We start from the raw sequence: 58,398 nt of genomic DNA, 5'->3' as shown, positions 1-58,398 counted from the left end.
GCAAATGCCATATGGCGTATGGTGTATGGTGTATAGCGTATAGCGTATAGCGTATATCGTATATCGTTCAGTGTTTGGTGTTCGGTGTTCGGTGTGGCTGGGCGTCGGTTTATTTGGCTCTTTGTTTAGTGCATTTTCTGTCAACGTCAGCGTGATTAGTTGTGCCATATTGTGCCACTCGCTTTGTTTCTCACTCAGTGACCTGGCATTGTCAGCGGGTCCTTTCGGGGTTACGGACACAGGAAATATGATTTTCCATACTCGAATTGCCGCAAAAGTGCGCTGCCTTTAATGGCTAATGCAACATTGAAGTGCGGATCAGTTGGGTAACTTTCGCTCAAATAAATCAAAAGTTGAAAGCAAAAAAGGATTGACTTTAAATCATGAGCAATCATTAACATAAATATGTGTTAAGCATGCAAAAAAAGTAATTACTTCAATTTCATATTATTTATGCCTTAAATTTTATTTTTATTATATTACCAGTATTACAAGCGAATAAGCTTTTAAGCCTTTTTTGAGTAAGCTTAATTGCATTTCTCGCAGTGTAGGTCAGGTAATACCAATTAACAAAACGCCGCGTGGCACGAACTCGACCCCAAAAAATATATATGTGGGCATATAGAGCCCACTTGACTCGATTCCACTGGCATCTGTTGGCTCTTGGCACCCAAAACCCGTCTGCCCGCCCAGCTTTTGGCACTCGGTATTCAGGTTTCAGGTTTCAGCTTTCAGCTGTCAGCATCCAGTTGCCAGTATCCATCCAGCTTTCAGTATCCAACTCACAGCTGCCGCTTACATCATTAACGGCATCGTTCTTCACACACGGCAACACATTAGAACACTTTAAGTTGCAACTAATGAGACTCCAAAACATAATTGTTGGCATTTAGTTAGATGAGCGGCGCCAGGTTGACACACACTTGCACTCGAAAAGTGACACGGCATGAAGATGAAGCAAATAAGCAGCAACAACACAAGGGGCGGAAGGGTTGAGAGGCACTGGATGTGGGATTGGGAGGTGGCTCTGGTCAGGAAAACGAAAACAAATGCACCTAATGACACAATTTCTCCCGCAGACGCCAGGACGAAAAACTGGAGCATGAAAAACTGTTATACACGCGAGAAGAGAAGCTCGGAAAAATCGCCGACAATCCCGCTCTTTGCCGACGAACGTGATGCGGCGAATTCCGGAAAATCGCAGACAAGTCGGGGGCCAAGAAATCGTTTGCCAGTTGAAAAGAACCAACAAAGCGAAGCAGTTCTGGCCAAGCCGGCAAGTGTGACGAAAACCGAGAATACCGAGAAAACCGAGTGACGACGCGTAGTTTGTGAAACGCGAGTGAGCTGCGAGCTCGCGCACTGATTCCTCTGCATTGAGCATTTTCAAACGAAAACCTAACGGAATTTTCCAACAAACTAGGTATGTTTCACAAGTTTGTATATGTCCCTTGAAAATTAAAGAGCTGCGCTTGAGGAAAAATGCAGACATCACGTCTAGGTTTCACGTTGCAACTTGTAACCTAGTTTTTCGTAGTAATGCCATGTGTTCCCATACCTCCAAGTGTTCGTGAGTGTGGCGCGCTTTTCTTGCACTTTATGCTGGCGCGCTGTTTTCCGCCTCTTTTCCTGTGCATTTTCTTGAATTTCTGACGTATAAATTCATGCTTCAGCCCCCCGAAAACTCGGAAAAAAATACCAAGAACATGGAAAACAAGAAGGCAGCTCACTGAAAAGTGCAATGGCAGCCCGGAAGCGGCGGGCGGGCCACTGTGATTTGTATGAATGCTGCCACTAAGCTGACACGGCTTGAATACGCCCCGCTCCGCATTTTCTTCGTCGGCCAACGAGGCGTATGCGTAACGTGAAACGAGATCCCAGCAAGCAGGCGGCGTATTCGCTATATGTGCCGGGAATAAAAAAGTTTTAATCTGTACGCGTATTACATAGAAGTTTGCCGACCCCTCCACCACCGTGAATTCAATTGCCATGAGTTTTATTTAGAAACAAATGGTGGCAGACTTTTCTGCGTTTCTTTTGCGCTGTTTTAAATGACATGAATTAAGATAACAAATTCGCGGAACACAGAAAACAACGAACGCCGAACTGAACCAAAGAAAATAAGAAGGAAAACAGGGCAAAATGCTGGGAAACTTTTTTCCAGCCGAGACAAAAGCCCGTCAGGAAATTGTTGCGGAGCGCAAATAGAAAAGCCGGCAGCAACAACAATTGCAAATACTTAAGCCAAAGTCGCGACAGCGACGCTGCCAAAGTCAGGAAGCTTTCTGGGGGCAGCCTGTTTTTCCCTGAAAAAGTCTAATAAATTAAGCAATTTACATGAATTGTCGTTTGCTGTGCAGCATCGTCCTTATATTCCCTACTTTCCAGTATTTCCCGGGATTTCCCCTTCACCCTTCGCCCCGCCCGCAAGACAACTCATTTGTGTGTCGTGGGATTTGTCGGGGGATGAGGGGGAAAAACTTTGCCACTCGCTGACAATGATTCAAAAGGCAGGTAAAGGTAACCGGAGCAAAGCCCGGCAATTTGTTTAATTTCATTACATCTCAGTACGCCAGTTGATGTTGTTTTGCAGCATGCGCTTATCTCTGCACATTTGCAACTTTTCCGCTCCCATTCCATTTTCATTTCCAGTTTTGCCAGCGACTTGTTGTTTTTATTTTGTTTATTTGGAAATAAAATTTATGTGCATATTTTGGCCATTTGTGACTTTGAGTTGTTGTTTTTCTTGTTGCATGCTCGTATAAATGTCAACTTGAGTGCCACGGGCAGTGAGGCAGTGAGCATATGTATGCCCCTTCTATCTCTAAATATATTTATTTTTTGCTTCTTTGTATCTAAAAGTTTTCTATGCCCCCACAGATAACCGGCAACAGTTCAAAGTTTCTTTATTTTCCTCCATCGGATTTTTGTTTCTGTTTGTTTATTTGTTGTGGCAGTGGCAGGGGTGGCGGAAAAGTTTTTCGCTGGGAGGCTTAGGGCTAATTTTTCGCTTAAAGTCAACATGTGGCAGAGGAACCTAATCAAACTATTGATTGTTTGACGGATTGTGGCAGCAGCTGGCAATGTTTTTATTGCGAAGGCGACAGGTAAAAGTTGCCAGCACAGGGAGAACTTTCCCTCATCTTGGCTTTAACTTTTTCGGGAAAAGTTTTACGCTTTCCCTTTTGGCGCCACAGGAAATTGATTTCTGATGGCCCCGAACTCCTTTCACGAAATGGAGCCATCACGCCGCTTCACATCACTTTGTACTGCTCTTTGTGTTCAGTTGGATTCGATTTCGCCGGGGGGATAGACACACACCGGTTAGGTGTTATAACCCCTTTGACATGCGTAAATATTTTTCCTGCACTCTGAATTTTCCCCATGCGTAAAGCATGCTCTCTATTGATTTTGCATAAGCAGCAGGGCGTAGCGGTTTGGGAAATTGAATCTCACATAAAACGCTGCAAGTACTTTGCATATGAAATCAAGTATACGACACGTTGGCCCCGCGCATCTCTGTCGTCGAGCTGCGAAGTTGTGTGCGCATCTGCCAGGGGAAAGATGTTTCAGGAAGGTGCCAGATAAAACCGAACATCTTGTTTTTGCTAAGAATTTGTCTATAGTCCGGTCAAGAGCAAGGCAAAGTTTTCCCGGTCTCAACTTGCACTTTGGCACTTAAACAACAACGAAACTAAATGCGGTCAGTGGTCGGTGGTCTTTGGCTGTGAAGTGCTCATGCTTATGTCCATGACAAATGTGTAAATATTCACTGCCCAATGTCCAGAGTGGCCCAAGAGCCACATGCAAATTGAAATGCTGTTGAAAGCATTTTCCGAACTGCATAAAGTTTCAGTTTGCCCAAAATTGCTGAAGCACGTGCTTCTCTATTTACAGGCAGATAAAAGTGAGATAAGTAGGTGGCACTCACAGCAGCACAAAAGAGGCCTAAAAGGGAGCTTAAATTGTTGTTTTTTTTTCTTTGTTGTTTTAATTCTGGTAATTGAAAACCAAGCCAATGAATTAATCACCTAAAACGGAAGGTAGGGGAAATTTCTTTCCACCGTATACACAGCTAAACTCCTGAGTTTCTTTCTTTCACTTCGTCTCGGGAGTACCGAAAACGTGTTATGTTCGTTGCATAATTATTTTTTTATGCTCAGCGAAACACACACTTTGTCACATGCTGAGGGTAAAATGGCATTTTTGCGCTTATTTAAGCCATTGCATAAATTTCAACTGAAAATGAATGGCAAGCCACACACACACACACACACACTCGTGTGTGTTGCGGTGTATGCAAATTTACTCTGTGGCTGCGGGGCAAGTGGAGGGAGTCGAGTCCAGGAGCAAGTGCAGGAGCCAGGACCGGAGCATAATGTGTGCTGGCCTTTAGCAACCAGACAGACGTGTTTCAGACATTTAGCATATAGCCACACACACACACCCACACCCGCACACACACATTGAAGCAAGCCCACACACACACACATGCGCACGCTTCAATGTCAAAGTTGTCCAAAGAATGTGTGCGAAAATATTTTGCGAAATAAGGCGCGAATGAAAAATTTATAAAATATTCAAATAAGCACTTCGCATTTTAGCACCACGTTAAGGAAACACTGGAAAATGGCGTACTGCCCTCATAAAAATATCTGTGGTCGTCGCTTAAAAAATTACACAAATATGCAAAATTTTAATAAAATTAAGCGGGGGAGAGTATTTGTGGAGATTGGCAATGGTGGGGCTATGGGTTAAATTTGCCGAAAAAAACTTGTTTTAAATGCAAAACCAAAGTCCTCAAACTTGGGCGATAAAAGCAAAAACGTTTCCATTCGCCGAAAATAAAATAATAAAAAAAAATGTTAGCAACAAGAGGAGGAAAACTATTTAAGTTTTAAGCGTTTGACGCTTTACAATCGCAAAATGTCGACCGTCGACACAAAGTTTCACACGCATACCAGCGTCCTTGTTTTCCATGCTTTCCCGGGAAATGGGCAAAACGACAAGCTGAGCAGCGCATCACTTCATTGCCATGTTAACCCAAAGTCATAAAGTCAGGGATAAAATGCAAAAGTGCCGAAGTTTTAATTTAAATTTGAGCAGCTACGCTGGCAACGCAGATAAAAAATATGATCTCTCAAAAATAATACAGAGATGGAAACTTTTTGTCAGGCCAAGCCCTTTTCCTTTTCTCCTCTCGCCTCCCAAGATGCCAATAATTCAGCGCGCTCCTCTGAAATTGAAGTTTCCCGGCAAGCTGGTGGTGCACACAAAAAAGATGTAATTAAACCAATTTTAAAATTCTTGAAATAATCACAGATATTTTTAAATCAAATAAATAATCTCGCAAAAGAATTCTAGACTTTGTTTGTGTCAGTCTAAAATACAATAATAATCCAATTAATTATTATCCACAAAGGAGATTATTCAGCGTAAGACTAGTTTCTTGGTCGCATTTTTCCTCTGTGTGGGAGAAGCTGCGGTGGAGAAAGCTGCGAAAATGGAAAGAAAGCGCCGCAGAAGAGTTACGATGCCTTTGAGTAAAGCACTTTCTGCGGTCGCCCAGAAAGCCGCCGTCGCTTTCGAGCTGCGCTGAGCGTTATCTGCATAACTCATACGCACCGTGGCCGCCTAGTTTATTCGAGTGCTGGGAACAGCGCGAACAGCGAGGAGTTGCAGAAATTTGCAACACATGGCAGGGTCCTGCCACCACCATTACAGACTCGCACACACACGGACACATGGTGCGATTTAAGCTTACGTAAATATGACCAGACTTTCCAGCTTTTCCTCGGCATTTTTTCATTCTCCTAACAACATTTTCCCTCGCGCGACTGGCTTATCGACTTGGGTTCCTGGCAGCTAGGTAAACTCCTCGCCGCACGACTCGGGTATTATCTATGCATGAGTGTTTTTAATTTCTCCCCGACCATATAACGTTCTTTTTTTTTGCACTGATGCCGTGATTAAGCTGCTGCTGGTTCAAAGTTGTTAGGGGCCAGTGCCCGCAGAAGATTGCACAAAGTTCCACGCCTTAGTTATTGATATCAAGCGCCCAAATCCTTAACGATGATAACGATGATAACTGTGCGCAGTAGTTAAGGGTGTGTGAGAATATTTTAAGGACGAATATCTCACAGCTATGTAGCAAATTATTAATATTTAAAAATGTGCGCTTCTCTGTTCATTAAATTGAGTCATCTAAACTTAACTCTTTTGCGAGCTGACCTCAGCTGTCGCCATCCATCAAATGCCAACTGATTCTTGGCCAGCAGAGAGCTGTTCGCCCACCCAGGGCTATCCATTTCGTTTGGCTCACTCATCTCATTCACGCCCACACAATGAATGAAAAGCCAAGGAGTTCGTTTGAAGAAGGAGCAAAACAACAGGACTCTTTATGTTTTCCCACACTATTTTCACGCCAGTTTCCATGACGCAACGAGCGAGTTTTCCCGCAATGAATGGCTGAATGACAGACAAAATGAATGGCACTGTCGGGGTATGTTCTCCTTTTGGAGGGGGTAATGGGTATCGCGGCGTCGTTGTACAGTGGACACGGCAAGATCCGTGTGTGACTAATGCAGGAGCATGGAATTGACAGGCACCGTGCTCCAACAGCGCAAGACAATGGGCAATAAACTTTCAGAGCCTAGCACTTCAGAACGATGTGCAACAGGGATGCGAATTGGGGTATTTTCCCCACAAACAGCATAGAGCTTCCTATGAGGGTAATTGATTAGAAAGCTGTGCCATTTGGTAGTCGGGGTACTGTTGTTGAGAGAAATAAATTCAAAGTGCTTAAGCATCAGAGATTTTCTTGGGTATAGTTTCCACATCTCTCATAGTTTGAGAGGGAGCTGGGATTCAAATTAGGAGCAACCAATAGAACATTTTGTCTCTTAAATGTATTTCGTCTCTGTGAATAGCATTTCTGATTATTTGTACTTCTGTTGATATCATTTTATAACACTACTTACTACACTACTACGTTGGCAAAATAAAAGTTGGTGTCTAAGGGATATGTTGGCCCACTTGCAGCAATCGCAAGGGAGTCGTAAATAATCAGCTTGTAGTGACCTTCAAAAGGGTGAACTCCAAAAAGTCACAAATCATTTAATTTGCCATCGAAGAAAAGTTTGTGGATGGAGGTGCAGAAAGACTGGACAAAGAATGTCTGGGTCACCGCAGACAGGTAAACAATGGGTTCTGCGAAATTTAATTGGCCCAGCAGAAATAACAAATGAGAGCTGAAAACACAACTGATGTTGATCTTTTTTTATCTGTCTGGAATTATAAAAATTGTGTAAGCAACAAATTGGAAGCGTGAGCTCCAGACGACGAGCGGTTGTCATTGGTGTTACGTCCTCGAATCTGACAGAGATTGGATGTGTGGCAAATGAAAGTTTCACTGCTGATTGAGTCAATGATGATGCCATTAAAAGTCGCAAATTGATGTTTTTGTTTCAAATGTGTATGTGTGTGTGTGTGTGTGTATGTCTTCATCTGTGTCGGTTTGTATCTGTGTGTGCCAATTACAAGCATTAGACTCTGTTATTCGCATTCTAACAACGGAAACAAGCCAGAGATTTATTTTTGATATTTCCGCTTTGGTGGAGCAGCAGCGGCAGCAAAACATCAGGGAAAAACTTTTTCGATAAAAATGTAAATTTATTGGATATGTGTGACAAACACGCTACAGTATGTGTACACTGGAAAAATATTTATTTATCAAATTGACAAGAGATTTGGAATTTTGGGGTTTAGAGTAGACAGCATTTATACTTTGCCCTCTGTAATTTCTACCAAATTGGCATGTTATTGAAGAGTTTATATTTTTACCGGGAATATATTGTGTTGGACTTAATTAAGACGTCATTTGAACGTGATCAAATTGTCCTGCATCTGCCATTTCTTTCAATGTGTATGTCACACACACACACATCTACGAGTATACGATTCAAATGCGAATGACAATAATGCTCATGTTGTCGTTGATGAGGCAAAAGAAGAAACTTTGAAAAAAGGAGGGGAAGAGCTGTGATCTCTGCTCATCACGCACGACTTGAATCATATTTTTATGGTTTTTTATTGACACATTTTGATATGCCAGTTAACAACAATTCATTCATTTGGCTTCGACTTCATCGTTTCTAGTTAGTTTGTTGTCATGCCAACTTACTTTTTACTAGTTTCACAAGTCTCTTTTTATGTAGCGTAACAAATTATGTACATTCAGCTAAAAACTTTGGGTATTACGTACAAAAATTTATCACATATAAGCACATAAATTCCTTTGTGAGGCGATTTCCAAGAAAATAAGCATATTTGGACATCCTCAAACGACGTAGGTGGCCTAGACAATAGGCGTTGAGCATAAAAAACTTGGCTTAATGGTCAAATTAAGTTATGACCAGGCATAAAAAGTTTCTATAGCAACTCTGCTGCTCAAAGAGTTATTTTGGTTATAAAGGATGCACGTAATCATATATGTATATACTCCTCCTTGAAAAGCAAACTCATAATTAAAATATTACGAAAACAACAAGCTAGTAAAATGGACAACTGCCCTGGAATTTAATTAATAAATAAATCAGGCCACTCAGACAGCCAAACAAAAATAAATAGTAATTAATACCAAATAATTATGTATTTAAGCGGCAAAATAAATATTAAAAAAGAAAATGAAATGGCGCCGCAACACAAATATTATTTCAGACAGCAGAAGGTAGAAATTAATGAGCAGAAAAAACAGTATTAAATAGCCATTTTAATTTAAGCAGCACAGAAATGTGAAAATGCATGCGCTCCGAACATCTCAAATGGCAGTGAGAAATGCTCAAAGGGATGCGAAACAAGGACGCTGAAGGATGCTAAAGGACGAGAAGGCCGCCAAGGATGATGACAACGTTATCGGGTGGAAATAATTTTCGAACAAAGTCGTCTAAAAGGGGACACAATCGCATTCCCTTTAAATGATTGAAGAATAAAACATATTTTTAAATCAAAGCTGGGTAGGGAAAAAGGATCTAACCGCTATTAGGCCGAATTGAGTACGGAATGCGGAGGAGGAGGCGGCGGTGGCAAATCCAAAAAGGTTACAAATAGCCATCATAAAAACTTTATTTGTGCAAAGGATTGAAAACAAGAGTCGAGCGAGGGACAAAAGACGACGACGTCCCATGCATGCCAAAGTCGCCGTCTCGCTTAACTCTATGCTGCACTCAGCGAAAATCGTGTGTTACTTGTGTAATTCACCAGGTTAATCTAGCAATTGTCAAAATTAGCTTTAATGCACATGCATAGTTTGGAATACTAATTATAATGATTTCCCTATTCCATATTCCCCTTTATAGTAACCCATTATTAAACTAGCTTTGGAAAGATCCAATAACCATATTAGTAGTGCATTTTTCCCGGTGTTAAAACCTATATATTCGCTATAATATGGTCAAAAGGGGGTGGTTGCGTGCTTTGGGTGGTAAAGGTCGACAAGCGTGTTTATTGTTGTTTATGTGCCATGATGCTTTGCCCACAATTTGCAGTCCTCAAACTCCCCTTTGATTTTCGTTATTCGTTCGTTTCGGTTTCGTTTTGGTTTGGTTTGGTTTTTTTGTGGGGCTTTTCAGATTGCCTTTGTTTGGCGTTGTTAAAAAACATTTATGCGCCATTATTAAAAGCAATGCGACACCCACACACACACACACATACACATGTTGCTTATTGTTGTTTACAAGGTTATAGCATTTGATTATTGCCGGGATTAAGCTATAATTGCGTATCGCATTTCGGTTATTTGCTTTCATTCCACGTCCGAGAATCGGTTAATACAGATGGGTGTTTTTGGGTCTTTGTGTCGTTGGTATGTAGTGGCAAAGATATCGAAATCATTAGCGGCCGCAATATGTTTTGATGATTCCAGCAGCAGGAGCCCTTAAGCCCTTGCATTTGCCCTGAGCTCCGTATAATGCATTATCTTGATTTAGTGGCCGAAAATGTGCCTTCTTACTGTGGAAAACCTCTAAATTTTTGGATAGACTCAATCAGGAAACCGCACACACACTGTAGCCAAAAAATCCCTCATCTATGTATATCTCGTTTGTGTGCAGAGCAGCTGGAATTGGTTTGAAAATTCAGGCATATTTGGCAACGGGTCATTAAATACGGAAATTGAGTCAACAAAAGCCAAAGACGGCAGGAAAGGAGCAGGAAGGATATGTACAAGCCACTAACACACACGCACTTTACCCAGAAAGGCAAATACAGCTGGGGCCATTCAATTAGTGCCACTATGAGAGATATCTATCGCATAGAATGTACTCAATTTATTGAATCTATTTCTAATTAGTATGGAAATTGTATATCAAATGTATTTACAATACGAAGTATATATAATATAATTAAATATTTATCTGCATACATAAACATTTTCTGGACTTTCCAATAGAAGCTCTCATATAAATCGTGTGTTTGAATTAGTTCCATGTATGTATATTCTGGCATTTATCTCTAAGAGCTTTCTGTGTGTTCATATAAATTCAGTTTTCAAGCCACTATTATTACCGATGCTGTACTAAGCACATGTGAGAAAGAAGGCTGTATACACACAACACCCACAAAAAAACAACAAGTCGGAAGTTTTATTTTTGGCCTGCTTCGGATCGCTGGCAAAAGTCAAGCTATATAAAAGATGGCCCGAATCGGTAACTTGTTTTTGTTGCCCCAGCCGCCTGGCTTTTGATTATGTAACTCTCGATTTTAAGGGATCCCAACGAAGCATAACAGATGCAAACCTCACGAATAATTGCCGACGAGTTGGAGAAAAGGTCTGCCTTCGATTGGCTGCCAATAACAGAACTTCTCGCCCAGAAAGGACTCCAATCCGTGTGTGGCCAACCAGTGTGTGTGTGTGTGTGTGTGTGTGTGCGTGTATGTGCTCGAGTCAAAGGTTAAACTAAGCAATGTGTTGATTGTGGGTCAAGCGTGAAAGAGGTCCAAACGAATTTGCTACTACTACATTTAAATTGTTAATTTTGTGCAAATGCTGCACTTAGGAAAAGTACACACTTATAGCTCGAATGTAAAGGTGCATAAATTCGACATATATCACAAATCTTTGAGAAACTATTTTATGTACAATTAAAACATATACTTCATTTGAGAGCACAGTTTTCTCAACCATTTAAATTTTTGAATTCATAGTAAAGTTATAGATAGTTGTTCGCTGCAAACTCGACGTGTTCTCAGTGAATTTAGGATATTTTCCGGCTTAGGCAAACAGTTGAACTCTTTTGTGAAAGTGGCGCTTCCCAGAATCTCCAGCCACCAACTTGGTGCCCCAAAAGTTCCCTGATAAACAAGACAGCCTGCAATAGACAACCAGGCGCACCAATTATGTTGCACAAGGCAATGAGAATAGCAGGAGGTTGCTGCCTTATGCCGACGATTACTCACCCACCAACCGAGCTGAGTGGGAGTTATAATTGAAATAATTTCTGGTTATTTAGAACAATCAGCACAGCAGGTGGGTGGCAAACTTTCGGTTCGGTTCGGTTCGTTTCGGTATGTTTCGGTTTTTGGGGCTTGGACTTAGTTGGGGATAGTTTAGCCAACCTCCTAAAAATCCATACATATGTATGTATATATATATCCACATTCCCGCTGTGTCTAAACAATTGCTCATTATCTGGGGGATAATTCATCTGTCGACAGATAAGTACATTCTGCTTCTTTCGGAATGAATACCTTACTTTAAGTCGACTAATTGCTTGGGGGTTTTCTAAATTTGCATCAACATGTTTCTATTTCGCCGTAATCAGCCACCTTGTAAGCTGATTTTATGACACAAATTATAATTTTGGATAACGGTTGGTAAAGATACCTTATTACTGTATTCCGAATAATTGTTTTCTGCCATTGTGAAAATCAGTTGAGCGCCATTTAATTCAAAAGTACTTGCATTTCTAAAAACCCAGTCTATTTTATTAACCAGTTTAGTTAATTCAATTGCTTGGAACCGACTCATTAGGTTCATTTAATGCAATCCGCAAACAGTGATGTCTAATTGCAATTGAAAGTGGCGTCCATCTAATTAGGTGGTCAGGTGGTGAGATGGTCGGATGTACAGAGCTGTGGAGCCCATTGATACACTCCACGAAGTCCTCATTTGTGGCGCCTTGCCTCCTCGGTGGCAATAAAGAAACACCCATGACAACGATGGTGGAAGTGGAATGGCGAGGTATGCAATAAACATAATTAAAACGCCTTAAATTCACGATACAGAATGCCAAGAAAATTAACTTTTCAGCATTGTTGGCGACAATTTCATGCAAGACCTGCCGCCGTTGCAGATACTTATGCCCGCGCGGCACAACAGGCGCAATTAACATATTTTATCAATCTTTTTTTCTGGCTGGCCTCGCTGCCAGCTCCACTTACGCAATTTAAATAACTCAAGTGGCAAACGGCGCAAAAGAGCAAAGGACACTCGAAGCCACGCAGCACGGAAGGCCAAGGAAAGGGGCTTCACCAGTCCACGGACGTATGGCGAAGTCACCAGCTCCATAAACACATTAACACTTTGCGTATGGGTGGGGCATTTTCTGGTGGGTGTTTGGGTGGTTCGCTGGATGGGTGGCTGGGTGGCTGGGTGCCAGGTGAAGTGCTGGCGGGTCAAAGTTGGCCAGGCAACATTAAGCTCGCCAAGTGTTTCCATTTTTTCACCTGCGGCGTTGATTCGTGCACTGGGGAAAATCGAATCGGAAAATGAAACATCATTCTACCAGAACTGACAGCTTTAATGGCATTTTCTCGAAACTAGTCGAATTTTTCCATAAATATTAGTGAGTTTTTGAATTTCGTTGTTTAAATTTGGCTTACTTTTTTATAAAACACACATGTCTGCTTAATCAAAAAAAGGAAAGGATTCAAATGTATTCAATTTGCTTAGGCTTTAATTTATTTTTAATGTATTTAGATATTTTTGTACGTGTCGCTAGGTCCGTGAGTCAACTAGCAAGGTCGCCAGGCGTCGGCCAACGCACGCACTTGGCGGATGAACAGGATCCGCAGGATTCGCAGGATGTGCGAGAGGCTGCCACATAAATTACACTTTAATTTTGGAGCATTTTTGGCCACGGCTTATAAATCAACCGAGTTCCAGCAAACGCGCCGCCGACGACAGCTGCTTGCTTCTCCGCCGGATTCTCTCCGGCTTCGGGTGGCTCCTGGAGGCTCCTGCTCCTGCGGGCTCTTCCTCATGGTACTTGTTCCCCCCGCTCTCCCCGCGATCCCTTCACAGCTGAGGGCCAGGCCAGGCCAGGCCACTCGCAATATTGAAATTTCAATTTAATTACATAGAACGAGGGCCCGACCTCAGGCCCATGAGCCCGCAAAATGAGCTGTCGCTGTGGTTCAAAAAGAGTCAGCCGCACCACCGAAAAAAACTGGGTGGTGCATGGTGGTGCAGGGTGGTGGCCTGTTAGATCTGCTCACTTGAACTGAACTGCTCGGCGGTTTGGCTTAATTTGTTGAGATAATTGTGCCGAAATTATATTATTATTAAATTCGCATCCGTTAGTCCTCCTTTTTTTTTCATGCTTATTATGAAAATTGGATTTCAAGTGCTGTGTGTGCGTGTGTTTGGGTGTGTGTTTTGGGTGTGTGGGTGAATTTCGACCTTAGTCGGGGTTTTCTTTCCGTTACGTAATTGGATTTTGTGTGAGATTTGCCAGAGAAAAAAGCAAGCAAAGGAAACGGAAAAGGCCAAATGTTATTAGCTGGGGGTCAGAGGAATCAGTTCCCGAAATTTTGATGGCCAGGCGAAGGGCAGAAGGCGGAAGATGTACTCGCACTTCAATCTAAGTCTGCAGACCCATTGCAATCCTATTTGCGACTCAAGTTGCGCAAAGCCATAGAATAACTCAAAAGTTCCTCAGCAGCACTTCAGCTGTCCCTCTTTGGGCCATTTATAAATTTCGCACGCTCGGCGAATCGCGGATTTGATGCTAAAATGGGCGTGGCAGCCGCAACAACACAATGCACGCGCTTTGCTTAACTTTTGGGGCGGGGGGGGAGGGAGGGCTTTTAATTAATTCGCGGGGCATCAAAAGTGGAAACAGAAGCCAGCAGCGCAAAGATTCAAAGTCAAGTTGGCAGGCAAAATCAGCGGAAAAACGCAAAAGCCAGAGACGCGAAAAAGCAAAAATAAATGCGTATGAATTTACAAAATATGATTATGAATAAAGGCCATTCATGCAAAAGACTCGGCGTCAGATAGAACCGCAAATGTGGGAAAGTTGCCACATGAAGAGGGTTAAATTAAAGGCGGCTTGTTTGGTGAAAGGGGAAACGGGAAACGGGGTAGGGGTTAACCACATGCCGATCATTGGGCGTGCAAAATCAATTTTAAAGCGCATTTAATAAAAGCGCATTTATGCGTTTCTGCGGCAATTAAGTGCTGCCGAGTGCAGCCAACGTTCTCATACTGAAATCGCTGACTTAGCCCCATTGCTTAACCCATTGGAAACTGAAGCTGAAGGATTGAATAAAAGTTTACTCAGATGGGATTTCGAAGAAGAGCTGCAGTGAAAATACTAATGGCAAGCCCACTGCAAAAATTTAAACAATTTAATAGGTGATAGTAATGAACGTAAAAGCTCATTATTATGTAACTGGATTACTTGTTGTTATTTATATAACTTGTTTCCTCAGTTTTACAATTAATTAAATGATAGCATATTGTACATATGTATTTTGTTAAAAAAAAGTGGCCGCTTTGCCATATATTTTAAAAATACGATATATTCAATATGATATAAGCCTAAATTTTAAAATTTAAATATATTAAAACTCAATATCTATTTTAATATGTTAAAACTCAATGTCTATTTTAATTATATTTTAAAATTTAAATATATGGAAACTCAATATCAATTTTAATTATATTTTAAAATTTAAATATATTTAAACTCAATATCAATTTTAATTATATTTCAAAATTTAAATATATTGAAACTCAATATCAATTTTAATTATATTTTAAAATTTAAATATATTTAAACTAAAAATCTATTTTAATTATATTTTAAAATTTAAATATAAGGAAACTCAATATCAATTTTAATTATATTTTAAAATTTAAATATATTGAAACTCAAAATCTATTTTAATTATATTTTAAAATTTAAATATATTGAAACTCAATATCTATTTTAATTATATTTTAAAATTTAAATATATGGAAACTCAATATCAATTTTAATTATATTTTAAAATTTAAATATATTGAAACTCAAAATCTATTTTAATTATATTTTAAAATTTAAATATATTGAAACTCAATATCTGGTGTATTTAAGCCAAAGGTAATCAGCGGTTTATAGCACGTACATGTCCCAGTTCCCCGCTCACTTTTATTGGTGGTCGATGGGTTAACGTAGCTGTCGCAGTAATTAAGCTGATGTGAAAATCTTCGACTTGGCGCGAAGGCAGCGGGCGGGCAATTAAATGTTCCACCAGCGGGCAAACAGGAAGAGCCGCGGACTTAATGCCGCAGCACCGCCGATGACATCACACCGCCGCTGCACCACGGATATGTGGCACCTCGAAAGCACCACCCCTGGGGATCAATGTCATCGACTGCAACATCGACAGATTTATGACAGTCCGAGGGACTTTGGCCCATCTGGGTCTCATGCTCACCTGACAGCTGATGGCCCGCTGAAGCACCGAAACTTTGAAATCAACATTTCAATTTGTTGGCGGCTGACGCTCTGGCAATTTGGTGTGAAAAACTTGTAGCTATTTTTAAGTCATCAGCAGAAGCAGCCGAAGTAGTAGAAGCAGCAGAAACAGGAGCTGCAACAACTGGAGTTCCCCGGCAACTTTTATTGCCCATGTGCTGGGCATGTCTTCGTGCCAATTGCGTCATGGCAGGCGAAATGTGTCAAGTGAGCGGTGACTGATGTGGCGAGTAACAAGGAGTACTCGCACACTGAGCGAAAGAAGTAGTAGTAGTTAGATAAATTCTGGAAAAACACACACTACTTTGTATGTGTATATGCTATAAATTATTACTGCTCTAGCACACTTCTTGAAGAAGTTTTAGTTGCAAATACTGAATATATATGAAATAGAAACCAAATTCAAATTCGCGCACAATTAATGTCGAGTGTGGCTTTCGCTTTAAATTATTAATAGTAATTGCATATCGACGATGTTGGGAGGGGCTTAAAAGTAGCCACAAAACAAAAAGCCTGAGACAAAGGAAACTAAAGCTCATTACCTACGTTGAGGGATTATTTACATTATAGCTAATTATACTATATTAGATTTCAATTGTGGTTCGAAAACACATAATAGATATTAAAGTGGGGATTACATTAAGATTTAGTCCCAAAACTAGACAAATATAGCTACACTTGCGTCACATCAAATGCAATCGGATGTATCTGGTTAAAGGTATTATATTAAACACATTTTTTTCAAGTGTTCCCCCCCTTTTTTGCCAGACCCTTTCCCGAGTTGTGTTGCATGCGAGAAGCGTGCATAAAAATGCTCCATTCAAGTACTGGAATTAAAAGTAACGAGAGCCGCGCTGGCAGGAATGAAAATGTTAAGGAGCCAGGAGCCAGGAGCCAGAAGCCAGAAGCCAGGAGGCAGCACTCCAAATGGCGTTGGCTTTATTCCGGCAATTGTCTGAGACAGTAACCCCGCACAGACACACGCGGATATGTGTTTTGCAGGGGTGTGCTCTATATAGCCAACTCTTGAGCCGCTGTCATTGTCAATGTCTCCAGACAAATGCGCCCGAGAAGCCTGAAATGGCGTAACTCGCGGGTGAGTTTGAGTGCCCGGGCCATCTAGTCCCATGCCAAGGCTTTCCAAAAAAATGGGGAACAATAATTTTCGTGAGAAGTGGGTGGTGAACTGGGTGAACTGGGCTGGCAGGCTTTTCCCACGCAAATTCGCTGCACGCGCAATGCTAATCTGCTTTTAATTAAAACCAACTCGCAGAGGCAAATGTCTAAGAGGCTTCCTGCCTTCAGTTAGCTAATTGTCTTTTGTCATTTGTCTTTTTGGCCAAAATATGTATGCCGGCGACAAGCGACAGTCAGCGTAAGAGCTACAGTTACATATGTGGCAATTCACTCGTCCCAAAACGACAATTACAATACAAATGTTTCTCGTTCTGACACTGACAGTGTTTTGGTTTGGGCAGCAGAGGTTGAACCCAATAAGTGTATCAGAGCTAATTAAAATGAATGGAATTAAGTACAGTGACAAAGGAAACCAGGAATTTAGATGGCAAATCCCCCCGCCTCTGGTTCCTTCCTTTTGTAGGCCGGAAACAATTGGTATACATTTATTGTTTCAGAACGAAAGTGTGTACTTCGGTTAGACAAAGTTACATGTGTCATATATTTTACAAAATAATATCCGTAAAAACGGTGGAATGCGCGAAAAAATGTCCTAAATTATAAATGCGTTGCAATTGCATTTGGTAATAGATTTCAGCCTAGGGTCACACTTCTAATGCAGTTTTTAATATATGTTATTTTGAAATATAGTAAATAAAGAGATTGAGATCCAAGTTAGATATAAATTATTGATTTTAAATACACTGACGTTTAATTTGCAAAAGGTATAGGCGCAGACCACAGTTGCTTTATTTGACTTTTCAACTTTTAATGGCATGTTGTAAATAAATTGTAAAATCACCTTCCTGTCCGTACTGTTTGGCAATAAAGATAAATGGCAAAATATTAGGCAAAATCAATCAAATTGTAAAATCAGGTAGACACGAATAAAAGACAAAAGCAGCAGAAGCGTATAAAATATGTCAAACACAATTAATTATAAAATTCATAAAACAAAGTCACAGGCATAAAAACAACATTGGAGGCCATAAAAGCGTCAGAGAGGGAAAAATGCATGAAAAATGCGACAGACAAAATTATCATTCATAATAATTTGTACAAACAAACAGGGAAGAGCTGGGGAAAAGTGGGAAAAAGTGGGGAAAAGGAAAATGTTTGCAACTGTAGCCTAGGTAAACAAAAGAACTGGGGGGGAAAACGATGGGGCAATAGAATGTTTCACGCCGAGCCAACAATTACAAAAAACGATGTTTTATTAAAAATACCAGACAGGGGCTTTTGAGGGGTAGAGGTTGCGTAAGGCGAGGGGGAAGGGAAAGGGGAACGGGCAGTTGGTGGAAACAGACAGGGAATAAAAATAACAATGCAACAGCAGTGATAATGTTGCCGGCAACACATGTTTACAGCAGCCAGAAAGAACCGCAGATACAACAACAACGGCTGGCAGCAGACTCAAAATCATCCCCCTCCCCCTCTCGTAACCCTCCCCTTGCCCATAAAATGTCAGACGCCTGTGCACACATTTTAATCAATAAACAAACGTGAAAATATGACAAACAAATTAATAAAATGCAGCAACGCCGGCCCAGACAATGACAAAATATTATAAATGAATCGCAGGGCACTTCTGTCTGATGAGCAGGGGGAAAAGTGGCGGAAAAGTGGGGGGAAAAGTGCCGTGGAAAATCGGGGGGGAAGCGGTCTATATATAGCGCCGCAACATCCATCCCTTTTCCCCGCGTCTCTCGACCAATTGTGACAATTCGGTCTCACACAAATGGCATAATAAATGTTGAGCAGAGGAAATGATGTGTGAAGTGCAGGCCTCTATCCCCCTTAACCCACCGCTGGGCTTAACCCTCTACTTCCACTGCACCTCCTACTCCACCCAGCAATCAATGACCAAGCGGAAGTGATTTTTGGTTTCAGCGCACGATTTTCCGTCAGCTGGAAATGCATGGAACAATGCTGATGCTGCCCCAGCAATTAGCCAAACTTTGCATACACTGAGAGATCAGCATGTTAGTTACTGCTACATGCGGTAAAAGGGGAAGATAACAGAGATAAGAAGCATGGTAGCTGATGATACATTTGTAAGTCAAATAAACTCACCAAATATACCTGTTTCCCTGTTAGGGTTTAACACAATATAGACTATTTTAAAGGTTTACTTAATCAAATGACTATTTATACTTCATACTATTTATACTAAAATATAAATATAAATTTTAACAAGTACAACAATTATTGCATGCTCTTCTCTGGATTCTGCCAATTAAAACAAATGCTATTTGAGATTAGCTCAGATTACTTTAGTTTTTATCCAGAAGGGCACCGATTAGTGTAACAAAACAAAGCGATAGAAATTCCGGATAGTGACACATTTCTCTACGTGCGACTAGGACCAAGCGCCCTTCTTTGTTTTTCAAACAATTGCTGAACAATGTCAAAACTCAAAACTCAAAACAGGAAGCGGAGCAGAGAGAACTCTTTTTTTTGGGGGGGGGGGCATACTCGTAGTTACGTAGTTTGAAGCACTGGCGGCGAGTGTGCGGTTTCCTGCACCGAAGCGCATAATTGAGCATTGGGGAAAGTCGTAAATAATGCAAAACCCGATTGCTGGCGGCCGGCGAAATAACCAAATCCAAATTGGATGCCTTCGAGTGGACGGCCTGCTAATTAGTCCCTCGCTCGCATTTTTGTGCCCCCCAGCGATTTGGGAAAGGTCATTGGGCATGGGACATGGGGCCACGGTAGTTGCTATCTCGGGGTCCCTGAACGCATAAATCAATGGGGAAAAGGGTCGTCGCACGTGACGATCGCCGGAATTTGTATTTGTAACATTGTGCACTTTACGAGACAGCAATAAAATTAATATTTCTGCCTGTGTCAACAACTAATTGAGGCATTTTCCGCCTTCTACTTCCAGTCGTTGCAGGTCGTAGTTTTGGAGCAGCATATGAAGTAATTAGGAGCCGCACTAAAACCCCCCATAAACGTCAAAAGACAAACATTTTCGCGGAAGAACAACTGCAAGACACTGCCATCGACGCTTTCCAGGCAACATGTTGCCGACAGACAGCAGCAGCAGCACTAGCAGCAGCGGCAGCGGCAACAGCAACAGCAACATCAACTGACGGCAGCAACACCAACAGCCAGCAGCCATCAGCAACATTCGAGCATTCAGTCGCAATTCTGACGATTGCGTGACGCGTTCGCATCGCGGCGATGAAAGAGACAGGACGTCTCGCGAGGAAAGAGAACGAAACAGTGACGGACACGAAGTTTGAGTTTGATGTGCAAAGTATAAATAAAATAAAACACACAAGCAACAAATCAAAATATGTAATAAAGTGCGTGCCAACTCGGAGAAATAATTGAAAAATAAATTCGAACAATTTACAAAATAACCAAAAGAAGCAAGGAACACGAGCGAGAATAATATAAATTAGCATAATTTAGCAAGGATTTGCCGAGACAAGCAGACATTCGTTTCGCACTTAATTAGTGTCCAAGCGCGTTGACAATGTGGCAGACACTATCAACTTTTAGCACATCACTCAGAGCTGCAACAGCAGCAGCAGCAGCAGCGGCAGCACAACCAGCAGCAACTTGCAACTGTAGCGACAAGCTGGAAAACGCGGAAAACGCGGAAAACACTGAAAACACGGAAATGCACAGTCACATGTTGCCATCAGCAGACAACGCGACAGCGGCAATGCGTAGGTGTTGCTGTCGCACAAGAATCACCCGCAGCAGCAGCAGCAGCAGCAGCAACAGCAGCAGCAGCAACAGCAACAGCAACAGAAGCAGCAGGAGCAACTATAGTTGCAACTATGGCGGAAACATCCTGCAGTGGCTACTGCTACTGTGCCTCTTCTGTGGTAAGTAGTAGATTGTTGGTAGCAGGGGGCAAATGAGCCATGGTCGAGTGCAGTAAGTGACTTTTAACAAAACGCGCTTAAATGTCTCTGATTTAGTGCGCCACGCCCCCAGGGCCCCCCAAAGTCGCACAAAAAACGCTGGGGATAAAGGGGGGAGGAGAAGACAAACCGCCAAACCAAAGTGATATAGAGATGTGCTGTATGAAAAAACTGCTGCAGTTTTAGCCCTTGAATAAGATATACACGCGGGGAGTCGGAACAAAATAAATAAAAACGCTCAACACAAATCAAGATGAATTTCCGTGCATTTTTGTGCAGATTTCTGTACAGCTTTACCAAAAAAAAAAAAAAAAAAAAAAAAAACAGAATGAAGGGGAAAAACAGCAGAGACAAACACACATGGGCAGCCAAAAAAAAGGAAACCAACACACAACGCTTGGTTTTGGGTCCTTTTTTCTGTTTTTCTCTTTTTTTTTTTTGCTACAACTGCAGCAGCAGCAAAAAATGGCTAAACAGCTAAGAAAAACATTTGAAAATAGCGCCAAGAAATGGAAGAAGATTAAATGGCAACCGCGTTGTTGGTGAGGGGGTTTGGAAAAAGTTGGGCGGTACGTCAGCGCAATATAAATTGACTCGTGTTTTTCATTTAAACGTTTTCGTACATCCCATACGTCCCATACATCCCATTCGCTTTTTGCTGGCTTCAATAATTCGACTGCAGCAGCTGCAGCTGCAGTTGCTGCCACTTAAACCTGAAATTAACTTTGGCCCACGAAAGTATGCAGCGAAGGAACAACAAGGCAAATCGGCCATACACGTATGTGCTGTACTGTACTGTCTGCACTTGTGGCTCTGGTTTTTTGCTTTTCGTGGTCCTCCTGTATGGCTTGATTATTTCGTTTGGAATTGATGCTGCCATCAATTATAGAAAACCACAAAGAGGAGCAAGACAGCAGGATGGGAAAAATGGATCCGGTTAGCAAGGCAGCAGAGTCTGATCCGAGTACATTGAGCGAAAAGTGGAAATGCTTCGATATTACATACAGTAGCCATAGAGAACCAGCATCATCGGTGCTTAGACATAAACTTCATTTTTCGGGAGCCAGAAACTCGATATTCATTATCAACGAAACTGAAACTCGGCTTGAAACTAATCTTCTATATCTAAAACTGGCTGCTAAATCGCATTTTCCCGCTCAGTGTGGACCAAGAGTAATGGACAGCGTGCAATTGAGTTTCCATTGCCGCTGGCTGATTGGTTGGTCGGATGGCTTTAAAGCCAACGCTTTGTAATCGATGGCCCCGCAAAAGCGCTGGCCAATGCTAAAATAAACCGAAATCAATTTGGTTAAGCCCCACGACGAGCAGGCAGACCTACCGACCGAACGCCCACTTAACTAATCAGGATAAATAAATATTTATAATTAATTTAAAATATAAACAGCATAGAGCCCGGGCAGCGAAATTAATTTCGGCTAGTTTTCGGGGGCCACAAATGGAATATCAGCGGGGAACGAAGAACGGGGAGTCGTAGAACGGAAAGTGGAAAGTTTCATGTTGATAACAAGGCAAACAAGCAAAGTTCTCATCGCCCAAGACTCGGGCATATGAATAAATGACTGAATGCATGAATAAGCAATCAACAATAATGGCCCCGAGATGCGGAATCTGGCTTGAAGGAGTGCCAAACGAATGGAAGGTGAGATGGGGATTTTATGAAAATATATGCACAGCTTCGGGAGCGATGGCCAGGACCCAACTGGCCACGGTCAAGTGCCTGGAGGTGCGAACGGGATGCCCAGCTAATGAGCCAAGTCATCAGGTGTCGACTCAATGGGCTGGGTGTTGGGTGTTGGGTGTTTGGGTGTTTGGGTGCTGGATGATGAGCAAGGTGACCCAGCGGGGGTGGTGGAAAATGAAAGGAAACGGAAAATGCGTGAGCCTGCGCGTGCTTAATGAACTGCAATCAATGGACACTGCCAGTCGATAAGAAACCTGAAAGGCGTCAGATTGTGCGTGCAGCATGGTATTGACCGCAAGTGCAAACACTCAACGAAAAGGACACTGGTTGAAATCTGTAAACACTGATACACTTAAAGTTGTAGAGTTTATAAAAGAAAGTATAATACTAATATAAAAAGGTGCTGCTTTCGTGTAAGAAACACTAGCGCTAATTGCTCCAAAATAAATTAAAATATTAATTCCCGAACATTTGTCCTTCAAATATGAACTAAGAGCGACTTTATTAGCATGAAAGCGTATTTTAGACACGTTAACTCTATCTAAAATGCAGTGATATTTTTGCCTAGGCAGACAAATTGATAGCTAGTGATTTACAGAGTCCATGCCGAGATTTCCGCATTAATTACGCACATTTTGTGGAAATTTATTTAAGCACCGCAAAACATTAAAGGGGATGCACATGTTGGGGAGGGGAAAAACAGAGACATGGCTCACACCCTTTAGCTTGCGTGAATCGGTTTTGGGCGTGAAATTGCTTTCAACATTTAATTACAAAAGGTTCGTGCGGTGGTTTATTTCTGGCCCATCACAGCACTTTCATCCAACCGAGTTGCCACCGCTATTCGCTGCAATTTGTTATCAGAACCCAGACACGCACCTCACCTGCGGAATGGCAGTCTTTGTTGTTTACCTGGACGTGTGGATGTGTGTCTGATGTTTGGGGATAATATGAGGGATTAGTCCAAAAGGAGGCAGCTTGTGTCTGCCGGGCAATTAGCCACAAAATCAATTTTACACAAAACAGCCGAGGTAATCAACGCCTTGAGCTCGAAACAAAACGAATAATTCCGATCGGTTAGAGCCATTATTGATTGAAGCCTCTCAAGGTGCTTTCATTAAATTAAAGTACACATGTGTGAACAGAATAATAATAAACCACAAAAAGAGCAGCATAAACTATATTACTACAAGTGTATTGTCAGCAATAACGGCAGCAGCATGAAGCCTTTTCTTCGGCTTTGTGCGCCAACTGTGTGATATAAAATATAATTGAATTGATATGACATGAGGCATTCGCAGTGGCATCCTGCAGACCCAAACAACAATGGCCGCCCACATGGCTGACATTTATTTTTATGTTTATTGGCCGCATGCAAATACGAAGCTCAAAAGTCGATGATAAAAGTCCGACATTTCTGTATACTTGTATAGTTGAAGAAAAATCGAACTGGGATCTAAAGGCACAAGGTTTGTCACAAATCTCTTTTACAAAACAAGGCACACAGAAAGTAAATGAAGATGATCCGTGTTGACCAGAAAAAGTCTAAACTCTCGATATCCTTTAAAATATACAAAATTCCCTTAAACGAAACACACTTAGTTCGAAACTAAAAAGATTTTATTTATTACCCATACTACCAGATGATTGATAACTAATCACAATTCAAGCATTTCCCTAATCCACTTTAGCCAGAAAAACATTGTTATGACCGTCCTCTGCTCGGTACGCAGATATAATTTGTAATGACGAGTTGGAGTCCATTAAAATCCACTAAAAGTATTCAGACACACTGCTCACTGTTAGAATTAGCAATAAATGTTGGCCAAAATGTTAGTTGAATGGCAAGTTTTCATAACGCATAAAAACTATAAAAACTTTTCAGCATTTCAATTCATAATTCAACACATAATTATATCATGCCGGCTTTGTCCATCTCCTGTCTCTCTCTCAAACGTTAGCCACCTCTCTTTCGCACTTTTTCGGACACTGGGTCGAGCGAAATATGTCAGAAACTTTTCAAAACTGTAACAGCGCCAATTTGTCTACAAAATCGTTGACCGTAGACCACTCCACAATCCCCTAAAACATTTGCCCATCCACTTCAAATGTAATTTCAACGCCAATTTGGCAGTGTAAAATTTATGCAAATATTTCTATGCTCTATCTCTCTCCCACTCTGTCTCTGTCTCTCTCTTTCTAATACATACCGCTGTAGTTGCTTATGCATTATGCTAAATAATTGCGAGCATTTTTGTTCGTGGCGAAAGTTATACGTTATTGCTGGGGCTTTTTAGTATTTTGTCCAGCTGAAATATTGCGTTAATTATCGCGAAATGCCACAGAAAATGTATCTCGAAACACATAGATACATCCATGCATACATACATACATACATACATACACTTTTTGGCCCAAAGGCGTCTGTATCTGTTTGATCCTGTTTGTCTGTGTGCAACCACGCGATTTATATTTTTGTTAATTTTGTTCATTTTCGGGCACGCGTAATTACATGAAGTATTCATGCGTAAAATGTTGTTACTCGTATTGTATTTTACGTCGTAAATTGTTAAACTTTTAAACATTTATTGCATGTTGGTTGGTATCATCCGAAAAACCAATTTTCACTCCTGAACAGGAAGTGTGGGATGCTTCATAAAGTGGCTTATTTTTGGGGCAGCGAAGCTTAAAAATCGGTACTCGGAAATAAATACTAAACATTAAAGGGGATGGCAGATAGCTAAGGAAACCCGAAATGTGCTTAAATGTTTTTATGACTCAATAAAGGGAATTAAACAAGTTAAAAATAGTCGAAAAACGAACACGAGCTTTACGCAATGGGTTAAATTGGTTTTGGTAGTATTCCTGCGTATTATCACTCTCTTGTTCTTCACGTCTGCCTGTCTTTATGACAATAAAAATATTAGCCATAAATTCTCGCAAGTGAGTTCATCACATAGCTTGCACATTCCCGCTTTTTCCACCGATTTTCATTCACTTGGAGTGCCCCCGATTCGCATGTCTGCGAAAAGTTCGTCTGGCTTTAGTTTACCAACAGCTGGTCCCAATCCCCCTCGCCATTCAACCTCTTCCAAAAGGAGCAAAAGGAGCAAAAGGACCCATTCTAAGCCCCATACCACTGCATTTACCACTCTCATTTGTAACTAAATCTGGGCGAGTGGCGCTGCAAAAGTTTATGAGTGTGCGGGTTTTTCTACACATGGCAGGGGCGTAGTCGTAAAAATTCCAAGGGGACTAGACTGCAGGCAGGACCTCGCTCTTTTGGGCACATTTAAAATATACACCTTTAATGCATTTTAAAAGGAGATTATTATTATTTAATTATATAAAGTGGTTATGATAGAACTCTTTTTTCCCTTTCGTAGCAACGCCCCTGACACGCAGACATGCATACTTGCGTAAATATATGAGCGTTTGTGCAACTGCATATTGTCATAATGGTGAATGCATGATATATTGAATTTTGCAGTCAATAAACGTTTTATGATCACAGCTGCACATATTTCACAATTTTCCTCTCGTTTTTCCCGAACGCATTTTTTGCCCTTTCGCACTGGCAAACTTGCATAAAAGTTAATGGGACAGTGGTAAGTTGGGGAAAGTAGGGAAAGCCCGTTGAGGGCAATCGAAAAATTTAAGGTCATTATGTGGAAACACGCTGCGTTCTCTCTTCTGGCTGCAAATCGGGCTAAGCTGCTGATGGCTGACTGGGCCCAAGTTGATACAGATCCCTGGCAATCCATCGAAGGGCCATAAAGTTCTTCTAGTTGGCAGGCGAAATCACTGCTGACAAGAATTCATCATCAATGCCAGTAGTGCCTTTTTTCACCATCGGCATTTGCCATATGCCATAGGAAAGCCGGCAGGAGCCACTTCAACTGCAGGGGGCTGTAAAGCTAAGCCGGCCTAATTTCCAGAGGCAAATGGCCGAATGCTCAAACTGCAGGGTGGCGTGCGAAAAAAAATAGTAGACATAAAGTGAAGCGAAGACAACACAACACAGGAAGTTGTCGATGAAAATGAAGATGAAACAGCAGGAGCACAGTAGTAAAAGCAACAAGCCCAAGTCGAGCGGATATTGAGCCACGCCCACTGGACAGGAGGAGAAAAAAACACCTAAATTGGGAAACAAATCTGGAATGATGTGGTGCTTATAAAATAAACAACAAGCAAAAAGTATTTGTACAGAGATAAGAAAATCTCTCCGGGAATCTAAAGTCAAAAAGTTTATTTATCCAAAATAGTCAAAATGGACTTCATTTGCAGTTATAAGTATAGGAATAGTTATAAGCCATAATACCGATAAATACGTCTGTCGTTTGGGATAGCGTTTTTTCCCAGTGTATGGGCATCGATTATGCAGCCTTCCCATCGTGATTTCTATTTGAAACAAAGTACAGGCGGAAAAATAGCAGTGCGAGTGCAAAAAAAATGGCAGCAAAGAGGTTTACAACTTCTCGTAAGGCGGCTTAAACGATTTGCGAGTTTATGGAAAGCCAAACACACTCTCATCGCAAACACACACGTCGAAGTCATACGGCTGTGATTGTGTCTGTATCTCTGTATATGTGTGTGTGTGTGAGCCTGGGCATGTGTGGGTGCCCAGGATAAGCGGCGGGGTCGGGCATATTGTAAAACAAATGGAAAATTGCTTTTTGATGTAGTCAGTCAACTTTGCCTTGCCGCCTGCCTGCTGCCATCATCGAGAACGATGACGATGATGGGAATGACGATATGGGAAAATGGGAAAATGGGAAAACGGGAATGGAAAACGGCCAGGCAATGAAGATCAGTGCTGAAAAGTAAATCAGCTACTTCCAAAACCCCTTGACTCTTCAACGACTCTTAATCGAAGATGGTTATGTCTCGGCTCTTTCCCAACAAATGTTCATCAATTTTTAACCCATTTCGATGATGTTGAAAGATTTACTCATTTTGGTTGTACTACATTTATTAAAATATTTAAACAACAATATATTATTTTGTATGCTAAAGATTCTATTTTGCTTCTAATACTTAATATACCTTATGAAAACTAAAGTGAAATATCTTCTATACTATACTTTTGCTTTTGCATGATTCAAAGTTGTTTAACTATCCAAGTTTTGCCAAAACCGAATGTCTTAAGTGGCCAACACTGATTCCAGTGAGATGGCGAGATGGTTTCCCTGTTTGGCCTGGCTGCAAAGTTATAAGGCTTTAAGCGCCCAATGGTGTGCTGCACTTTCAGCGGCTGCAGTTCTTAATCCCATTCGGGTTTATGTGTGAGAGCCAAGAAAAGGACGACGATGATGGGGAAGCCGCATCCCCTGTCGCCAGATTCAATATTGCTCCACGCTCCTGAACGGCCATGCAAATGCCAGTGTGTTCAGCCAGTGCCGAAGGCTTTTATAATAACAAAGGGTGCACCGGCGGAGCTCCTCTTTAAATTAAGGCATATAGGCGGAGACCTTCAGATTACACTGGGAGAAATTCCAAGTGCAAAGAAGGAAGTTGTAATGGCTGACCCAAAACTTAGATGGGTTAGATGAGCTGAAGTGACTCACTTGTGAAAATGAACGTACTTAATAATTTAAAAGCATTTTTTTTAAGGATTAGAAAGTGGGTTTTTTGATGCCATACCATACCATAAAAACAGATTGAATCCCCAATTGAAAGACGACAATTATTTTTCTCTGTGGCTAGCTGCACCTCCACCTTTATGGCACTGCATCCCTTTGAATAAATCTCAATCTCTTCACAGATTTTGGCCAGGCGGCGCTGCGTGACGTAAATCTGATGGTGGAGCCTCCGGCGGTGCGAAGGGGTCAGTCGGTGGCCCTGCGGTGCGATTACCAATTGGTGGAGGCGCCCCTGTATTCCATTAAGTTTTACCGCGGCCAGATGGAATTCTACCGCTACACACCGGGCGAGTATCCGCCCACCAAGGTCTTTCAGTTTCCGGGCATCAGAGTGGACGTAAGTTGCTGTCTTTTCGGAGTTCGGCTTATTGTTTGACGGATTGGAATGGGCTCGGTATTTTCGAATTTTCCCACAGGAGAATGGCTCGAATGCCACCACGGTGCTCATCCGCAACGTTAGCTTCGGCCTGTCCGGACAATTCAGCTGCGAGGTGACGGCGGATGCCCCACTCTATTCCACCGCCACAGCCTTCGCCCAGATGCAAGTTGTGGGTGAGTATCTGCGCCCCTGGTATCCCCTGGTATCTGACAGCAGCTCACGGGTATCTGACAATGACAATGACAAACAGATCGTGTCTCATTAGTCGCTGGCAAAGGCGTGACTGCGAAGTGCAGCGAACAATGGGTCAGGATGGGGATGGGTCCTTGTCGCTCCGCTGCCAGCAATTAAGAATCCACCAGAGTCCTAAACACACACCTACTCGGCGGAAACTGGCATTTGGGGTATTGCATTTTCCGAAAAAATATTTAAAGCCTTTTCGAAATGCAAGGACAATAATCAAGGAGCTTAGAAAGAGTCTTATACCGCAATTAGGACTTTAATTTAATCTTTGGTGGAACTAGTGGGTTCTAAGTTTTATTTTAAAGTTTTAACCAAAATTCTTGCATTTTTTATTGTTATGTTTTTTTAGAATTTCCGGAAAAGCGACCGCAGCTCTTTACGGAGCACACGCGATACGAGCCCGGCGATGTTTTGCGTGCAAACTGCAGTACACTGCCATCTCGTCCTCGAGCTGATCTTCGTTTTACCATCAACAGTATTCCAGTAAGTATTCCTCTGCATTTAAATCATATAGGCTATATAAATCTTAAACAAATGCACAAGTAAACGATGTACAATAGGAATAATTGTCAGGATTCAAAGATTCTGATCCGAGGCAAATTCCCAAAGCCGTGGGCCATAGCCAAAGAGCTTTGCAATCGGCAATTAAAATGTTTTACATCATGCCGCGCATTGATTGTTAATTAATGTCTGGTTGGTTCAAGACGTTTGGGCCAAGTGCGTGGAGGATTTGCCTAATTAAAGTGCTTTGACTTGCCTAACGGCATCGTAAATCCTGCATAATGGCGCCCACCACTGCTTTTTGGGAACATGTGTGGCTTTCGGTTAATCCACGGCGACGTGCCTCGCAAAATTTGTTCTTTATTTATGAATATTGTGTAATTTAATCAGAGCCAAGCGACTGAATTACAAGGCCTCTCATCTCACCCACTTAATTAAAAATTTTGAAGTCGCAACCCAAGCAAGAAACCGCAGGGTATTCTTCATTCACCCTTAGAAGAAGGGTCTCATTCCACTGAGAAGTCAATAAAGCAAAAAAGGGTTGTATGCCAGGATTTGATTTGATGCCGTGATTTCCTTTTTGTCATTTATCATAACGATATGGGGGAGAGGCTCAGCAAACCAGTAATCTGCATATATATGCGTTCAAACAGCACTCTTCATAGCAATAGCATCAAAGAAGTTGTATTTGCAGCTGCAAAAGTATGCTTTATATTTGGGAAAAATGCTCAAGCACCTAACAGCTATGTAAATAACGTATCAAAATGCTGATTCTTCTTCACTAAACAAGAATACGTCGGATTGTTTTGAATACTTAGCAGCATAAGGTTTTTATTGTATCCTCCTGTATTATACAGAATGCCAGGACATAAGCCTCTAAGATCATTAGTCATTTGAGGGCGCTTCCATTTTTGCATCCATTCTGCGAGTGCCGCTAATCAGTTGCATAAATCAACAACGAAATGCTTCCGGCAATCGTTTTAAAGCGAGACCAGATCCCAATTTTTTGAACTAACCCCGAAATCCTTTTCTGTTTCCTCTTTGCTCGAAATGTTATTAATCATAGCTGAGACATAAAATAAATTACGTTCAACTTGTGGCAAAAACGAAATTGCCGGACGGGCCAGTGGACAAAATGGCCAAAGGACAAAGGACCACGGACAATGGACAACGGCTTTTAAATGAATTTACGAGATGAACAAATTTTCAGTTGACACGCCCGCTGAACGAATTCAACTTTTCTACGATTTCCCAGGGTGCGGGAGCAAAAGGAGCAAATAGCAAAGAAAAAAAAAGAAAAAAGAAAAACAACCAAGAAGAAAACTTATTAAACGCTTCATAAATTTTTATATTATGTCTACCCACATCATCAGACATAACGTGTCCTCCTCTGTCCGTTTGCTTTGTTTCTCTCTTTCTATTTCCAGACTCCTACGCTGCTGTGCGTGTGTGTGTGCGTGTGCATGTGCCTGTGTGTGTCTTATCCTGTCGTTTTATATCTGTCTCCTGTAGTCTACTTTTTTGGGCTCTCGCACACACACACATGCTGCCGGCGCTCACATGCAGGCCGTTTAACATTTTATCTAGACTTCTTCGCAGCCAACTAATGACAAAAGCCGAGACAAAAGTACGCCGCTGTGTTTGAGGATTGCGAATAGTAGGGTCTCGTCTCCCCGTCTGTCACATAAAATGTTATATCTACACTGGGGAAAAATGTGAGGCTAAGCAGGTATTAATTGGGGATTTTCATTGTATTGTGATAGGTTCCCCATTCAGGTGTGGTAGCTCACATAAATATCCTGATATATTAAATTAAATATTTAGTATATTTCATATTTTAGATTTCCTTTCTAAGCACAACATATTTTGCCGTGCATAACGTGTTTATGTGGCCAGAGAAAACAACAAGGGGATAGCGAAAGGATGGCATCCATTCCCATCCATTTCGGTAGCAATGGCCGTGCAATTTAGTTTCATATGCCCGAGCAGGAGATGCCTTTTTGATATTGAATTATGATCTGCGCGCTGGAGCTGTTCTCGCTCTTTAAATTAGATAGAGGGCCAGGGATAATACTCTGTCACACAAAACAGTGCCATAAATAATTCCGAGCTGAAAGCATTGACCCAGCACGTGTTGAGTTGGAGATTAAAGCCACGACCGAATCCCCACTGCGATGCGATGCCCACATGTGTGTATGACCCACTGCTATGCGGGAGCGGAAAAAACTTTAACGACTCACATAATTTGTTAAAAAGTTTCTGTCATATTAATGAAAAAGTAGCTCAAAGTGCGTTAGTCGTTTTCTTTCTCCGCCACTCGGGTTTCTTTTATGTGGGTGATTCAGGGGGAATTAGTTGAGATTAGGGCCAAAGTCTTGACCATTAGACGTGCGGATTTGTGCGGCCATCGATTTTTGATAAATTATTTATTGAGCATGGACATAAGGAGTAAGGACATAATTAAAGCTTGGCTTACCCATGATTAATGGATGTGTTCCTGTGTCAAGGAAATCGATAATACCAACTCGCAATTTAAGGCCCTAATTTGGGGCAGAAATATTTGCTCATGCAAAGTCACACAAGTAATTGGAGAAACATATAAAATGCAATTTCGCATTGTTTGTATTAAAACGGCCTGTGTTTATTTTCCACACAATTTACATAATCCCATCTAGGAAGAAATTATCAAGACGATATTAATTGCCAGCCCATCAAAATACAGTTGGCCATATATATTTAGAAGTAGCCCAAAACACAAGCACAAACAAACTTTCCTAGGCTGAAAACCATTTTCCGGGCAAAAGTGTTTAGGCCAGCAAATGCCAAATGCTCATTTAATTGGCCAGAGGTCGAAGGTTGAGGGTTCTCGATGCCGTAAAGGTAAATCACAAGAAATATGAGGGTATTTTCACTTTCGGGTCGCTGCCTCAGCCACATGCTTAATTAAAGCGCTTGGCTTCTTAAGAGTGTCTCGTAAATTACGCGGCATTAAATCGGCAGAGCGAGATAGGGCATAGGGCCAGAAAGAGACAGAGGCTGGCAAAAGGAAAGGGAGAGAACGAGTGTAGAGAAGCGGCAGGGCCAACTGAAAATGACTTTTTATGTCGCTGCGTCTGGGCTTTGCCACTGCCAGCATTAAAATAAAAATAAAATTCAAATAAAATAAAAAGGATAAGCCAAAAAACGCACAAAACCCAAAACAAAATGGGGCAGTGTGTGTTTGGGTGAGAAGCTGTTCGTAAAAAGGGTTAAAAGGCCAGCAACAACAAACAAGAAGCGAGCGCGCTCGGCAATAAAGCGCTTTTGCTTTTAATGTTGTGGGCGAGTGGTGGGGAAATGAAGGTGAAGAGATCCTTGAGAGCCTCTGCACTGAAAAAGCCGTGTTCAAATTCTAGAGTCAGAGCAATCCGAATCGTTTAAAGGAATACCAAGATTGGAGTGCACCAATCAGAAATGTTCAACTTCAACGTTTGCCAGAGCTGTCTAGTCAATTTTTCTCAGTGCACCCCGTTAGCTGACCCATATTCTGGCAAAACCCGTTATATCTTACACCTTTTTGTCTTGAAGGGGGCCAAAATACATGCATAAGTAAATGGCGCCCAAATGAGTTTGTAAGTGGAAATGAAATGCATATTTATTGTATTTAAATTGCCGGCGAGTTTTCCGTCGCATCTTTTACCGTCGGCTAAGCCCAGGTTGTCATGTGAACTTTGGCGGAGGGCGGGTTGCAGAGGCGTTAAGGATATGAATCAGCAACAGGACATGCAGCAGAGCGGAAATGGCAGTACGAGCGTTTTCAAAATGGCGCCTGCATTTCCCGCCATCTTTTTTTTTTGTCCTGCTGCAACAATGGACGATGCGCCATTTGCGCACTAAAAGCATTGCACGGCAGTTTAGAGTTTTCTTTTCGCGCCAAAAGGAAATTGTGTGCGAAGCTAAAGGAAAACTCGTGCAAATGAAGCGGAAAGCTCACACCGGAGTGTCGCATATGCATGCGAAATATACAAAGTACATATAAGCATAGAATATTCACATCAGCAGTCAAGCTTAGGCGCTGCTGTTGGTGTCATGGCGGAAATGAAATTTTCAGCGCTCCTCAAAAGGCATCACTTAAACAGTTTTCAACGGCAAACAGCCCTCACACGGACGGGCACAGTGTATGCCACTGTGTGTGTGTGTGTGTACACTCGAACAAAATGCCGGACACTTTGGTTGGGAGCAGGGGACAAGGAGGCGAACCAACCAGGCGGATGAGTGAATAAGTGTCTCTTGATGTTTCTGTTGTTGCCATAGTTGTGTGTAACATTGAAAACTCGTTTTTAAATGGCAATGCCAGTGGCAACAACAGTCGTAACGACAACTGTGGAAACAACAACTACTTGGCCAACAACAACTACTCGCCACAAACAACAACAAAAATATGACATGCACATGTCCGTTCGTTTCGTTCGCTTCGTTCGCTTTCTGTGTCCGTTTCCTTGCCTCGCAGCTTCCACTGCACTTTCCTGGCCGGGCCGAAAAGCCCAGCACACTTCTCAGCTGCACTGAAAGAAAAATCGTTAAAATCATTTCATATTGAATTCGAAATGAAATAAAAGCGCTTGAGTCAAAATTCCCAAAGGGGTATAGCTGTTACCTAATTGGTATCTCAATATTTTACTATAAATTAGTAGCACATTCTGCGATAATCTACCTGCATTATTTGTTTTTCAATTGGTTTTTTCTGAGTGTGCTGGTCAAAGGATTGGTCACTGGCAAGCAGCCATGGCCACAAGTGCAACATGCTTGTAATAACCCCACACACACACACACACACACACACACAGTATTTGCACAGACAGAAAAAAGAACGAGTTGGCGAAACGGACAGACGACAAATTGCCATTCATATGCAGTTGCACAAAACTCGATGCGAAACTCTAGCACTCTTTTTGGCATTTTTTACCCTTTGCTGCTGTTATTTCTCCTTTCGGCCTGCAAGCTGCAACATTATTTTCTGACTTGTGGAAAGGAAAAAGTGGGGGGAAGTGAAAGGACGTGAAAGGGAGGGGGCGAGTGCGTCGGAAGCGGAAGAGAAAATCAGTTGCAACTGCAATTGCTACTGGAAGCTCTCCATGAATAATTTAAAGCATATTTTAGTTCATGTACTAGCATTCGATTAGTATGCAAAACGACAGAAAAAAAACTCACAATATTGCGGTTAAAGTATGTCGATTGATTTGATTGAGTGCTGCAGTCGAAATCTCTCTCTTTAATAAAAGATAATAAATAAAATATTTAACCAAAGTCTAATAGCTCAAAGTAAAAAGCGTTATGGTTATTCGACTTTATCATTCTTATGACAGCATCTTGCCTGGACAGCTTTTGTTAATACTTCTCCTCTTGCCACAGGTCAGCTCGGAGGAAACGCAGTACATTCGAACGGTTGACAGCCTGATTGCATCCCGGCTCAGTCTGAAGCTGCAGCTGCAGGCGACCCACTTTGCGGCTGGACTCAGTGCCCATGGAAATGGGAATGGTAATGGTAATGGCAATGGCAATGGCAATGGAAATGGCCTGGCGAACACACTGCACCTCGGTGGAGGCGGCGGAGGACTCATCCTGCGTTGCACGGCGCAAATTGACGATCTCTATCAGGAGTACAAGGAAATCGAGCTCGGCACACCGCAAAGGGATCCGGTGCCGGCCAGAGGTAAGCCTCCAAAGGATAACTGCCGTCGGCAACGAAGCACTGAAAAGAAAATATATATATTTGATTTGAAAGTGTTCTTTGTTTGTTCCTCATATCTATTTAGAAAAGTTCAAAACTGAATTTTAATCTAGACTCTTTTGTGCAAAATGTATCTAATGAGCTGGGCTTAAAACCTAAAGAGATTATTTGTTTATGTTTTAAGTAACTTAGAATGGATTAAAATTTGAGTAATAACTTTTTGTGTATATACCTATATCTTTATGTCTATATCGCAATACCGCCCTTATTTCTCTCTGTAAAAATGCATCTGATGGACCATTGCAGTGACGCTGTCATCGGGAACCGGACTTCGTGGCTTCTTGGAGACCTATTTCCCCACATCTTCGGGCCCCAGCAATTGGCGGGGATCGGCGGGAGTCGTGGCCATCGTCCTGCCCACCGTGTTGGCCCATCTAATTACTGGCAGCTAAATCGGTGGCCAGTCGCCTGGAATGGGAAATGGGAGCACATGGCGAATCGGAATGCGAACGTGTGTCGGCTTATCGGGCAGCGATGGAAATTAGGGAGCCCTCGGCCGTAAACTGCATTATTTATCTGTATCGAATGCAATTTAAATTTATACACACGCATGAGATGTCCGTGTGATTGCCGGTTAAACCCACACATGCACACACACAAGCCCTACGTAACTGTAAATATTTGCTTTAATGATGTGAACGGATACACTTAAATGAACTCGCACTCACACTCACACTCACGCGCTCACGTACACAGAAATACGCGACTAATTGTTAATTAATGGATTATTTAATGATGCATAAAATATTGGATAAAATATGAATGTTTCATTTGCATTTAGCTACGACCCAAGCGAATATCAACTTAATGTTTAAGTCATTTAAAAAATGTAAATCGTTCAAGCGATACAAGTATAAAAACAAAACCAAACAAAACAAAACAGAAATGATATGAAATGAAATGCCAATGCCAAGACAAAACCAAAAAAACATTCAAACCAGAATAAACAAGCGAAAATAATCAAATTGATGCGACTTTTTATTTCGTTGGGATCTACATGGGTAAAACGGTCTTATTAACATTTTGATTGAAGTATATTAATATTTATTTCTTGGCCACTAAGGCGTGGCCTTAGATATTCATATATCTGAATTTGTTCTTTGAGTTGAACATTCATTTTTAGACACTTGTTCTTTGGCAGATTAAACTGGAACATTTCAATGACAGTGCCCAAGCTCAGCTGCATTCAAATATTTATTTCCATGGAGAGAAATGGAAAAGTCACGACTTTACGCGGCATCAAGCGCTGACAAGTGAAATGAATACGAATGCGAACGCGTTTTGTGCGCTGTTTTAAACGCCACAGCGACTTGTGGCAGCATTTTGTTGCATAGTTTTAGGCCGCTGTTGTGAAATAAACTGCTTGCTGCAAGGGCGACGGCAAGCAGTGCATTTAATGCAATTAAAATCAAATATATACAGGGGCCAACATCTCGCAATTTCAGCTTTGCACTTTCCCGAAAAGTCATTAAAAGATAAAATCGCAAAATCAATTAGCCAGAAACTTAAGCTGGCCGCTGCCTGCGGACTCGAACTCTTTCTGGGGCCAAACGGCTGAAATCAGCTATGCCAATTTAGATATTAATAGCTAAAAATAGCAGACCCTATGCAGGTTTCCATTAGTAAATATACTAATTTGATGCTTTTAACATTGGAAATATACTAATATGATGTTTTTCACATTGGAATTAATTATAAAACTACATTTATACAACAAAATTATTAAATTTTTAATTGCATGAAACTATCTCTTTATGAAATCTCAACGAAGAAGTTATGTCATTTAGCTAGTTTTCAGCTAATCTAAGCTCTTGAATGTGGTCAGCCCTGCAGGATGCTATGCTGAAATCGAAGAGAGGACCGAGTCTGGGCGCCATCTAGCCTGACCATAAATTGCAACACTTTTATCGCAGTCCCAGGCCCGCCTGCTGTTGTCCTTGTGTGCCGCCTATTTTTGCTTTTCCCGCTTCTTCTTCTTCTGCCGCTGCTGCTGCCGCTGCACAGTTGCACAGTTTCCGATTTCCGTTTCCGCTTTTGCGGCGGCCGCCTTGGAGCTGGTTTTTATTTGCCGCACACTCGCTCGCCTCGATGCCTGCATAAGTGGGCAGAAATCAGCTACTGCTCCTCCACTTGGCCACAAAGTTTGCCGTTCGCCATGCTGCTGTTGGTTTTTTGGCAAACGCATTTTTTTCATTACTTTTCCACTGGCCGGGGGCCAAAATGCGAGCTTCGTGGCTATTGGGTATCGGGTATTGGGTTGCTGGGTGCAGGATACTGACTACTGGGTAAATGCCTGATGGTAGATGGCAAATGCATTTGCTTGCATGTTAACGGCGACTAGGATGGCACTTCCGTTCGCCGCCTCATTGGCCACGCCCCCAGAGCTCCAACACCCTGAAAAAATGTATAGCATACACACTCTGAAAGTCAGCCAAAAGAAGGCAGTGCATGAAATACTTTTATGCAATTGAAACGAATTGCGGAAAAATGATTTATGCCACAGCATTAAAGCCCAAATTGGTACAGGCCGTGATGCATTGTTATGCGATACGCTTTATAGGGCAATCCGGATGATGACATTATCCAAAGTTATGGGGATTAAGAATAAAGTCGTCTCATGGTAATCGAATTGAAAGAGCCTCTAAGATATTTATGAATACTCAGAAAAAAAGACGTTTATGCTTTCAATAAAGCGAGGAACTAATTAATATTTGAACTACAAATTTGGAAGAAACATTAAGTATCAGGCATCTGAGAAACTCATAATGGGCGTATAAGAACCTATTTTTATTGCTGCGGAGATCTCATTTCCCATTCAGTGTCAGTCGGGTGGAGCTCATTACAGGTCAATTAATTAATTGAAGCCTGCCAAATAACTGAACCGAGCTGCCAGCCTATATAGCCATAAAAGTGAATGGAGGCCGAACGGAGACCCAGAAGCCAGAATGAGGCATTGCCGGTTGGCCAAATAAATTGCCATAATCACTGGAGCAACAGCCGGAGCCACTCACCGTTCGAGATATAGGAGTTCCAAAGAGGAGAAAGGAGAAAGGAGAAAGGAGAAAGGGAGAAGGGGAGTATCGGAGGAAAGAGAGGAAATATGGGCGCATACGAGCCGGAAAACAGCACATGGAGTGACATATTGGCAAACGAATTTGATTCGTCTGGCTGAGGCAGAGGTCATGGCATTTGACCATAGCCACTTGCATTTGACTTTTAATGCCCAGCGAATATGTCAAAGACGAGCCAATGCATCGTCCTCTTGCTCGGAATTCTCCGCAATTGTGCCGGTCAAACAATTGCTTCGTTAGTGCTTAAAACAGAGCAAATTCATTTCCATTTCCATTTCCAATTGCAAATGCCAGGCTAAGCCTGCAAATTGTTGTACGACACACAATTTAAGTATTATGCAGAGAGATATGGAGTTTTAATACGCGAATCCATTCTTATGGGCACCACTCGCAACTTTGGTAATTCAGCTAGGCCATACATTAGCATAAATTTGGCCAGCCATTGTCGTGGTCGGATTGCAGGATTCCAGGATTTCAGGGCATGTGTCAGGAGCCAGGACCCGATTGATGCCATGAATATTTTATTCACATCGGCACGCTCCAACTTTCGACCTCAAATCGAACCAGTACATACATATGTACATACATATATGAAAGAGCAGTTGCGGGCAATTTAATAGCTGCTAAATATGCAGCTTACAAACATGGATTTTTGGATAAGTTTAAGCATGGATTTTCGGATTAATACAGAAATAGGTAATACTCCCAGCAATAGTTTACGCTTTTTAATAAAGATATTCGTTTTTACCACACCATGTATACCAATGTGCGCAAATGTTTACTTACAGAAAGTAAATAATCAACTTCGCACGAACTCTTTATACTAATATTATGCTCAGTACTGTTTATAGCAACGTATGTGTTCGAATGATGGGGGTTGTATGTAATCCCATCAACTGAATTGGGGAAAATGAAATTTCGCACGAATTTACATTGCATATTGTTCGGCTCCTCTACGTGCACTCCGCTGACAAATCGTCATTAATAAAACCTGGATGAGTTACTGGCCGGCTTTTTTTCTCTGTGTAATCAGCGGGCGAAGGGAGCGAACTTGTGGGCGTGGCAACAATGGAGCTTCGTTAGTGTAGCAACAAACCTGGCGAACGGCAATCAAAATTCAATTTATTTACGCACACAATTTGATTTTGATATTTTTCACGCAATTTTCGCTGGATTCCTTGCCGCTCGTTTTTTATTGTGTGACTGACTACCTCAGTCTGGGGAAATGGAATTTAATTGAAATTTGCTGTGGCAACACAAAGGCGAAATTAATTATGGGTGACATAAAATGATAGCTAATAGGCAAAAACTAAAAATTTAATTAATATTCTGGTCCGAACAAGAAATTACACGACATAAATTCCAATGCCAAAAATTGCTAGCCAGCTAATTACCTAACATAATTTATTTTAATTGTTATCCTGTAAAAAAAGCAACATGCACAAAGAAAAACCGATATGCGAGTATATCCGCAATGGAAATGTTTATCATCGGAACCAACCAACGTAATATATACTTAAATACACACCGATTTCGTAGTTGTTTGGCAAAAATTAAATGTAATTTAATAAACCGAAATTGGGCATTTATGTCGCTTGTTTGCGTTGGCTGCATACAAATATCAGTGTATATATTTGCTCTAGTAATTTGCATTTAATTTCGCTATATGCAAATTACATACTATACATCCCGCTCCCACATGCCACCGCATATACATATGTATGGGATTGTATGTATATACAATCGAATGTATGGCACTTTAATTAAACAGACATAAATGCGCTGATAAAAACGCAGCCCTGATCGCTCCCAGATGCCGCAGAAGCCGCAGCCTTAAAGCGCCGTTTAAACTCGCTGCACTTGCGGCCCATCAGCAACCTGTCAAACGGAAAAGCACTTGTGGGCCAGCTCGCCAGGGATCCAGCGATTCCGATTCCGATTCCGACTCCAATGGAGATGGAGATGGAGATGGACATGGCGATGGCTGGGAAGAGGGATATGCAGATGGAGTGCAATCAACAGTTTAACAAATGGCTGTCCAGTAGGGAATACAGTTCGCCACTTCCTGGGCCAGTACTAAACTGTCTTTCCAAGTTGGATAATAAACTCTTGGAAAAATGATAAGCACCCCCTTTGAATGTAAACATAACACCAATCATGATGAGATACAATTGTTCTACTAATTTATATACTTCATATCTCATTATCATACTCCGCAATTACTATTTCAAATTTACTAATAAACTTTCGTATAGTGCATACTAAATATTTAAAATTACAGAAAAAATGCACCAAACTGTTTAAGGCGCCAAACATTAACCCAAGTTATTTGTTCTAAAAGCGTACAATTTCATAATGCTCCACTTGCTGTTCAAGTGGAATCCCTTTCGAGGCCAAGCTAACCGATATATCATGGAATCTCCACGGACAAAAGTTGAATTCCATCCGGCACTTTGTCATAATTGTTGAAATGCAATCGTCCGGCGACAAGTGTTGACAGTTAATGCACGCAAAGCTGTCAACCAAACGAAACCAAAGGTCCGCGAGCCAAACGAGTTGCAGTTGCAACAACTGATGATCCGCGGCCTTTTAAAGCTTTCAATTTGCACACCTGCAGCGGGAAAAGAGTGGTTACACAGAGAAAATATGTTGTACTGTCCGAAGTTACACAATTTAATTGGATAGTTTGAAGAGGACATTTCAATATATAATACATGAAACTAATACAAACAAGCGCAATGGGAAAGTGAAATATTATAAATATTTTCTGATTGGCCATTTTGACTACAAACTATACGAACTACTTGCTTGCATTGGATACTTCTCTATAACGATCCTATTTAATGGGGGTGTGCATTTTGCAACAAACATCTACCTTTTTTAGCCGTGCAGCAGCATCCCAGCATCACGTAGTCTCGAGAGTTGTCTGCTCTGAACGCAAATTCCACAGTCAGAATGCCTAATTGTGGCATGTGCACATGCACACGGACGACAAATACAGCAGCAGGAGCAGCATCAGCAGCAGCAGCACATGCAACACATGCAACACAGGCAGCACAGGCAACACACCTGCATGCAGGTACGTAAGCTCATTACGCATACGCCGTGTGACAGCCTAGCAAACAATGCCAGCACGCTGCCGCCGACGAAGACAGCAGTGGAATCCAGAATCCAGAGCAGCAGCGACATCGCAGTTGCAGATGCAACATAACCACATCATAAACGTTGCTACCACAGTTGCACGCATGAATTAAGCATTCCGCAAAAGTAAGTGCACTGCAGCGAGTGTAATGCGTGGCAATTGCCGAGGACCTTGGCTCACAGGTTTGGGCCAAATCACGTACCTGCCTCGCTGAAATGTTCCCTTTCCCGCCTTGTTTGCTCGCCTCTGCGTTGGCGGCTAACCTTCGGCTGAAGTTCAACACAGTTGCAGCTGCTGCACTTGGATGCTGGACTGCAGCCATTTACCATGGACAATGTCAGTGGCTGCACTCACAAACTATTCATGTCAAGCCACTCAAGAGATGCATAATAGCTGTCCACAATTTACCCGAACATCCAAAACAAATATCTAATTAAACATAATTTCTATAATAAAAAATCCCAAAAAAAAACAGAAATCATCTGAAAAGATTATATTCCTCAAAGGAATAGTTGACTATAAAGATAGACAAGGCAATCATACGAAATTTCAAAGAAAACTAGAATTCTTAAAGTGCAGACAGCGAACTTTTGGAATTGCCATGCAAAACGCGCGGTCTTGTCTGAAATGCGATTCACGACCAAAATGTATAAGCGCGAATTCTCTTGGCAAGCCTAAATCAATTGCAATTGCTATTGCGGAGTATTTCTTTGAAAAATTCAATTGCCAATTGTCAATGTTATTTTATTTGCGCGCCTTTCCGCTGACTATAAATTTATCCTGGTCAGCGGCAGCAGCTGCAGCCAGCGACTCTAGACTATTTGATACCCAATTTGGCATTGGGCGAATCCGAAAAAGTGCTCGAGGCCAGCGAAAAGCGGTGAATCTTTCTTTAAACTCTAATGGGCAGCTAGCAAGAAAATAAAGTAGCACAAAAAACTGGAAGAAAACATTCGCCACAAAACTCGACGGCCGCAGTAAATTCAGAGGAGCTGCAACAATGGTTATAACTTCATTTCCGTGACTGTCCTGCATAGCAACTTGTGTATATATAGCATTGTCCTTGTAGTCCTTAGCCTTCCGTAATTGTTTTTATTTCCTCTTTTCGCCGTGTGTTACCTTAAAAAAATGTGAAATAAATTCCTGCAGCTCTTATTTACTTTTTGTTCCGAAAATATTAGTGTGTTTTGCACACTCTCCATTCCGGCTTCTGTCTTTTTTTATTTGCGGTTTGCTTCCGCTTTTCCACAGAGCTTTTGGCCAAATTTTATTTACGCATTTTATTCGATTAAAGTTGGTTTTGTTCACTCACAAAATTGCGTAATAGAGCACTGTCAAATTTAATTTGACGAGGACGTTACGACCATGAGTTTTGCTCAAGAAACAAAACGTATTTTCTTCTAAGAAATACAGATTTCAAATGGAGCATGTAACACATTGCAACTAAGCTGCAACAGAAATTAAATGGAACTACGAGTATATATTTGAATTACGAACTTTCAGGGAACCAAACTTTTTCGCTCACAATTCCTGTTCAAAGAACTTTATTTCTTTTGTCGATTAGAAGAGCAGAAGCGAATTTTCCAGATTCTGGTAGAGAATGGGAAAATTATGCGAGCAACTTTACGGGAGGCCTTACAAATTATTTCTACATTCAATTAAGCGAATCTTTAGAAATTCATGGTAAATGCTTGAGATTATGTAAATAAGAAATTCTACAAGCACAGAACACACACAGCACTTGAGCAAATTAACAAAATTTCAATCACACTTCATTAGCAGAGAGAAATTTCCATGCGTTGCATTTGCTGAAGGGCGGGAAAAACGGAAGTTTGTGTGTGTGAGTGGTGCGAACTACACAATGACTGGTGGGTTGGGCATTTCGGGTGGATTGGATGGCTTTTGGGTGGTTTTTGGCAGGTGGTGCTCATGAGACAACACACCACACATTTGGCAAATTAAATGTTTCAAGAGGGAGACGACGCTGATGATGACGGCACAGTAGCGTTCGAATTATAAGTCAATCTGCTGAATACTTAAGCCAACCTAAAAAAGGAAGTGCAAGTGCGTAGTTTACCCTTGTAAATTAATTGTTTCTAAGCAGACAAATATTAGGGTATTTCGTATGGTGCTACTTTCCACAGCACAATAGGTTTACTTGGGCTTTTGGGCTGTATTTACTGAGCTAGTTACTAGATTTTTGATAGCTTTTAATTACTTCAGCCACCTAAAAAATTTAGACAGATAAATATTTTTGCAAGACTTGAACAATGTTTGGCCAGCCAGGAAACTGTATAAATATTAGGGCGAATTGAACACAAAAAAAAAAAAAGGGAAAGCCCGCATAAATTGGGATTTTTTTGAACGAGAGGTGCATAAAATACTAAATGCTCTTAAAAATATTACGTGGCTGCCTCGCAAGGAAGTGATGTGTGGGTGATGGGTGGGTTTTTGGTGGCTTTGGGGATTTCATCGGTTGGAGATGGCGAAGGAGAAGGAGGCGGGTTGGCGGATGTGTGCGCCACGACTTCACATATTGCCCCTGGCGCCACTAAAATATTATTTCATGAAATTTGCTTAAGGATGCAGCAGCATCAGCATCAGCATCAGCGGCTGTGGCATCCAAAAAGTTTGCTTATCCTTGAAAGTTTATTTTGTGCCGGAAATAAACAAAATTGCGCTCGTTTGCCGCCCTTCTCCCACCCACATGGGCTATAGTTGCCCCATTCCATGGTGTTCTTTGGGGTGCAAACCGAAAATGCATCATCATTATAAGTGGTGCGAGCTGAACATGTGAGCAGGTGGGGAGCCAATGCAAACAGGTGTGGCAACTAACCTGTCGCCCCGTTTATTGGCTGCTTCAAGTCTTTAAGAGCGAGGTGTTGTGGAAGAACTCCTCCTGATTATAGGACACACTTTTCCACGGCCAGCTTACGCAACTTCTTACGTTATAAAATAGAAAAACAGACTACACATAATTGTACCAAGAACTTGTTGCTTCACTGCTCCTCCCTCACAAATGCTGGCATTCCTACTTTAAAGCAGTTTAAGAAATGGCGAAATCTTCGGTGTAAACTCGAGTTTATGCTGCCAAGATCCCTCGGCGAGTTTTTCTTCTGTGCGAGCTGTCCCATTTAACAACCTGCGTTAGCCTTGACAGGACCTCTTCAGGAACTCAGGGCTCTTGAGTCGACCGCCGGCGGCGTCTGTTCGCCAGGCCAACTAAAATAAATACACAATGTTGTAATTTAGGAGAATATTTGCACAGCAATTATTTTCATAGCAGTGGCCGCAGTCGAGCGGTAACAAGGCCAAAAACAAAAGTGAATTGTTGGCCCAAACCACGGGACATAAGATCTCCGAGTCCAGTTCCAGTTCCCGGGCAAAGGCCACTGCGAAAACATTTAATTGTTATTTTTACCAAATGAATGGCAAACGGCCCGCAGCACACGACACAAATTGCGGTGTGCTCATTACGGCAATGTGCTCTTGGGCGCCCAGGGGGGAGGGGCATGGCAAATGGGTTGACTCCGTCCGGGGGAGTGGGGCATCTAGGATGGCATTCACCATCGCCATCGCCATCAGCAGACAGGAACGAATGGACCACAAGCGCTAACGCATCTGCCATCTTTCATGCCTGGCTGACACACACTCAAGAAAATGACGTGTTAAAACCATTATATTTACTTATTTACATGTTTCACTTACTAATTACTATTACTTATTCCAGAATTAATAGGCGCTTTACAAAATTGGAATTTATAGGTAATTTCTTAAATTTGAAACCTAATTCGGGTTCCGTTTCTCGCAGTGCAGCTTTCCTGTGCTGCTGCCCAACAAAGCTGCATTGTTGCGTCGACCTGCGGCAGTGGGGAACGCATTGAAGCGAGTTGGCCAAGTGGAGCACTTCATTGCGTGCCCTGCGCCATATTTTTTCCACTAATTAAAATAAACAAAATGCCAGAAACCCGCAAGTGGGCATCTCATCGCCATCGCCATCCGCATCTGCATCTGCATCTGATATGCAGTGAGACAGGAAAGTCAGTTTGTCGGTGGCTGTGGCATTCTAGTCGTTAGATGTTGGCTTTTTAAGGGGAAAAGTGGCACAAGGTTGTGTTGCACCGACCACAGTGGACAGCAAACCCCAAACAGCAAACAGCGTGGTTGATAGTGGCGACCTGTCCTGGCATTGACATCCTTTTGAGCATATCAATTGCGATGCCCGACAGTACAGTGAACTCTATCGCAGTGCAAACAATTACGAGCAATTAGCCAGAGTTCCGACAATTCGACCCCTGGGCGATAAACTCTCTCAAATTACGTATACGCAACATGGGCGAGTGAGAAGTTTGGGAACGTGACCGCAGAACACCCATTACGTTGTCACACTTTTACACATAATAACATATAATTAATTTATTTTTTTAATCCTTTAAAGAATACATTTTAATTTACGCAGAAGTTTAAATGTTGGCGGTGGAAATGGGGAATATTTAACTATTTACACACATTGAACTAGAAAAAACATGATTTTCTGGAAAGTAAAAAGTGGTTTCATCTACATTACAACCTTGAACTCCTTGGTCAATGGAGTAAAAACTGATTGAAGGGTGCAGGATCCCACGGAACATTTAACAATGCCCTGCAGGGCGGCACTTGTCTGTACAGAACACTATACTCTCATTACGATTTCACATAATCATTTTAATAACAACTTTTTAATTGCTTATTCATGTAGCGCTGAGGAGAACTGCTGACGGACCAGGGTCCGAGTTCTTAAGCAAAGGATCTTAGCGCCGTACTGGTCCTGGCATAAACTTTTGCTTTTTAAATGTTTCTTTATTAGTTGCTGTAATTGTTTTTTGTTTTTCACTGGGTTTGGAGGCAAATGGGAATACTTTTGGGTGGTTGGGCGGTTTTTTGTCTGGTTGTTTGGGTGTTTGGATGATTTCGGTTGGTGCTGAAACGCTGAACACGGATTCAACTCTGATGCTGTGGTGGCTGTGGTTTCGCCTTGTTTTTGCTTCATCAAAGAAATCGAGACTTGAGTTCTGGAAACTTTAGCGAAATGCAGCTGCAACAAAGTTGGCCAAGAAATATGTAGCTGAGAACGTTCCATTGTTCCCGTCTTCGTTTTTGGGACTGCCATTCTGTTTTTCCCTGTTTTATTTATATTTTGGGTTTTTTGTTTCCTTACGCTCTTTGTTGTTGTAATTGTTTTGTCTTTTGTAAGCACACCGGATATGCTCCAATTTTGCGTTGGACCATTGCGGAAATGCTTGGCAGCAACACCACAATCGCAAAAAAGTGTATCTGGTTATCTGTATATGCATATTTATGTACCTACCATTTAAAGTGCTAAATTAATGCAAAAAATACGCAATCCAAAGTCTTTAAATGCGTTACAAAATATTGGTAGATATAAACTTTAATTATAGATTTGGGGAATTTAAATACATCATTTCTTTCCGTTTCCAATTGCGTCCATCTCCAAAGGAATAAATAAATAAACTATATAAAAGCGAAAACACGTTCGTCAAGGCAGAGCTTACAATCCTAATAAATTTAACCTTTTATAAACGATTTTTGATACATGCTGGAATTTTGCTGTAGATGCTCGGACTGCATGTTTATATTTCTTGCAACAAAATGGGCAAAAATTTCAATTGTAATTTGCGCCTTTGTTTTGCTGACCGAGTAGAAGTTTCTTTTGCCCGAAAACTTTTGGCAACAACGAAGATAGTCAAACCCAGAGCTCAGTCAACACCTAAGACCAATGTACAGAACGCATGAGACTGGGTAAACGCCACCAACTGGCAAAGAACACACATACATAAATATACGTGTAAATACAAGCCAGAGATATTTAGAGTTACAACTAAATTAAAGAAATGCTCCTGGCGACAAAATATTTTGCCGAGGCATGCGAAACTTTTGGCAGGAAGGGCGGTCGAATTTGTCGAGTGTCGAATTTGGCTGGTGCATGAGTGCAAGGAATTTACGCAATCAACATTAGCATGTTTGTCGAAACAGGGAATGCAATTTATTTTCAGCACAGAAGCGCCAAAATATATTCACTTTCAGTTGAGTGTACTCAAAGATTGTTTTTATAATTTATTCATTGTGTTATTTTGGCCAACACTAATTAGTATATTTATTTAAATGCTCATCAAAGGCCATGCCGTGTGTAACCTTTTTATAAAATAGAGTTAAAATAAATATATAGGGTGCCAAAGCTGAAATAATAGTATTAGAGAAGCGAAAATCACAGAAGGTGCAATATTTCCTATAATTTAGTGGTTTCCTTGTAGATTTTTGTTCTAATTATCCGGCTCCTTGTATTGATGAAAGGGAAACAGCAACTAGAGATAGGTAATGCCCTAAGCTCCATGCGTCGAGTTCGCAATCCGCAGTCCGCAATTGAATGACAAGCTGATAACAGTTTAACACAAGTTAATTGCCACGAGCAAACAAACGAGCAACAGTGCTGAGAAAGACAAGGATATACGGTAGTGATTCAGGATGAGGAACAAGGACTTTCGGGACGGGGTTAGGGGTTAGGTGTGAGGGGTCGGGGGTCAAGGGGCAGCCACAATCGCATATCCATGCATTAACACATTGGGGGATCAGGTGATGGACGGCGGCCATGATGTTGACATGTGTAAGTAAACTGGGGCGCGCAAATCGATGGCCAAATGCAGAGGCACAGGCAACTCGACACATGCCGCCAGTGGCAACAACAATTGCCAATTGCCGAGCACCGAGCACCAGCTAACAACTAACAACTAACAACGTCGAGGAGCGCCGAGCAGCAGCAGCTCATTAGATTAATGACGCTGGTAATGGATTAGCGAGCATCGAAGGCGACACCAGGCTACAGAACAAATGCAGGATGTGCCATTGAAGGAGGGCGCAGGATGCAGGAGGACAAAGGACGATGGGCGATGGGCGTTTTGGGCGACAGGCGACTTTGTTGTCGGCGTCACTTTGTCTAAGCTGGCGACCAAACAGCAGTACGTAATTAATTCCATAGGTCGGGTTCGCGATCTGGTTTTGGGTTGACTAAACTGGAACCTGAAACTTGCCAACTGAACATGGCACACATTTAGACACAAAAACACTAATATAGATGTATTAAATTTAAAAACCCCATATATGATACCTGCCTTTAATGGAAAATAATAATTTATTCAATTTTATTTATTTTCCTATCAAAATTTCAACACCAAAACCAAATTTTACACATTTTAAATACCCTCAGTTGACAATCATTGTATTAATGTATATTTACAAAATAAAGCACCTAGTTAGGTGATCATCGCTGTAATTTCCATAATCGTATGTTAAACCAACGGCACCTTCCATGCAACCCAATCTCCAAATCTTTGCATTCCCTCTGTTTTGCTTCTCTTCTGAAAACCGAAGTCAGTATCGAAAGCCAATAGAAACGAAACACTTGCTTGCGTTTAAGTGTAAATTAATAGTAATTAATATTAAATTAAATTATGTTTACCTAATTATGATGCTTGGCTCATCTTGAAAGTGTTCTCAACAAAGTTTCACTTATTACTAAATGTGTGTTAAATCTTTTATTTATCTTATGTCATGAAACCACCAAATAGGTAATTTCATGACAACCTATTTTTTATATGCTACTCCGAAACTTGTTTTTGCCACGGGGCGCCATAAATTCACAAATTCGATTTGGATATATTTCCTTCTTAATCATATGCGCATCACTATTGTGTTTCCGTGGAGCGTGGATGTTAAACAAATAGAAGCTTCGGTTTAGTGTATTTTCTCTCTTAAGACGAATCGGACTGTGATTTTGGACCTCTTATTTAACTGAAGTGCTCAATCTTTAATCTCAAAAGGAAGCATTTCCTTTAATTTGATACTTATTAATTTAAGTGATATTATTTATATTGTCAAAACCACATTGCAGAAGGAGAGCAAGATCATGGACAACTACAGATTCCGCACAGTGGACTACATCGTGCTGCTGGGCATGACGCTGTTATCCACGGGAACGGGATTATATTTCGGTGGCATCAAGTGAGTGTGTTTTTATTTCATCTGGATCATTCCTCTAAAATTCTTTCATTTCAAGAAAAAAACAAAAAACCATTAAAAGCACTTCAGAAGACACTCGAAAGACGAATTTCGGATCTGAGAAGATAGACGAGTATCTTATTGGTTCGCGAAGTATGAATGTGATCCCAGTATCCATAAGTCTTATAGGCAGGTAAGCTTTTGGTATGAGGATAATTAACTATTCAAATAATAATATACATTATTTTAATGCAGCTTCGTATCGGGTGTTACCATCATTGGAACTCCCTCTGAGATTTACTACTATGGCACCCAGTATTCCTTCATTATCGTAGGCATCATTCTTCAAGGATTTGCCTTATCCTACGTCTACTTGCCCGTGTACTCGGCTCTGCAAATTGGATCTGCATACGAGGTTGGATATATGTACCTAATACTGTAAAATAATACTCACCTTTTCTTACACTGTAGTACTTGGGAATGCGATTTAACTCGAGCATAAGGAGCGCAGCATCTTTCATTTATTTTTTCAGTGGAGTAAGTCAATAGTAATTTTATGCTTTACTAACTTAATAAATTATTCAAAATTGCAGCTCACTTACTTGCCATTCGCTGTGTATGTTCCGGCCTTATCGTTAAATCAGGGTAAAATGTGTCCGTAAGGAACTTTGCGAATTCATAAATATGTGATCTAATCTCCAGTTACTGGCATTAATACCCACCTGATTGGAGTGGTCATCATAATTGCTTGCGTTACCTACACATTTATGGTAAGCTGGTAAGCATTTCCTATGACTTGGAAGACACCTAAATGATTTCCATTACAGGGTGGTCTTAAGGCTGTGGTCCACACGGATGTTTGGCAGGTGGCTGTTATGTTTCTCTCCATGGTTGCGGTTGCCGTTCTATCCATATACTACTCCGATGGCCTGGGAGCTATTTTCTCCGATGCGGAACAGGGAGGACGATTGATGTTGGCCAATTTGAATCCGTCGCCCTATGTTCGCTATACACTCTGGAGCATTCTCACCAGCGGCTTCTCGTACTGGACCTCTGTTAATGCCGTTGGTCAGCACATGGTACAGCGATATATGTCACTGCCTTCACTGAAGAAATCTCGACAGGCTTCATTCCTCTTCACCATTGGAGTGTGTATCTTCGTCGCCCTTTGTTGCTTTATGGGATTGGTACTGTTTTCGAAATACAAGGACTGCGATCCTCAGAGTGCTGGAATGATTTCGGTGGGTAGATATTCTTAAACATCCCACACTGACAAAAACTTTGTGTTCAGAATGACGATCAACTGCTGCCCTTGTATGTGGTTCAAAATGTGGGGCATATTCCCGGAATGCCTGGTTTGTTTATAGCTGGAATATTCGGAGCTGGTCTAAGTACACTTTCCACGTGCTTCAACACTCATGCGCTGGTCTTCCTTGAAGACGTAGTTCGCGGATTCTTCAAGATGCAGCCCAGCGAGAAGGAGGCCACGATTCTGATTAAAACCTGCATTATTTTCCAGGGAATCGTTGCATTTCTTCTAGTATTCCTACTACAGCACATGAGAGGCATTTTGAGTGTCTGCCATTCGATATCCTCGATTACGGCAGGCACTTTTTTTGGAATATTCACGTTAGGCATGCTGTTCCCATGGGCGAATAGCATAGGCGCAGCGGTGGGTACAATATCTAGTGTCCTACTGGCAGGATGGGTTTCATTTGGATCGCAGATCGCCGCAGCATCGGGTCAACTGAGGTCTCAAAAGCTTCCCGTTTCCGTGAACGGATGTGTGGGAAATGTGACTCAGCCCGAAGAGACATGGGTGGATGAGGAGCAAGTGTTTCCATTATACCGTCTCTCTTACCATTTGGTCGGTCCCATTGGAATCGTCACAGCTGTGGTGGTGGGAGCAATAGTATCCCTGTTAACTAAGCCCACTGATATCAAGACGCTTCATGCAGATCTAATATCCCCAGTGATCCATAGGTCAGTATATACATTTTTTAAACTTCAGAAAATTGAATTAAACGGAAAACTTGTTTTAGATTTCTTCCAAGAGAATGCTTCAGAGGTCGCAATTCAAATGAGAGGACTGAAGAGCTAATCCGTTTAAATAAATAAAGTTAAGTTTTTTAAGTTGAATGTGGCAAAGATACATATTTATGTGGCACGAAATTAAATGCTTACATTTAAATTTTATTATCAACGAATATATATCAGCTTTGTTTAAAATTCTTGATGAAACCCATTAAAACGTTAAGCGCACATTTAATTACGCATTTCGAGTTTAAGCCTTCAGCCGCCTGAATTCTTCACACAAGTCGGGCAGTGAAGTCCAACATCTGAATCAACCAATTCACTGACCAATCCGCCATGACAATGTTCTTTATAATATCAATAATAACTTAAGTATCTTTGGCGTTCCGCTCCCCTTTTCGCCGACGTCTGCTGCATTCCAATTAGGCCGCATCTGCACATCGAACGAGCAGTGAAACCTTAGCAGTTAAATATATAAAATACAATTGTATAAAAAGGCTTGTCTGTGTGAACGTAATGCTCTGCTTTTGCTTGTTTTAAAGGCTAATTTGAATAAATGCCAAAAAGAGAGAAGCCTGTAAGAGAGTTGAGAATACTAAATACCCCTTTCTGTACTAACTAAAAACTATGAGAATTCAATCTTAAGGCTAATTTTACCTATGAATTTAAGTTTACAAGAGTATTTACATTTTTAATGTGAAAAATATTTAAAATCGCACAGCCATTTCACATACAAATATACCCCAAAAAGGAGCATGTGAAAAGACTAAAAGAAACATTTGTAACTTGGTTTTTGCCCCACTTCTTTGGAAACGAGATTTGCATGCTGAGCAGGCCATAAGACCAACAACACGAATTAGCCATGCCATCCACTCATATTCTGCCCAGAATTTATGCCCAACAGGCAATGAGAACTTAAGTGATTTCGCCTGTAAGCTAATTGAGAGCCTTGGCAACTGGCAGTGGCTAAATGTCAGAGAGTCCGCTTCGTCATCGCACCACTGAAGCACTGGTGAAAATCTGCGGCTGTTCACACCACAAAATTGATAGCTTCATTTTCCTAAAACCGTGTGTGAATTGATCGGGACTTTAGGCCCAAACGGTTGGACGCTTCTCGTCTAAATTTATCAATCTGCACGGGACGAAAAAACAATAAAAATTTAAAATAAAATAATAAAAAAAAACTGAATAGATGTTCAGTTAAACAAATTAATGGTCCCATTATAAGAAAATCAGATTGAATAATTAAATAGAACCATTATATGAAAGCCAAAATAATTTGCTAGAAAACTTAGTTTCCTACTAGTCTTCAGAATGGATTTTTGGGCTATATCAAAACCTTCTTGCCTTACATTTTTTTTTTATATTACGCTCACTCTATATAAGTTTCAGTGCATTTCATTTGGCGTCGGCAGATGGTCATGGAACGCGTGCCAGCGGCTCAAACACGCTTCTAAGGTCTGAAAAGAACTTGCAAAAATCAGCGAACTGAGTGGGCTCTTTGGCCCGGCACATTGCAAATCTTGATTTGCCAATTGAAATGCAGCTCACGTAGCGGTTGTTTTTTAATCGATGCTAGTTTTTGTTGCTCCCGCTGTCATATTTTACCCCTGCCCAGTGCCAGAAGCGAACTGCTCCTGTCCGTTGGCCCATCTCCACTGTCCGTTGCCCGTTGTCCGTGTGTCCGTTTGTCCGGGAACTCCTGTCCGCCGACTAGTGGCGTTTCGCATTCAAAATGTCATGTTGTCAATCGCGTGGACAAGTGTCCGCAGCTTATGTGCCGCTTATGTGCGGTCTGTAGATGAGCATAAATTACGGATGTCAAGGAGTGCGAAGCGGCGGGGCGCCTTCATTAAATGTGCAACAGTTTTTTGCCCATTCATTTATAGCACTCCACTATCAACTATCCACAATCCACGGCAATCCGCGGGAGCTGGTCGACATCGAGTTATTTGTAGCAGGATGTAGGTCGGGATCGACCTTGGGAATCGGAATTGAAAATGAAAACGAAAGCGATGTCAACGACGCTGGGTGTGTCTGCTTCAATTACAATTACAATTACAAGATAGATAACTGCTTAATAAGACTTGACCATCGAAACATATACTCATCTTCCTCTGCTCAGTTTGGAGTCTGCTAGTTAGCCTCGAAGCATTTTTAGTCCTGTTTAGCTAACTCAAAGCTAAATCAGCTTTGGTTAAATATAAGCTCCACAACCCGAAGAAGAGCATTGTTATTTGTTGTAAAATAATTCCATATCCATGTGCTGTTCTCCAATAACTAGGTCAACAGCATAAAATAAATAGGAAGCTCGCAATATTGGCATTTTGCATTTATGTCAACAATAACTGTCTGTTGTTTGCATTAACAATACTCTAATAAATAAAGCTTGCAGATTTGTCAATTTTCTTTATGCAAATGTGCAAGCATTTCCGTTCCAATGAAGACTGTTTACATTCCGCAGCGAATGGAAAAAAGTCGCACAAATCCAGGGTTCATTAACCGCAGAACAAAATCTTTTCTAAATTCGCACGCTCTTGGTTAATTTCTCTACTCTAACTTAGTTTGCTTAGCACTTTTCGGACAGTAAAAATGGATAAATATAGTAATCAGTTAGTAAGCAAAATATTCTTGTCTTTGTAATCTATTCATCAAGATGAAAAAAATGTTTGGTATATTTATTTACTTATAAATAAGGTTTTCTTGTAAATATTAATAAGAGTGTTACTGTAGTCTACTATTTAAAACTCTAATTCGGAAATAGTTTATTTTATTTATATAACCGTTTTTTTATGTATTCCTTCACAGCTTAATCTTAAAAACTAGGCGTGAGAAAAGAAAACAAAGTATTTGACCGATCTGCGGCTCCTAACTGTAAAGCAGGCATATCTAAACAGCTTTATCAAGATGCGATCCCAACTATGCCGAACTTTCCCGCGAAAAAGAACACCCAAATGTCAAGTTGCCAAATTTAACGCACGTTCGACAAACCGGCACAAAAAAAGGAAAAAACCATCCATAAATTGGCCATAAAAGCTGTGTTATTGCCCATGTACAAACATCTACCCCGAAAAATTCTCACATATAAATTGCTCGAAATTAAGCAAGCCAGAAAAAGAAAAGGGGTGAACTGGCGAAATAAAATCAAAAACGAAACAAAGCGGAATAAAAACCAAATGCGAAAGTAAATGAATGCATGCCTCGTATGTGCGCGTGCCCCGTTCTGGACTTTCTCTTTTCAAAAGCGTGTAAATAACATTTTTATTATATTTATAACATTTATGTAAAGCACCCACCCCACCTCCACTGCCACGCCCCCCGAGAAGCAGGTGTGACACTTTTTTATTATTTCAGTTTCAGTTTTTTCTTATTTTATTTCATATTGTGTGCGTTTTTTTTTATTATTTTTATTATTTTGTGCCGGCGCGCGTTTTACTGACCCACTTATCACGCGGTGCGGCATCAGAATGAACTGCCAAGGTTTCTTCCTGGCGCGAAAGAGAGGGGCGAACGCAGCCGAAAGAGATAGCCAGATATTGCATACCCGTCAACTGTGCAAATATTTCCATGCCTGGCGAGCGCATTAAACAATGCCCAGTAATAATGGGATTATTAGCAACTTTAGAAAAATACAATGTTCCAGAAAAAATACGCAGAGAATTAAGCATTAAACAAGACATTTATTGTTCAAATATTAGGTATTTTTTCCTATACTTTTATTTAAATTTAAAAATTTACAATCCACGGCTGAACCTCCTTTAACTCCAACACGTAACCTTCTTTGTTTAAAGACCTTCTTTGTTTATACATCATGCATTTTAAACATATTTTTCGCTGTGTACGAAGAGAGAGTGAAAGAACAAAAGAATCGAGCCCACATTTCGTAGGCCATGAAATTGTCAGCGAATGTGAAATTTTAAATAAAATGATGAATTTATAGGAGTCGCGGCTGCCGTCAAACGTGCGAGAATTTCAAAAAGCAAATCAACTGGTTGCGAGCGTAACTTTGGTTGCCAAGCGTGTATCTTTCAGATACTTCTCTTTCTCTCTTTGACTCTGGCATGTGTGAACTGCATTTATGTGAAAAAAAATAAACAACTAAAAAAGCGCAAGCATTTCATTCAAAAGGGACGGAAAGCAAACAAACCAATTTACCCAAGAATTTTTCCAATATTCTTCTTCAACATTGACTTAACCTGAATTTGCGAAGAAAAGGTTCATGAAATTACATTTGCATTGCATTTACACTTACATTTGCATTTATACATTTTAAGGACTTAAAAAGGCTGACAAAATACACAGTTCCAAGAATAAATAAAGAAATGTATCTTTATAAATACATATAAATATTTTTTTGTATTCGAAATATGAACTTTATACACTTTTAAAATGGTTGCAATAAATAACATTTTGCAATTCTCGGCTTACCATTTAAGCTCTAACTGTTAATCTGGCAGCACTTTGGGGCACAAACACATGGAAACCAGATCCGATTTCTTGGCAAAGGATTACACAACTCGCTGTCGAAATGACTTAAGCTGTTTCCCTTTGCAGATTCTTGCCCGTTCCAGTCATTTTCCTTCAACGTCCGCTGACCGTCGAGATTGTTTTTGCCTTTGGAAACGAGCTGCTTGAATAGCCGCTGTGCCAACAATAATAATAATCCTCGGTCTCCCATTCCCGCCACCCCAATGAAATGATAACTTTACCAACGCTGACACTGGCATTCAAATTGATTCTGGGGATTCTGCGGAAGCACAATTAAATTTCTTGCTGGGCGAAATTAATTATGCGTGCACATTTCAATTAGAGAGCGAACTACTCAGCAATTAGAAGGTCACTCGTCCCCAAACACAATTAACTTTGTTTTTTGCTCTGCAGCGTAAATCAACTTAAATTGTTAAGGCTTTTAATATCAAGTATACGCAGGGTGTAAAAATACAAATGAGATTGCAAACGCAGGGTGCTGTACACGTAAAAAAGTTTGAAAATGTTTACAAAAGTGAAGTTCAAAAGCAATTGTCACTGATGTCGTAGCCCATTGTTATTTTAATAACTCATGAGAATTTTGATTAAAATTACAAATAAAATAGGCAAAATGTAATTAAAAGATTATTGAAAAGCATATTAAAAATGAAATTTAATAAAAGATTTTATATTTCAACATAATATTATTTAAATAAATCGAAGAACACAAATACGGTACCATTCCCCGTTTCATGTTTAGAGTGTACAGATTCCAGATAACCGACATTTGCATGACGACAGCAACTCCGATGACGAGAACGACGACGATGGCTCGGACGCTCTGTAAGATTTATTAGCGCATTTGACTTGATTTAGCTTGTTTATGTTTTTGCTGTGCAAAACTTATGGCCGGGCATTATGGCCACAAAATGGACATCGAAGTTGTAGCCAGAACGACCCACTGCCAACCTGGCCACTGCCACTGCCACTGCCACACGTTGCGTGTGCAAGGTGTTTTCCACTCGCTGCAACACGAAGCTCCACTCGGCTGATGTGCATCATAAATTATTTTGATGTGCGTTTAGTTGCTCCAGCTCCTGCTGCTTTGAATCCTGATCGGTGCTGCACAAAAGTAGCCAACCCAATTGTAAATAGCTAGTGATTCTAATTTTTGTATGCAAAAAAATGGGATTTGCTTTTTTTCACTACATAAATATATATGGAATGTAATTGAAATACAAATAAACATGTAATTAAAAAGGGTAAAGAAAGTATGTAGAAGTAAAGCCTTGTAATAAATTTTGATTTAATAAGTAAATTAAACAGAGAACAATAAACTCTCTCTATGGTTATAATTCTCTTTGCATTTCCTTAAATATCGACTAGCAAATGTATTATTTGGTAGAAGCATAGATTTTTCACTCGTAGTACTTGCCCTTCAAAACAAGCCAACTTTACAGCACAGGTGCTCTTGAAAAATCTGATTTGCGCCGAGCTGAGATAACTCCAGTGGGTGGCAGTTGGGGCAGGTGTTAAATGTCTTGTGCAAAGTGCTGCACATAAATCGACGACAGATGTGTGTGTCCGAGGGGCGACTTTAAAATGACAATGACTCATTTAAATGATCGGCATTTGTTGGTGGCCTCAAAATGTCCTTTGAATAATGTGCAGCTCCTGCTTTGATTTGATTTGCCCTGCCGTGTTGTCGCCGCCTAAAAAAAAGTAAAGCAGGAGCACAAATTAATGAGCATTCAGTGTCAGAGGCTATAACAATGGCATCCAAAAGTGTCCCCTGTCCGTGGCAGACACAACAAAATAATCCTTTCGTCTTGCATAAAACCATTAAGGTCACCTCATGTCGGGTGCTAATGTTCATGTCTTGTTGGTTGTCAGTGGCGCACACAAAAACTCGGCCGAATGCAGCGTCATTCATCACAGGCAAACAAAACTCGAGTGCTCGAGATGGGAAGTTGGAGCTGGCACTGGTCGAAAAATTAGAAAATTAAGGAAGTATGTAATTAAAAATTTCAAATATACATGCGGCAGTTCTCTTTACAACAAAATCAATTAAAATATACCCTTCGTTGATTACAGTTGTTTCACTTGTAGTTAATGTCGTGTGGGCTTTATATGAGTTGTTAAATGTAAAATGTTATAAAATCATTAACTTTATTTTGCTTTTTATTTTATTTTGCAAAGCCTGTATATATCATACGTGAACAATTTAATAGGGATCGTGTAATAAACATTTTATTATACATATGCATTGAATGGGAAATCAGAGAGTACATTTATTAGTATAGAGCCGATTAAAAAAAACATTATAATTGCAGTGGTCGCTTATAAGAAATTCAGAATCATAATTCACCTGCGTTTTGGCTAGCGTTTTTCCCAAAGTGTGTGGATAAACCAGGACATTGCTCGTTCCTGCACTTAAAAGCCGAGCAACGAACCCAGAGACAAAAACAGCTCACTCGACTCCTGGCAGTCCTTTTGTTTTTGCCACATCCACATCCATATCCGCATCCCTCCCGCAGCCACGCCCCAAATCCACCCACCGCCCCTTTTGTGGAGCAGCAACAGGAGCAGCAG

The 58,398-nt window shown here is 41.1% G+C and overlaps 4 protein-coding genes across 6 annotated transcripts; 3 read left to right on the top strand and 1 right to left on the bottom strand.

Moving 5' to 3' along the window:
* Window positions 1-724: 724 nt before the first annotated feature.
* On the bottom strand, window positions 725-889 carry LOC120454171. Its single transcript, XM_039639244.2, has one exon. It carries the CDS (start codon window positions 887-889, stop codon window positions 725-727), a length of 165 nt encoding a protein of 54 aa, XP_039495178.2.
* Window positions 890-1,256: 367 nt separating this feature from the next.
* Window positions 1,257-35,948, top strand: LOC120453581. Its single transcript, XM_039638340.1, has 7 exons — window positions 1,257-1,423; window positions 19,810-20,764; window positions 28,270-28,484; window positions 28,564-28,699; window positions 29,119-29,252; window positions 34,662-34,962; window positions 35,287-35,948. The coding sequence occupies exons 2-7, from the start codon at window positions 20,407-20,409 to the stop codon at window positions 35,430-35,432; spliced, it is 1,290 nt and encodes a 429-aa protein (XP_039494274.1). The 5' UTR covers window positions 1,257-1,423; window positions 19,810-20,406; the 3' UTR covers window positions 35,433-35,948.
* On the top strand, window positions 12,599-13,528 carry LOC120453582. Of its 2 annotated transcripts, none has more exons than XM_039638341.1 (2): window positions 12,599-12,842; window positions 12,999-13,528. In XM_039638341.1, the coding sequence occupies exon 2, from the start codon at window positions 13,055-13,057 to the stop codon at window positions 13,349-13,351; it is 297 nt and encodes a 98-aa protein (XP_039494275.1). In that variant the 5' UTR covers window positions 12,599-12,842; window positions 12,999-13,054; the 3' UTR covers window positions 13,352-13,528. The 2 variants fall into 2 exon arrangements, with proteins under 2 accessions (XP_039494275.1, XP_039494276.1); XM_039638342.1 differs by lacking the exon at window positions 12,599-12,842 and adding an exon at window positions 12,844-12,932.
* A 12,730-nt stretch (window positions 35,949-48,678) lies between the features above and the next one.
* On the top strand, window positions 48,679-51,516 carry LOC120453664 (sodium-coupled monocarboxylate transporter 1). 2 transcript variants are annotated; one of them, XM_039638474.2, is made up of 10 exons: window positions 48,679-48,828; window positions 49,199-49,308; window positions 49,364-49,498; window positions 49,561-49,720; window positions 49,777-49,842; window positions 49,899-49,950; window positions 50,008-50,075; window positions 50,133-50,546; window positions 50,597-51,288; window positions 51,348-51,516. In XM_039638474.2, the coding sequence occupies exons 2-10, from the start codon at window positions 49,214-49,216 to the stop codon at window positions 51,421-51,423; spliced, it is 1,758 nt and encodes a 585-aa protein (XP_039494408.1). In that variant the 5' UTR covers window positions 48,679-48,828; window positions 49,199-49,213; the 3' UTR covers window positions 51,424-51,516. The 2 variants fall into 2 exon arrangements, with proteins under 2 accessions (XP_039494408.1, XP_039494407.1); XM_039638473.2 differs by having other exon boundaries at window positions 48,686-48,875.
* The last annotated feature ends 6,882 nt before the right edge of the window (window positions 51,517-58,398 follow it).

This window comes from Drosophila santomea, chromosome 3R, assembly GCF_016746245.2.
Source record: "Drosophila santomea strain STO CAGO 1482 chromosome 3R, Prin_Dsan_1.1, whole genome shotgun sequence".
NCBI lineage: Eukaryota > Metazoa > Arthropoda > Insecta > Diptera > Drosophilidae > Drosophila > Drosophila santomea.
Note: the sequence above shows the minus strand (reverse complement) of the source record. Positions and strands in the feature narration are given on the sequence as shown.

Coding starts and splice junctions, on each gene's coding strand:
- LOC120453664 (XM_039638474.2), top strand. CDS start 49,214: ATGGACAACTACAGATTCCGCACAGTGGACTACATCGTGCTGCTGGGC. Junction 49,843..49,898: donor TCATTTATTTTTTCAGTGGA/GTAAGTCAATAG, acceptor TCAAAATTGCAG/CTCACTTACTTGCCATTCGC. Junction 49,951..50,007: donor GGCCTTATCGTTAAATCAGG/GTAAAATGTGTC, acceptor TCTAATCTCCAG/TTACTGGCATTAATACCCAC.
- LOC120454171 (XM_039639244.2), bottom strand. CDS start 889: ATGCCAACAATTATGTTTTGGAGTCTCATTAGTTGCAACTTAAAGTGT.
- LOC120453582 (XM_039638341.1), top strand. CDS start 13,055: ATGAACAGGATCCGCAGGATTCGCAGGATGTGCGAGAGGCTGCCACAT.
- LOC120453581 (XM_039638340.1), top strand. CDS start 20,407: ATGTGGCAGACACTATCAACTTTTAGCACATCACTCAGAGCTGCAACA. Junction 28,700..29,118: donor CGCCCAGATGCAAGTTGTGG/GTGAGTATCTGC, acceptor ATGTTTTTTTAG/AATTTCCGGAAAAGCGACCG. Junction 29,253..34,661: donor TTACCATCAACAGTATTCCA/GTAAGTATTCCT, acceptor CTCTTGCCACAG/GTCAGCTCGGAGGAAACGCA.